Source organism: Elaeis guineensis, chromosome 8, assembly GCF_000442705.2.
Source record: "Elaeis guineensis isolate ETL-2024a chromosome 8, EG11, whole genome shotgun sequence".
NCBI lineage: Eukaryota > Viridiplantae > Streptophyta > Magnoliopsida > Arecales > Arecaceae > Elaeis > Elaeis guineensis.
The window spans coordinates 20,650,594-20,722,682 of record NC_026000.2 but is presented as its reverse complement, the minus strand read 5'-3'; the positions used below and the strand labels follow the sequence as shown (position 1 = coordinate 20,722,682).

At 35.5% G+C, this 72,089-nt stretch overlaps 2 protein-coding genes across 3 annotated transcripts; one reads left to right on the top strand and one right to left on the bottom strand.

Moving 5' to 3' along the window:
- Positions 1 to 43,772: 43,772 nt before the first annotated feature.
- Positions 43,773 to 48,770, top strand: LOC105049902 (amino acid transporter AVT6A). The gene is made up of 5 exons (XM_010929686.4): positions 43,773 to 45,003; positions 46,501 to 46,653; positions 46,788 to 46,991; positions 47,223 to 47,688; positions 48,240 to 48,770. The coding sequence occupies exons 1-5, from the start codon at positions 44,577 to 44,579 to the stop codon at positions 48,379 to 48,381; spliced, it is 1,392 nt and encodes a 463-aa protein (XP_010927988.1). The 5' UTR covers positions 43,773 to 44,576; the 3' UTR covers positions 48,382 to 48,770.
- A 4,446-nt stretch (positions 48,771 to 53,216) lies between these two features.
- LOC105049903 (heat shock protein 90-5, chloroplastic) lies at positions 53,217 to 60,283 on the bottom strand. 2 transcript variants are annotated; one of them, XM_010929687.3, is made up of 19 exons: positions 59,883 to 60,282; positions 59,530 to 59,603; positions 57,613 to 57,738; positions 57,445 to 57,538; positions 57,213 to 57,296; positions 56,927 to 57,070; positions 56,733 to 56,849; positions 56,572 to 56,619; positions 56,413 to 56,490; positions 55,924 to 56,028; positions 55,683 to 55,823; positions 55,444 to 55,536; positions 55,174 to 55,251; positions 54,798 to 55,052; positions 54,601 to 54,703; positions 54,309 to 54,483; positions 54,073 to 54,178; positions 53,735 to 53,824; positions 53,217 to 53,647 (listed from the first exon to the last, which is right to left on the bottom strand). In XM_010929687.3, the coding sequence occupies exons 1-19, from the start codon at positions 60,153 to 60,155 to the stop codon at positions 53,447 to 53,449; spliced, it is 2,385 nt and encodes a 794-aa protein (XP_010927989.1). In that variant the 5' UTR covers positions 60,156 to 60,282; the 3' UTR covers positions 53,217 to 53,446. The 2 variants fall into 2 exon arrangements, 1 of the variants encoding a protein (XP_010927989.1); XR_832910.3 differs by lacking the exon at positions 53,217 to 53,647 and having other exon boundaries at positions 53,729 to 53,824; positions 54,296 to 54,483; positions 59,883 to 60,283.
- Positions 60,284 to 72,089: the final 11,806 nt, after the last annotated feature.

Sequence of the window (72,089 nt, the reverse complement as noted above, 5' to 3'; positions counted from 1 at the left end):
TATGAGGTCACACATTAAGGGATTTAATCTCGAATTTGCCAATTGAGCTTATGAAGTTTCAATTGGGTTAAGGTTTATTTGAAACTCTATTAGGTTTATGAGAATCATGCTAGCACATGGTTAAACCTAATTCTTCTCGAAACTTTGATTTGATCAAGTCCATAGCCTTGAATCTAACCTAAATTCATTTGGATTTAATTGGGCTCTTAATTATAAATCCAAAAAGATTTAATTAAGTCAATTAGTTGGCATAATTGTCCTAACATTATCTCTTTCATATCTTCTAATTATCTCTAAGTATGCATGTGGAATAGATGGAAGAATGGGTGACGTAATTTTTTTTTTAAAAATTATTGAGCGCCATATCCTAGAGGGGCCCATCCCCTCTTATGTGTCATGGCGTGAAGGAGAGAGGGTGGGGTCCATGCCCCATCTCTTATGGCTGGAAATCTCTTTATGGGGCATCAAGTGTTAGCGTCCCAACCATCTGACATGTATTCCATGGATGGCTATTGTATATACTTAAAAAGGCTGATTAATTACTTTTTATATCTAATTTTATTTGATATAAATCATATTTAAAAGGTAGAAGATTTTTATGAGATAAGGATCTACCTTTTTAAGATGACAGGGTTCCTAATATGTGTTAGGGCTTATGTCTATTTAAAGGGAGGTCTCTAGGGTATCTTAGTATTGATTTTTCATCAAGAAAATCTTCCCTCTCTCTATCTCCATGCCTTCTCTCTCTCATATTCTTCTTTTCCATACTTAAAAGTTGGGTGTTCTCTCTTCCACACACCTAAAGGAGTTTTGGTGACTTAGAGATCAAGGATCGAGGAGAAGAAGAAGAAGGCTACAAATCGAGGAGAAGAAGAAGAAGGCTGCAGATCAAGAAGTTGATCTCTGAGTTAAGATCAAAAAAATTGATCAGAGTCCTCAAAGCTAAGGTTCTTCTTGAGAAGAAGAATCTTCTACGAGAAGAAAAGTTCGAGATTGATCCCGGTGGATATCTGTAGAGACCAGACACGTGTGCGGCTCCGTCTTCTACAAATATGAGATCATCTGAAGCGGTGAATTTCTACTCACGCAAAGGTAATGAGATATGATCTCATATTTTTTTTAAATTTTAGATTAGTTATATGTTCTTTCTTCTGGGCTTGGATAGGTTTAGATCTGGTATCTTACATGTGGGGTTAAAAGATTTAACCTGATTTATTTTTTGCTGCATGTTTTCAAAATTTTAAAATCTACACATGCTACCTACCCTGTTTTCTATCAGTGGTATTAGAGCCAGATTTTTTGAAAAAATATATGATCTGATTTTTAGGTTAGATCTAAAAGTTTTAATGATTTAAAATCAATTTTGTGCTAATATAAGGTTATCCTGGTATAAGGTTTATCCCCTATACTACAAAAGTTGTCCTAGCATAAGATTGATTAGTTTTGAAAATTATTTTTGAAATAATTAAATCAAATCTTTTAGATCTAAAAATTAATATATATGATATATTTATTTTTGATTTAGATATAAAATTAGAATGATTAAAAGTTTACATCAAACTGGTATAAGGTTGTCCTGATATAGGGTTTATTCCCTATATTGTAAAAGTTGTCCTAGTTTGATGTGAATCAATTTTTGAAAAGATATATTTAAAATATTTTAATCATTATTTTAGATATAATTTTATACATATTTGATATGTGTAAATTTAGTTTTAGATCTGAAATTAATGTATTTGTGATGCATATTTAATTTAGATCCGAAACTACATATATTCGATATATGAAACTAGGTTTAGATTTGAAATAGTTTCAAGATCATAAGCCATTAATAGCATGCAATAAAATATAATCTAAAATTATTTTTAGATCTAAAATTAAGTTGTTGCATGTGGGTATGGATTGAATAAACTAGGTCCAAGTGATCAAACTATAATTAGGGTTTAATTGATTAGATCAGGCTAAAATCTATTTTTCGATTTTGAGCAGTTGATTGAACCTAATCGATGGATGATTGGGATTAGATCAAATGGGTTCAAAGTTGACTTTAGTTGTAGTTGGTCGTATTGATTCACAGTTTGATGTGAGTTGATTAACTTAAGATCAAAATTTAGCTCAGTGGCTCGGATCTGTTTCAATAGATTAATCTAATCGATTCTAATCGACCAATTTGGTATCTAAGACAAATATTTAGATGATGGTTATTTAATTAGTTCCGTTATCTAACCTGATCAATTTTGATTTGTGTCTAAGGAAAGCAATGGGAGGACCCCCATGCATCTTAACTTACCTGGCCATATTGGGAGATTTAGTTTCGTATTAGGTTATTTGTTGACTCGAGTTCTCCATGCCAGCTAGGCTGATTAGACATATTGATGTGCTAATCTAATTTAATCAATCGGATGTCAGATCTATTGATTTAGAAAAGACATAAACCCAAATCTCCTCATTAAATATTAAGTCTAGAGGTCTTCTATCGTTGTAGACATGCGGGTGCCTTCCTGTTATTGATCGTTTTCGGTTAGTTACAGTAATTCGGTTGCATCGAAAAGGTACAATCACTCTATTGATATGTGATGTCTCAAGGTAGAGATGGGGTTGGATCCAATAACTATTAGGTGAGGGTCCTAATGATGGCTTTGCACCTACTAGTGAGTGATGGGTTTGACTTAACTAAGGAATGTGCCAATAACTGTTAGATGAGGCCACAGGATTTAGAGACCTAGCCTGCTACATCTTGCTTAGTGAAGCAATGGATAAAGTGTTGTCCACTCATCGGTCTGTACTCATCAATAAATGTTAGGTGAGGTATGTATAGATTAATGAGACCGTAGTACCCACTTGAAATCAATCGCATATAGATTTTTGTTTTCCACCTGAGGAGTGTGGGAGATTTGAAAAAATAGTGAGAGTTTTTTGTTTATTTTTAAAGTCCCTAAAATAAATAATATTATAAGTATAAAATCTAATTAGAAATTTTTTCTCAGTAGATAATCATGTCGAGTTCAAACTCTTTAGTCTGAATTTTCGATACAAATAGGTTGACCGGCATCAATTACAAAGATTGACTCAAGAATTTGAGAATCATTCTCAATTTCGAAAAGCTCACCCATGTCCTCAATCAGGAAGCGCCTGAGTTATCTGCTCGTCCATCCACTGATCAACGAGCTACACTTGAGAAGTGGATGGACGAAGATAATAAAGCAAAGTGCTACATCTTAGCGTCCATATCCAATGATCTTCAGCAACAATATGAAGACATGAGGACTGTCAAAGAAATGCTAGTTCATCTGCAAGAGTTGTATGGTGAACAGAGTCGCACTGCTCGTTTTGAAGTCTCCCAAAGACTTTTCAGAGCAAAGATGCGTGATGGGCAGGCCATCAGTGATCATTATTTGACAATGATCAAGGACATAGAGGAGCTTCAGAAGCTCGGTATGAACATGGACAAAGAACTATAGGTGGATCTGATCCTCCAGTCTCTTCCTGACTCATATGGACAGTTCATTATGAATTACCATATGAATAAGATTGATGCTACTTTGCCAGAGTTATTGAATATGCTGGTGACTGCAGAGGGCACCTTGAAAAGTTCAAGGGGCACAATTCTGGCTGTGGAGCGAGCTTCATTCAAAAGAAAGTCTTCTTTCAAGAAGAAGAAAAAGCCCACAAAGAAGCAAAAGAATGAGGCCAAGCCCAAGAAATAGGTTTCAAAGAAGGTCGACGATAAAGAAAAATATTTTCATTGCAATGTCAAAGGCCACTGGAGAAGAAACTGTCCGGACTACCTGGCAACAGTCAAGAATAGGAAGAAGGATGGACTTTCTGAAAGTACGTCTGAGTTGCTTATTATAGAAACTAACCTAATGATTTTTTCTTCTTCTAGTTGGGTTCTTGGTTCTGATTCAAGTGCTCATTTGTGCACTTCAATATAGGATCTTGAAAAAATTAGGAGGCTGACGGAAGGCGAGATCACTCTCCGAGTCGGTAATGGAGCAAGGACTGCTGCTGTGGTCGTTGGAATCTATCCTCTGTGACTACCATTAAAATTTAGTTTATTTTTGAAAGACTGTTACTTTGTACCTGTAGTCAGTAGAAATTTGATTTCTATCTCTGTGTTGGCATAGGATAATTATAATTTTTATTTCAATAAAGATATGTGTTCTATTTATTTTAGAAATAAACTTATGGCACGTGCTTTCTTGATTGACGGTCTTTACCATTTGCATATCGATGCAAGTGTAAACATTAACGAGCAAATTGTGAATGCCATAGGGTCTAAGAGATCTAGAAATAGGATCAGCCAAAAATATCTGTGGTACCTTAGGCTAGGCCATATTGGAGAGGGCAGACTCATAAAACTGGAGAAAGATGGTCTTCTTGGACCATTAACTTTTGAGTCTTATTCAATCTGGAAATTATGTCTTCAAGAAAAAATGGTCAAGCTTTCTTTTGTGGGATAACAGGAAAGGGCCATTGAGATATTAGCCCTGGTACACACTGACATGTGTAGTCCATTTGATGTAGAAGCAAGGGATGGCTATATCTACTTCATAACCTTTACTGATGATTATTCATGATATAATTTTGTGTATCTGATGCACCGAAAGTCTGAAGCCTTTGAAAAGTTCATAAAATTCAGACATGAAGTAGAAAAATAGACTGAAAAATTCATAAAGGTTCTTCGATCAGATCGAGGAGGAGAATTTTTTAGTAAAAAATTTTAGATCTATCTCAAAAAAAATGGCATAGTCTCATAATGGACATCTTCAGAGACATCTTAACTCAATGGGGTATCCGAGAGGAGGAATCGAACCCTATTGGATATGGTTCGGTATATGATGAGCTTCACAGATCTCCTAACTTTTTTTGGGGATATGCTTTGCTGTCTGCAATTTATCTCTTGAATCGGGTTCCCTCTAAATCCATTCCTACCACACCATATGAGTTATGGCATGGTAAGAAACTCTTGGGTACCTCAAGATTTGGGGATGTCCGGCTCATGTCAAGAGACAGCAGGTAGATAAGTTAGAGGCTAGGCCCTTTAGGGCTCATTTTATAGGGTATCCTAAGAAAATCATGGGATACTACTTTTATATTCCTGAGGATCACAATGTGATTGTGAGCTGTCATACCGTATTCCTGAAAAAAGAGTTTATCCAAGATGGAGGCAATAGGAGGAAGATTGAGCTTGAAGAGAAAGTCTTTGAAGAGCATCGAGTCCAAGAACCTAAACCCAGTAATGAGGCAGTGGATATGATACCTCCTCCACCTTGTAGATCAAGTAGGGTCTCCCATCCTACTGAAAGATACTTAGGTATTCTTATAGAGAATTTAGAGGAAGTATTTCTTGTGGGAGATAGAGACATTAGGAATGATCACAAAACCTACGATGAGGCAATATTAGATGTAGACTCTGAGAAATGGATGGAAGCAATGAAGTCAGAAATTGACTCCATACATTCCAACCAGGTTTAGTCCTTAGTAGATCCACCTGAAGGTATTGTACCTATTAGGTGTAAATAATTTTATAAAAGAAAGATTGGGTCAGATGGTAAGGTAGAGACCTATAAGGTAAGACTAGTTGCAAAAGGTTATAGTCAACGTGAAGGCATCGACTATCATGAAACCTTTTCTCCCATAGCCATGCTGAAATCCATCTGTACTCTGCTTGCTATAGCAGCATTTTATGATTATGAAATTTGGCAGATGGATGTGAAAACTACTTTTTTAAATAGATATCTTAAGAAAGATATCTATATGGAGCAGTCTCTGAGTTTCATATCCAGTGATAGTGATCACAAGGTCTGCAAGCTGCAAAGGTCTATATATGAACTCAAGCAAGTATCTCGGAGTTGGAATACTCGCTTTAATGATGTGATCAAAATGTTTGATTAAAAATAAGGAGGAGCCATGTATGTATAAAAAGATTAATGGGAGCGCTATCACATTCCTTGTATTGTTCGTGGATGACATCTTCTTCATTGAAAATGATATTTCCATACTGACATCGATCAAAATATGGTTGTCGAAAGAGTTCGCCATGAAAGATCTAGGAGAAGCTTCCTATATTCTTGGTATAAAAGTCTATAGAGATAGATCTAAGAGAATGATAGGACTCTCACAGCATATATACATAGAGGAGGTGCTGAAGAGATTCAGCATGGAAAACTTTAAGAGGGGTCTTTTGCCCCTTAGACATGACATTCATCTCTCCAAGAAGATGTGTCCAGACACACCTGAAGAGATCCAGTGCATGAGCAAGATCCCTTATGCTTCGGCAATAGAGATCCCATTGTATGTCATGTTATGTAAACGTCCTGATATAGCACTTGCTGTAAGTGTCATGAGCAGATATCAGGCAAATCTAGGTGAAGAACACTGGATTACTGTTAAAAATATCTTTAAGTACTTAAGAAGGACTAAGGATTTAATGTTGGTCTTTGGTGGAAGATCGAAGCTAAAAGTTGAGGGATACACCAATTCAGACTTTATGGCTGATATCGATGATAAAAAGTCTACATCAGGATGTATCTTATTGTATAATGGTGGTGCGGTTAGCTGGAAGAGTTTCAAGCAGCTAATCATTGCATATTCGATCATGAAAGCCAAGTACATCACCGCCTCTGAAGCTACTAAGAAAGTCTTTTGGTTCAAGAAGTTTATTGCAGAGTTGGATGTGATGCCATTAGATGCCATTGCACTGCACTGTGACAACAACGGTGCCATAGCCCTTGCTAAAAAGTCCAAATCTCACCAGAAGTCCAAACACATAGAGCAACGATTTAACATCATACACGAATATCTCGAGAAGAAGTTTGTCAAGATGCAGAGAGTTGACTCCATGCTAAATGTAGTGGATCCGCTAACCAAGCGTCTCAGCCAATAGAAGATCGAAGCTCACCTTGAAAAGATAGGTCTAAGGTATATGGTCAATTGGCTTTAGGTCAAGTAGAAGTTTGTTGGATTTGTGCCCTAGAAGTCAATTGTTGGTTGACACATTATGTATTTTCAGGATCCAAATTTATACTTGTAATACTTTCATTATAAATAAAGAGCTTTTTCTTTTCAATCATGCTTATGTGTCCATGATTTATCTTAAAAATTAACAAAGATGATTTTTGTATATTCTTAAAGAGTTAAGAATTTGAGACATACATTAATTAGTGGTTAATTTTTAAATGCTTCTGATCAAGGGATCATTATGGAGGATAGTGATCAATCCATTTGAGATCAGTGCACGGTTCACCTCCCTTATGGGCAGATGAGTCTTGGATCTGCAGTATAGAGACACTGGGGTGAAGGTGCAGGTGGTTGTTAGAAAATAACTTGCACTGAACGTGACTAACACGAGAACCACATGGATGTCTACTCACTCGTCAGTAATCTTCTTGATGTTACAGTGGTATGAGTGATCCTTTGATCTGCGGTGATATTGGCTATTCGCAGTGAGGCTACTAAGTTTGACTGCACGTTTTCTTGGTTCCTAGCCATTCGGGTCTTTACTATGTATGTTGGCTTCAGTAGGTTCAGGTTCACTGTTTGGAGTAGGATGCACCTAGATAAAATTTATTGACCTTGATAGAAAAGGAGAAGTCCTATGTGATTTATGAGATTGAGTTCAGAAAGTCTTTGGCCAAAGCAAGTATGAATAATGGAAAAGAGTTTTCATGGGATTCACAAATGAACTCGAGTCGAGCCAATCTTACATAAGACTAACAATGGGGTTTGACGAGTTCTCCATGACCTTTGTCAAGTTTGGACTCACGATAGAAGGACTAAATCATACGATAACTGCACCTAGATATTCATATTTTCATTCTACTTGATCGTCACTACATACTGCTAGATGTCACTGGTAGATTGTGAGACTCATTGGGTATTATCTTGATGATCGATGGCCCTCGAAGGATAGAATTAGAAATATTTCAATCCATCGAAAAGAGTTTCGATGATATTGTGATAGAGATCACAATATATCTCACTACTAGATAGAATGAAATCTATGGGGTCACACATTAAAGGATTTAATCTCAAATTTGTCAATTGGGCTTATGAAGTTCCAATTGGATTAAAGTTTATTTGAAAGTCTATTAGGTTTATGAGAATCATGCTAGCATATGGTTAAGCCTAATTTTTTTCAGAACTTTGATTTGATCAAGTCCATAGCCTTGAACCTAACCTAAATTTATTTGGATTTAATTAGGCCCTTAATTATAAGTCCAAGAGGATTTAATTAAGTCAATTAGTTGGTATAATTATCCTAACATTATCTCTTCCATATCTCCTAATTATCTCTAAGTATGCATGTAGAATAGATGGAAGAATGGGTGACATAATTTTTTTTTTTTGAAAATTATTGAGTGTCATATCCTAGAGGGGCCCACCCCCTCTTATGTGTCATGGTGAGAAGGAGAGAGGGTGGGGTCCATGCCCCATCTCTTATGGCTGGAGATCCCTTTGTGGGATGCCAAGTGTTGGCGTCCCAACCACCTGACATGCATTCTATGGATGGCTATTGTATATGCTTAAAAAGGCTGATTAATTATCTTTTATCTCTGATTTTATTTGACATAAATCATATTTAAAAGATAGAAGATTCTTATGAGATAAGGATCTACCTTTTTAAGATGACAGGGTTCCTCATATGTGTCAGGGCTTATGTCTATTTAAAGGGAGGTCTCTAGGATTTCTTAGTATTGATTTTTCATTAAGAAAACTTTTCCTCTCTCCATCTCCATGCCTCCTCTCTCTCATATTCTTCCTTTCCATACTTAGAGGTTGGGTGTTCTCTCTTCCACACACCTAAAAGGAGTTCTGGTGACTTAGAGATCAAAGATCGAGGAGAAGAAGAAGAAGGCTGCAGATCGAGGAGTTGATCTCTCAGTTAAGATCAAAATAGTTGATCAGAGTCCTCAAGGCCAAGGTTCTTCTTGAGAAGAAGAATCTTCTATAAGAAGAAAAATTCGAGATTGATCCCGGTGGATACCCGTAGAGGCTGGACACGTGTACAGCTCCATCTTCTACGAATCCGAGATTGTCTGAAGTGGTGAATTTCTACCTGTGCAAAGGTAATGAGATATGATCTAATATTTTTCTTAAATTCTAGATTAATTATATGTACTTTTTTCTGAGTTTGGGTAGGTTTAGATCTGATATCTTGTATGTGGGGTTAAAGGGTTTGACCCAATTTATTTTTCGCTGTATGTTTTCAAAATTTTAAAATCTACACATGCTGCCTATCCTATTTTCTATTACAAAGATCACTTTACTGAGCTTTGATCGCCATTTATACGTGCTTCTGGAAATTTAAATTGAAGCAACCAACTAAGATTTCCCCACAGCTCCATGCTGGGTTTACAAATCAGAGAGTGAAGCATCCTACAATGACATTTTGCAACTTCTTTACTGGACATAAGATGAACTTTAGAAAACATGACATGAAACTTCAGAAGTGCTGTATATCAAAGGCCTCAAGGGTAGGACAAACCACAGTCCAAGCCACTTGCACATCTGGATTGGGAAATTTATACATTTAAATTCATTTGTCAAAAATAAGGGGTAAGTGCAATTGGTTTTATTTATTTTAATCAATGATGATGATTGTTGCGGCTCATCTCCGGTGGGGTAGTCAGATTGTCGTGCCTAAGTGTAGAACGGTAGGGAGCTGGTGGAGAATGACCGCTCACCGAAAAGAGGGCACAGTTGAGAGGGCCGAGAACGGGAGCGTGGGCTCACACTGCGACGAACGGAAGTAGGGTCAACTCGGATTGGATGGAAAGGTTGGCCGACGGTGTCCGGTGGCAACAGAGAGACTTGCAAGAAAAGTCCGCACTGGAGATGGGTCTAGTGAAGACACTCCGATGCTCAAATTAGTTTTCAGCTCAAGAGGTGGAGAAGCGAGTGAGGCAGAGTTTCAGACTTTGAGTGCGTATGTCTGAGGCTGAGAGCCACCTCTGATGCATACTTTTCTTGCAGGACTCTTTGCTGCCACTGGACGCCGCCGACCAACCTTTTCGTCCGACCTGAGTTGATCCTGCTTCCGTTCGTCGTACTGCGAGCTCTCGCTCCCGTTCTCGGCCCTCTCGATTATATCCTCTTTCCGATGAGCGATCCTTCTCTACCAGCTCTCTGCCGTTCGACATTCAGGTATGACGATCCAACTACCCCATCGGAGACGAGCCGCAATAGTTTTGATACGCCAGATAGGGAGGAAGAGAAATATTCTTCTAGGAATTACAATGGTCAAGACGAAAGTGCAAAATATTTTTCTTAGCTCTGCTCGATGCTCATCGCGGCATGATGCACTTCCGAGGATCTTTGGAGAGCCGAGTGCCTCGCAGCCAGAGGAAACAGTGGACCAGCAACAATGATCATAATGATGACAGTGACAATGAGCAGGGACACCACCAGATACATGGGGCAAAAACCTTACGAAAATTTAGCTGAAAAATTGGCACAGAAAATTGGCTCATATAGGGTGATCAAAGTTATAACATCACGTCCTAATAAAAGTTCTCTAAAAGATCGAAGGACCAAAATGAAAGCTTAATTTCATTCAAATACTTCAAATCTCAATTCCACAACAGATAATGTAAGTGAAATTTATAAACAACATGGAAGAAGCACCTGCTTTGAGCTGGAACTCGAAAGACATGAAGTAATCTAAGACTGTACATTTATCGTAGCCTGACAGTCCTGACCTCATCGAACTTCTCTTTGGTGATTCCCCTTGTCTCCCTGACCATTCAAGTTCTGCACAGGATAAATGCAAGCATGAATTAGCTCAATGAAATGCCATGGGTGGTAACCTAATTCGCTCTATATGAAATGATAAACATGTGCTGTTATATTCCCAAGCTTAGAATATTCAAATATCTCACAGGCAGTCCCATATCATAAAATAAAATAAAAGCACAACTTTTGAATACTTCAATAAGCAAGGAAAGATAAAACTGTAAGGTACAACTTATTCCATTGTTGTTTATCAAATCATGGAACCCAGAAAGCACTCCTTTGCATATACCATTGCAAACTTTTGTGCAGATGTATTCTGAGGGCTGGAATGATAAGATAAATCAAAGGAGATGACTTAACCACTTGAGTTTAAATTTTGAAAGGCAGTGACTACCAGAGATGTTGTAGAGTAAGCACTTGATAGAAGTCAAAGTGCGGTGCAACAATGACATTGAAGAGGTATTTGACGAAATTTTCTTTCATACTTCTAAATACCAGCAAAAGCCCCCTCATTTGGACAAGATGACAGCAAATTATTATGGAAAGACATGTTCAATCTCTCTCTCTCTCTCTCTCTCTCTCTCTCTCTCTCAACATTTAATAACTCTCAAAGCCACCTTATTAATCAAAATGAGAATATAGATTTCAAGAGTGGAAAGAATTTATGTTTTTTCTTCTTTTTCTTTTGCTATTTGCCAGGTATCCAGATGTTGACGGTGTCACGCCCACATGCGGTGGGACCTATCAAACCAAAATAGCTAAAGAAAAAAAAAAAGAAAAAAAAAAAAAAAGGTGGAAGAAGATTGCATGAAACGCTTTGCGGCAGCATACGAGAGATGAGAGAAAAATCAGAGAAGCACAAAAAAAATCAGAGCAGTGGCACAGCAGGGAAGAAAAAAGAAAAGATTCAAAAAATAAAATTTTTTATCAAAAGATTAAATGAATAATTTTATTTTAATTTTAATGAAATTTCAATATGTTATTTTCGACATCGAGAGTTATAAGTTGAGCGGCTTAATCTTTGAAAAATCTTATCCATAAATTATTTCAAATACCTACGTTTGGTGAGATCTGCCCTATGTTCCCGTTTATCATTGAAATCCATCTTATTAATGATGAATATTTTTGTGAAAATCAAGATTTAGTCTTGAAGATATATTTGTATGGCCTCTAGTTGATTTAGAGAAGACCTGCAGTAGTCCCATTATTTTATCTAGTGGAAGATTCATAACACAAATCTGATATCCTTATGTTTGGTTTGATTTATACTCGCTGGATTTGATATTGTTGAGTTATTGCCTGTTTTAATTAGTACATAGAGAATAAAATTTATCCTAGCCATAATTGTATTGATGATCCCTTCACCCAAACAACTGGTATTAGAGCATTATGGTTAGACAGTCGGTGTAGTTTGTGCCAATTTAAATGGAGGATAAATCCAGTATGGTTAAATTAACTTTATCAAATTATTTCTTGTGAAGGATGATAATGGAGGATTTATTATATTATCAAGATTTGTTTGAGCTGATTGAATTGCAAGAAAAAAATATCAGATAATGTAAAGGTTGATGAGTGAAAAAAGTTGAACAAGAAAGCCACGGCTACGATTAGACAGTGAATTGATGTAAGTATAATCTATGATGTTGCTATAGAGACAGATGCATGTCAGGTTTGGAAGAAACTGGAGGATCTGTATCAGCGGAAGAATGCACAGAATAAAGCCTACCTGATCAGAAGACTTGTGAACATGAAGTGCAAGGATGGGCAGAATGCTTCAGAGCACTTGAATAATTTTCAAGAGATCCTGAATCAGTTGGCTACGACAAAACTACTTCTTGATAATAAGGTACAGACATTGATCTTGCTAAGTACTTTACTAGACAGTTGGAAGATATTGGTAGTGATACTGAGTAATTCTACTATTAGTAACAAACTTATCCTGACTATGGTGAAGGATAGTATATTGAATGAAGCAAACAGATGAAAGAAGCAGGATTTAACAGATATAGATTTTAAGGCACTTGTTATAGAGTAGAGGGGGAGAAGCAACAATAGACCCTCCTATAGCTAAAAGGATGGTGAGTCCTATGATAGGAAAGACAAAGGGAAATCCAAAGGTCGATCAAAATCTAGAAAGGATGTCACTTGCTACTACTTTAATCAGTAAGGGCATTTTCAGAGAAAGTGTAGAAAATACAAGAGAGATTAGAATAAGAGTAGTGGAAAGAAAGAAGAGATAGAGTATAACCGTAGTTGCATTGGATGATGAGGTCATGATTGCTTATGATGACGAGTGTATTAATCTCACATGCCAAGAATCCAGTTGGATAATTGATTCAGCTACTTCATATTATGTTACATCTTGACGAGACTTCTTCTTATCCTACTCCAAAGATGATTTTAGGTTTGTCAGGATGGAAAATGATGTGGTAGCTTAGATTGTTGGCATGGGAGATGTTTACTTGGAAACTAACATCGGGTGCAGACTGCTATTGAGAAATGTGAGTTATATTCTTGATATTCGGTTGCACTTGATTTCTGCATGTATCCTAGATGATGAGGGCTACTCTATTTGCTTAAGTGAAGAAAAATAGAAGCTATCAAAGGTTCTTTGGTTGTAGCAAAAGGCAAGAAAGTTGATTTTTTCAAATTATAGGCTAAGATATATAGTAGAAAGGTAAATGTAGTTGAGGAGTCCTCCACAGATTTGTGGCATCGATGACTTGACCATCTGAGTGAGAAGGGACTTGATGCTCTATCCAGACATAATCTGCTTTCTTTAAAAGGTATGCACTTGAAATCTTACACTCATTGTAAACACGACAAATAGCATAAGATTTTATTTCACAAGCTTCCCTTACATAGGAGATCACATGTATTAGATTTAATTCACACTAATGTACACTCTCCATGATCACAAAGATACTTGGTGGTGCACTATATTTTGTTACTTTTATTGATGACCATTCTAAAAAATTGTGGGCTTTTATTTTGGGATCTAAAGATCATGTGTTTGACGTCTTTAAAGAATTTCATACTAGTATTGAAAGAGAGAAGAGAAAAAAACTGAGATGCATCCGAGTAGACAATGATGGTGAATACTAAGGTTTGTTTGAGAGATACTGCAGACATCATGGTATTAGATTGGAAAAGACTATTTCAAAGGCACCTCAGCAGAATGGAGTGGCAAATAGAATAAACCGTACCATTATTAGAAGAATCCGATGCATGCTTTCTCATTCAAAGTTGCCTAGCTCTTTCTAGGGTGAAGCTATGAGGATTGCGATTGACTTGATTAATCTCTCTCCTTCATATGTCCTTGATGGTGATGCTCCTGAGAAGGTATAGACAGAAAAATCAATTTCTTATAACTATCTTAGAGTATTTAGATGTAGGGTCTTTGTTTATATTCCTAGAGATGAAAGGTCAAAGGTTGACAGTAAGTCAAAGAAGTGTAATTTTCTTGGGTATGGACATGAGCAATTTGAATACAGGCTATGGGATCTAGTACAGAAGACGCTGGTCAGAAGTCGAGATATAGTATTCTTTGAGGATCAGACTATTGAGGATATGAAGAAAGTAGATAAATCAAAGTCTAATACAGAGTTATTTATTGATCTATCTCCTGTGTCTTAAGCTAGAGTAGATATTGATGATGGATAGACTGCAGAGGATGGTAATGTGATGACTGATGAGACTACACATAGTGACAATATATCACATGAGCATGGTGAGTAAGCTCCTATACAGCAACTGATAGAATAATGGCTGAGAAGGTCTACCAGAGAGTGTTAGCCTTCTCAAAGATATCATTCGCATGAGTATGTGATGGTGACTGACGGGAGAGAGCCAGAATATTTTTAGGAGACTGTCACATGCATAGAAATGAAAGTGATTGAAAGCCATGCAAGAAGAGATAAAATCACTACGTGAGAACCACACTTTTGACCTGATGGAGCTATCCAAGGGGAAGAGCACCCAAGAATAAATGAGTATTCAGACTCAAGACAGAAGAACACAGCTCACAACCGAGGTACTAGATGAGGCTGGTTGTAAAGGGCTTCAGTCAGAAGAAGGATATTGACTTGGAAGAGATTTTTTCATCCATGATCAAGATGTCTTCGATCTGAGTTGTTCTTGGTTTGGCTGTCGGTTTGAAATTGGAGATTGGACAGCTTGATGTGAAGACAACATTTCTTTATGGTGATTTTGAAGAAAAAATTTATATTGAGCAACCAGAGGGGTTCATAGCTAAAGGCATGGAGAACCTAGTATGTAGATTAAAGAAGAGCTTCTATGGTTTGAAACAAGGTTCTCGATGGCGGTACAAAAAATTTGATTCCTTCACGGTATAGCATGGGTACAATAGAACCACTTCTGATCATTGTGTATTTGTGATGAGATTCCATAATAATGATTTCATTATTCTCATATTATATATTGTTTGACATGCTAATTGTTGGTCATGATGCCAAGAGAATTTAGAGCTTGAAGGCTAAATCGAGTAGGTACTTTGCTATGAAAGACTTGAGATCAATAAAGTAGATATTTGGTACGAGGATTACTTGTGACAAGAAAAATGAGAGACTGTGGCTATCTCAAGAAAGATAGACAGAGAAAGTGTTAGAGATGTTCTAGATGAGCAACTCCAAACCAGTTAGCTCTCCATTTGTGGATCATTTCATATTAAGCTTCAAATAGTGTCCTACTAGTGAGGAAGAGAAGAGGGAGATGCAGAAGTCCCTTATGCATCTACAGCTGGTAATTTGATGTACGTCATGGTGTGCACAAGGTTTGATATTGCTCATATTATAGGTGTTGTCAATCGATTTCTCTCTAATTCTGAAAAGAAGCATTGGACTGCAGTGAAGTAGATTCTTAGGTATCTCAGAGATACTTCTAGAGTATATCAATATTTTGATATTGATAAATCTGTGTTGGATGGATATACAGATGTAGACATGGTAGGTGATGTTAATTCTAAGAAGTCTACATCGGGATATTTGATAACTTTTTCAGGAGTTGTCTCACGGTAGTCTAGACAACAGAAATATGTTGCTTTATCAACTATCAAGGCAGAGTATATTGGAGTAACAGAAGCCAATAAGGAGTTATTGTGGATGAAGAAATTCATTCAGAAATTTGGTTTGAGGCAAAAGAAATTTGTTCTGTATTATGATAATTAGAGTGCAATTCATCTTAACAAGAATCCAATTTTTCATTCGAGATCGAAGCACATTGATGTGAGGTAGCATTGGATACGAGATGCTTTGGAGATAAAATTATTACAGCTAGAGAAGATTCACATAGATGATAATACTTTATATATGATGGCTAAGCCATTGCCGATAAAGAAGCTTGCAAGCTGCAAAGTTAGTGCTGGTTTGCTGGTCCTCTCCATATGAGCGTGAGGGGGAGATTTATTGATAGTGTCATGCCCACATGTGGTGGGACCTATCAAACCAAAATAATAATAAAAAGAAACAAGATTCTCTTCGGTACTCAAAAAGTACTGTAGAGTGCCATGCATGGTTAGATGCCATTCATCATAAAATGGACGGCTATCCAAACTGTCCAAATATCCCTAGGGTTTATACATTTCATCTTTTTTAGTTTTTTCAATGCGCACGCATGGCCTTCCATTTTAAGATGGATGACGTCTAATCATGCACAACATCCTATGGTACCTTTGAGTACCGCAGAGGATCTGCCCCTTAAAAAAAATGGAGAGGGAAAAAGAGTCTAAAAAGGACTCTATTGAGTGGCCTATTTAATGGGCAATGGGGGATATGTGAAAAGCTTTGCGACAGTGCATGAGAGACAGAGAGAAAAACTAGAGCTGCATGGAAAACATCGGAGCGGCAGCACAATGGTGAAGGAAAAAAAAGTTCAAAAAATAAGCTTCTTTGTCGAAAGATCGGACGACTAATTTTATTCTAATTTTGATAAAATCTCAGTATGTTATGTCCGACATCGAGAGTTACAAGTCGAGTGGTTTTGATCTTTGAAAAATCTTCTCTACAAATTATTTCAAGTACCTATGTTTGGTAAGATCTGCTCTTTATTTCTATTTATCATTGAAATCCTTCTTATTGATAATAAATATTGTTTGTGGAAACTAAAATTTAGCCTTAAAGATGTATTTGTATAGCCTCTAGTTGATTTAGAAAAGAACTGCAGTAATTTTATTATTTTATATAATAAAAATTTTACAACACAAATCTAGTATTCTTATACTTGATTTAATTTATATTTGTTGAATTTGATATTAATAAATTATTATCTATTTTAATTAATATATAAAAAATAAATTTTATTCTAAATATAATTATGTTTATGCTCCTTTCACCCCAACAACAGGCTTATAGGAGTCAAAAGCAGCGGCTGCTTGCAAATAAAATGGGATTTCTTCTCATTGTCTTCAATCATGCAATCAGAAACGCATGGTTCATAAATAAAACAGCCAATGAGCTGCATTCTGACCGGTCTGTTGTGCAACCCAGTTTCGTTGGAAGGACAAACTTTTATAAATTTTAGAGCCACCTGATATCCTAAAATTATCAAGCAACGTGTTCAAGACTTTTTACAGTACATCCATATGTTTCTGAAAAGTTAACAGAACTGCACCAGTGTAAATTTAGCTGAGGGATAAGTCATCAATATTATACATATTATAAATAGTCAAATTCGCAAAATCATTTGCATTGTGCGATCAGAAAACCAACAACAAGCACCAGTAATTGACTGCACATTTATATGGCTTCATTCTTAGGAGCCCAATCTCCAAAATTTATTTTGACAATAAGAATAATGATGCCACCCCAATGCCGAGGCCAGAAGGTTGATTTGGTTTGGTTCGGGCAAGGCATACCGCACGAGCAAGATGCTTTCATTTAGACATTATACTTCTGAGCGATTCATGTTGTAATAACCCAGATATTTTTTCAAAAAAAATTCAAAACCCCTGCACGTGCATGTGAGGCTGGGAGAAAGAAGACTCCCATCAGGAGTCTTCCTCTTCTCTGACTTTAGCTGGAAAAAAAATGGTGTTTGGGGCTTTCAAAAAAAACTTAGATTAAATCCCTAAAAATCCATCTATAAAAGGGCTTTTCTCCTCCCTTGAATTTCCTCACAAATTCCTTAAGAAACCGTCACCGATTTCTTGAAAAATTTGTGGACGATTTGGGTCTGTTCATCTAGTTTTTTTCTTGTGATTTCATCGAAGAGATCATCGGAAATCTCTTATGGCTCCTCTGGACCGTGGTAACTCCTTTCCTTTCCTCCTTTTCTTTCTTTTCTGATCATCCTCTCATCGTCAATCCTTGGATTGGAGCTGGCAGTCACTGGATTTACTTTTGAAACAGGGCAGCCTATATTTTGTTCTTGATTTCCCCTTTCGCCGCTGACAACAACCGCCGTTGGGGGCGGTCGCGGTGCCATGTGTTCGCCACCGTCGGAAACCACCAAGGGTGGCTGGTGTCAGTCTTCCTTGGTTGCATGTGGAGGGAGAGGAGATGAAGGGGATCGGGTCCCCTGTTTTGGACGAGGAGAAGAGAAAAAGAGGCTTCTTCTCTCTCTTCTCAAATAATTAATAAATTAAATAATTAATTTATCAATTTATTTTTAGATGGATTATGAAAAATTCTAAAAGAAAGATTTTGAGATCGGACGTGGACCCTCGTGAATCCCAATAGAGAATTCTAGATGATTAATTTAATTTATTTAATTTATTTTAAAATATTAATTTGAATATATAGGAGATCAATTTCTCAGACAAGAGGATATTGAGAAAGATTCGATCTAGATTATAAACCTAGTGAGTTTCTCTCTCTATTTTCTCTCTCTATCAATTTCTCTCTCTACTTTCTCTCTTTAAATTTTTTTCATAAATTTCTCTCTCTAGGAGTCTTACGGATCAGTGGAGGGTCCAGGTATTTAAGTAATCCTGATCTTAGTTGATCCTAAGAAGGTTCTGAATTTATGTTATTAGGATCGTTTATCCATAATTTTTCTATATATGATTTTTATGTTTGATTCTGATCATGTAGAGATGCGACTATCTACATAAGATGCCAAACGTAATATTTTATTTTCAAAATTCATAAATCAAAAAGTTCATTGATTCTTATTCTTGGATCAATCATCGATAAAAGTAAGAATCCCTATATATGATCATTGTTGGTGCAGAATTCCGCCGAAGTCGGAGAAGCTGGAGCTGAGATGACCGCGGCCGCCGTCGGAACCTACAAAGGAAGTCTAAACCAGAGTTGGGGGTGCTCCGACAAGACCTTCTGACGCTCAAGTCAGTACTCTGCTTCAACAGAAATGGAGTGCTCGAGTGAAAATTTTAGTAGAGTTTCGAGATAGAGTTTAGAGCTTAGAGAAGAACGTATCTGGGGATCTTTTTTATAGACGGAGAGCATAATTGATTAACAGCGACGTCTGTAACCACCTGGTAGTGGGCCGCTCAGAGCCACGTGGAGTTTGTTACGGAGAGTAGTGGCGTCAGGGGCCGTTCAGGGCCACGTGGAGTTTGTTACGAAGAGTGGAGTGGTGTCCATTATTGCGACTTGCTAGAGAGTGGTGGAGCCACGCGAAATTCGTTGCAGAGAGTGGAGTAGTGTAGTGGCCATTGTCGTGACTTGCCAGAGAGTTCGGATCTGTCGGCTGAAGCTCGGTTGGGATGTCCGATGGAGCAGAATGGCTCTCTATCTCGTCGATCTAGGAGAAGCTCGGAAACATCCGAGGTTGTGACGGGTCTACTGTTGTTGGGTGCCTAGAGCACTGATGTTGCAGGCAGGAACCATCTACTGTAAAAGCTCGGACATAGATTTTCTGTTGGAAAAGTCCGGTTTCATGAAGAATCTGACGGAGGGTCGGTCGGAGATGGACTTCGGATGGCGTTGGGGAGATTCGTCCGCTGGAGGAGTCTGGGGATCCTGTGAAAGTCTGGATGGCATTGTTGAAGTCCGGTTGATGCTATCGAAGGTTGACGACTGGGGAGATTCGGTAGACACCGAAGGCAATCGGCCATTGTAGAAATCCAGCTGCTAGAGCCCATCTGTCGTAGAAGCTCATCCGAAATCCATCCACTATGGAAGTTCGGATGGAGCCCGGCTCTTGCAGAAGGCTGAAAGGAGGTCGCTTATTGTAGAAGCTCGATCGAAGATCGATTGTCGTGGAAGCTCGGAGTAGTGACCTAGCCGGTGGAGCCTGTCCCGTTGTAGAAGCTCATCTGGGATCCAGAGTAGATATCCGAAGTAGACCGCCTGTAGTAGGAGTTCGGAGTAGACTGCTTGCTGTAGAAGTTCGGCTCTCGTCGGAGCTTGGGTGGAATCTGGAAGGCGGTTGACCGTCGTAAAAATTTGGATGGAGTCTGGTTACTGTAGAAATCTCATTATCGGAGAAGCTCGGATATTGACAAAGTCCAGAAGGAGCTCGGAGTAGGGTCATCCGTGGTCGAAAGAAGTCTGAAAGGGATTCGAAGAATAGTTGATCACTGTAGGAGATCGGCTGATAGTGAAGCCCAAAGAGCCTTTGGAGCGGCCCGATAGATGAATGGAGAAGCTCATTGTCGGAGAAGTCTGGATGGTATTATGGGTCATCCGAGCTTCCATAATACCATCCGGACTTCTCTGACAATGAGCTTCTCCATTCATCTACCGGGCCGCTCCAAAGGCTCTCTAAGCTTCACTATCAGTCGATCTCCTACAGTAATCAACTATTCTTCGAATCCCTTCCAGACTTCTTCCGACCACGGACGACCCTACTCCGAGCTCCATCCAGACTTCATCAATATCTGAGGTTCTCTGACAATGAGATTTCTATAGTAACCAGACTCCATCCAAATTTCTACGACGGTCGACCGCCTTTCGGATTCCATCTGAGCTCCTGCGAGAGCCAAACTTCTACAGCAAGCAGTCTACTCCGAACTCCTACTGCAGGCGGTCTACTTCGGATATCTACTCTGGATTCCAGACGAGCTTCTACAACGGGACAGGCTCCACCGGTCAGGTCACTACTCTGAGCTTCCACGATAACCGATCTTCAACCGAGCTTCTACAATAAGCGGCCTCCTTTCAGCCTTCTGCAAGAGCCGGGCTCCGTCCGAACTTCCATAGCGGATGGATTTCAGACGAGCTTCTACGACAGACGAGCTCCAGCAGCTGGATTTCTACAACGGCCGATCGCCTCTGATGTCTGCCGAACCTCCCCAGCCATCAACCTTCGATAGCATCAGCCAGACTTCAATAACGCCATCTAGACTTCCACAAGATCCCTAGACTCCTCCAGCAGACGAATCTCCCCAACGTCATCCAAAATCCACCTTCGACCGACCCTCCATCAGATTCTTCATGAAACCAGATTTTTTCAACAGAAAGTCTCCATCTGAGCTTCTACAGCAGATGGTTCCTGCCTGCAATATCAGTGCTCTAGGCACACAACAACAGTAGACCCATCACAATCTCGGATGTTTTCGAGCTTCTCCTAGATCGATGAGATAGAGAGCCATTCTGCTCTATCGGACATCCCTGTCGAGCTTCAGTCGACAAATCCGAACTCTCTGGCAAGTCACGATAATGGCTACTACCCTACTCCACTCTTTGCAATGGATTTCGCATGGCTCCACCACTCTCTGGCAAGTCGCGACAACGGACACCACTCCACTCTTCATAACAAACTCCACGTGGCCCTAAACGGCCCCTGACGCCACTACTCTCCGTAACAAACTCCGTATGACTCTGAACGGCCTACTACTAGGCGGTTACAAACATCACTGTCAATCAGTTACGCTCTCCGTCTATAAAAAGGGACCCCCAGATACGTTCTTCTCTAAGCTCTAAACTCTATCTCGAAACTCTGCTAAAATTTTCACTCGAGCACTCTATTTTTGTTGAAGCAGAGTACTGATTTGAGCATCGGAGGATCTTGTCGGAGCACCCCCAACTTCGATTTAGACTTCTCTTGTAGGTTCCGATGGCGGCCGCGGTCATCTCAGCTCCAGCTTCTCTGACTTCGATGAAATTCTGCACCAACAATCATCATTATATATACTATTTTTATTGTTGGATTTGTATCTTTGGTTTTATATCGTTGGATTCGTGTTGATGGATTATCATGTTAAGATACTATTGTTTCTCGTATGATTTTTCAATATATATATATTGTATGTTAATATATATGTATGCTAGTGATTGATGATATGATTATATGGATATGACATACCTATTTTGATCGCACTATAAATCGAAATTGATTTGATAAAATTAATATGTAATAATTAAATGAAAATGATATGGTTTGGACTAGCTTCATCATGTGAAACAGCTCGTCAGAAGCTTATGCCTAAGACAGCCTATCAGGAGCTTATACCTGGGACAGCTTCTATAGGCTTATACGTAAATCAGTCGGTCAGAAGCTCATGCTTGAAATAGCCTGTTAGAAGGTTATGCCTGGGACAGCCCCCACGGGCTTTTATATGTAGGACAGCCGGCCAGGAGCTTATCCTGGGATGGTCCATCAGAAGTTTATGTCTGGGACAGTCTTGATAGGCTTATGAGTGAAAATTTAATCGGATGGAGACTAAGGCATGATTTTGGTTAGTTCAAAGTCAGAAAGATAAAGGTTAAAGATTATATGATTATTAAAAAAAAATAAAGGATAAGATATGAAATTATTGCTGAATAAAAGTATTTCATCTGTTAACATATGATGATGCATCTCTTTTGACAAGACAGATAATTTATGGATATTTATATTATTCTGGATATTGAATATGAGATTTTATATTTTATTATTTATTTTTATTTTTAGATTATATTATTATATTGGTGTGATATGTGAAATTCTTACTGGGCTGTAGAGCTTACACCCCTCCATTTTTTCTTTTCTTCTCAGAATTGTAGGATACTCATAATTTGTTATGGTATAGATTTGCAAGTGAGCGGATGCATAGTTAGAGTGTCATTGATATTTGATCAAAGAATTGAAAGAATTTAATTTATAATTATGCAAGTTTTACTAATTATTATTGAAATTAGACATTATGGATGTTGAGATTGTAATGAATTATTTTAGGTCCTGCATATTCTTTAGAGCTTGCTCTAAGAAGTGTACAGCCATCACGTATCGGATCCGGATGTTGGGTTCGAGGCATGATAGAATGATATCAGAGCTTAGGTTATGATCATTTGGGGACTATAATATAACTGATTAGGATATGACAGAATAGTATCAGAGCTTAGGTTATGATCATTTAGAGACTATGATATAAGTAATTAGGATATGACAGAATGGTACCAGAGCTTAGATTTAAGATCACTAGGGACTGCAACATAAGCTATATCAAAACTTTGGGTAATAATCATTGGAGTATGGTAGAAGGATATCAAATCTTAGATTATGACCACCAAGGATGGTGACGTAAATGGTATCAGAATAACAAATTATGATCTTAATAGGTTGAAGATTATTTAGTAAACTTCAAAAAATTTGAAAAATTTAAATCAGAGTACGCAGCGAAAGTGTGGTGATTTAAGTGAAGATATTATGGTAGAAGATTTGAATTTCATTTTCTCAAAAAAGAAGGTTATCTTAGAGCATGAAGATAAGATGAAAAGTTTGTACTCTTAAGATTTTGACTTGCAGCACTCTAATTTCGAGGATAAAATTATTTTAAAGAGGAGAGAATGTAATAACCCATATTAAAAAAAAAAATCCAAAACCCTCACACGTGCATATGAGGCTGGGAGAAAGAAGACTCCCATCGAGAGTCTTCCTCTTCTCTGACTTTGGCTGAAAAAAAGTGTTTGGGGCTTTCAAAAAAAAAAACTTAGATTAAATCTCTAAAAATCGATCTATAAAAGGGCTCTTCTCCTCCCTTGAATTTCCTCATAAATTTCTCAAGAAACCATCACCGATTCCTTGGAAAACTTGTGGCCGATTTGGGTCTGTTCATCAAGTTCTTTTCTTGGGATTTCACCAAAGACATCGTCGGAAATCTCCTATGGCTCCTCCGGACCGTGGTAGCTCCTTTCTTTTCCTTCTTTTCTTTCTTTTTCGATCATCCTCTCGTCGTCAATCCTTGGATTGGAGCCAGCAGTCACCGGATTTACTTTTGAAACAGGGCAGCCCATGTTTTGTTCTTGATTTCACCTTTCACCACCGACAACAATTGTCGTTGGGGGCTATCGCCGGTGCCATGTGTTTGCCACCGTCGGGAACTACCATGGGTGGCCGGTGTCGGCCTTCCTTGGTTGCATGTGGGGGGAGAGGAGATGAAGGGGATCGGATCCCCTATTTTGGACGAGGAGAAAAGAAGAAGAGGCTTCTTCTCTCTCTTCTCAAATAATTAATAAATTAAATAATTAATTAATCTATTTATTTTTAAATGGATTATGAAAAATTTTAGAAGAAAGATTTTGAGATCGGGCGTGGACCCTGATGAATCCCAATAAAGAATTCTAGATGATTAATTTGATTTATTTAATTTATTTCAAAATATTAATTTGAATATATAGGAGATCAATTTCTCAGACAAGAGGACATCGAGAAAGATTCGATCCAAATTATAAACCTAGTGAGTTTCTCTCTCTATTTTTTTCCTCTACCTGCTTCTCTCTCTACTTTCTCTCTTTAATTTTTTTTTTCTTTCTTCATGAATTTTTCTCTCTAGGAGTCTTACGGACCAGTAGAGGGTCTAGGTACTTAAGTAATCTTGATCTTAGTTAATCCTAGGGAGGTTCTAGATTTATGTTATTAGGGTCGTTTATACGTAATTTCTCCATATATGATTTTTATGTTTGATTCTGATCATGTAGAGATGCGACTGTTTGCATAAGATGTTGTGCATAATATTTTATTTTCAAAATTCATAAATCAAAGAGTTCATTGATTCTTATGCTTGGATCAATCATCGATAAAAGTAAGAATCCCTATTTATGATCACCATTATATATACTATTTTTATTGTTGAATTTGTATCTTTGGTTTTATATCATTGAATTCATGTTGATGGATTATCATGTTGAGATACTATTGTTTCTCATATGATTTTTCAATGTACATATATTGTGTGTTAATATATATGTATGCCAGTGCTTGATGATATGATTATATGGATATGACATACCTATTATGATCGCACTATAAATCAAAATTGATTTAATAAAATTAATATATAATAATTAAATAAAAAAGATATGATTTGGACTAGCTTTATCATGTGAAACAGTCCGTTAGGAGCTTATGTCTGGGACAGTCTGTCCGGAACTTATGCTTGAGACAGCCTCCACAGGCTTATACATAGATCAGCCAGTCAGGAACTCATGCCTAAGACAGTCTGTCAGAAGCTTATGTTTGGGACAGTCCCCACAGAATTTTATACGTAGGACAGCCAGCTAGGAGCTCATCCTGGGACAGTTCACCAGGAGTTTATACCTGGGACAACCTTGATGGGCTTATGAGTGGAAATTTGATTGGATGGAGACTGAGGCATGATCTTGGTTAGTTCAAAGTCAGAAATAAAAAGGTTAAAGATCAGGTGCTTATTAAAAGAGAAATAGAGGATAAGATATGAAACTATTGCTGAATAAAAGTATTTCACCCATTAGCATATGATGATGCATCTCTTTTAATAAGACAGATAATTTATGGATGTTTACAGTATTCTGGATATTAAATATGAGATTTTATATTTTATTATTTATTCTTATTTTTAGATTATATTATTATATTGATGTGATATGTAAAATTCTTAATAGACTGTAAAGCTCACACTCTATTTTTTTTTTCTTCTTAGAATTATAGGATGCTCATAATTTGTTATGGTATGGATTTGCAAGTGAGCAGATGCATAGATAGATCTACTCATCAATATTTATTGCAAGAAAAGATTCAACAAAGAATATAGATCTACTCATCAATATTTGTATCTTCCTCAATATGTAGGTCCTCCTCCGAATCACAATAATTGACTAATGTATCATCTTCTATCTCATCGTTATTTATGAGCTGATCATCGCTCTCTGACTCATCAAGATTAAATACAAAATCAGCTTCAACTTTGTTGGACGACAGATCAGCCATATTCAAAGGAGCTGTTACAAGTTCTTCATCAACAAGAAGCTCGGTTAATATTTGTTATTCCTCTTAAAAAGCTTTCTCTTCATGTAAATCTAAATTTTTATCCATCTCTAATCGGGTTGGTATGTCATATATGCTTCTAGGTGTTATTCTCTATACGACATGCCAATTATCTTGATGCTTTAGATTTTTTAAATATATTACTTATTTTGCTTGAGTTGCTAATATATACAGCTCATTCTGGTACCATATTTGTGCAAAGTTTACATTGATAAAGTATGGATCGATATGAATACTGATCTTTTATTGCTAATATCCCACCATTCACACTGAAACAAGAATACAGAATTACTAGACTCATATTTTAGTTCTATGATATCAATCAGTACATAATAAGTGGTATATTTTTGTATTTATTGAAGATATTTTTACTAATTTATGGTGCTAACATCTTCTAAAAAATCTAATTTCATGAATAAATTAGATTTTCTTGCAAAAATAAAGATTTTTAAAAAAGAATATGAAATTAGAATGGATTTACAAAAAATAGATGTTGAGTTAATTGAGCAATTTAAGCACAAAAATGATGAAAAATTTTTAAAAATTTAATGTATATTTTTTTTTAATTTTTCAGGCAAAAAATTGAAGCGAAAATAGAGCCAAAATACCTTAAAAAATCCTAAAAATAGCTTCCTATGCACGGTGGACCAGTCGCTCGGTCCATAGAGCCAGGACACGGTCCACGAGAATAGTTTTGCGATCCACAGGCACCACTCACAGTGTGAGAAGGATTCTGGGTGCGTTTCAACGGTTGACATTCATCCTGACCTAGATCCGATGGTCCAGACGCGTTGCTGACTTTGAATAGGATTCTTTTGTACGATCCGATGGCCCAAAAGCAATCTATCAAGCGATCGAACGACTGAGGATATTTTTGATTTTGAATAGAAGATCTTTTATGCGATTCGATGGTCAGAACTTCATCATAACCCAGATCGGACGGCTGACATTCGATCCAACTTTGATTCAGATTAAAACATGGATTTTTGGGGTAGATCTGGGTGGTTCAAGCCTAATCCGATGGTCAGAAATATTCCTAAGAGATTAAAATAATTTCTAAGGGTTTTAGGACTCCTTTTCCTACCAAAAAATTATGAAAAATTCATCTATAAATAGAAGATCCGAGAATAAGCTTAGAGAGCAAAAAAAATCAATAGAAAAGCTTAAAAAAAATTAAAAAATATTAGAGCTTTAGGGACCCAAAGAGAAGAAGAAGAAAAATCGGTTCGCTCTATGAAGTGTGATGGAAGACGGAGAGGTCATCAACCATCTTTTCGATGAGACTGTGCTGATCAACTTCAGATTTTTGTTACAGTTTTATTTTTATTTTATTTTATTATTTTTTTTAAATTTTTTGTACTTGAATTTTAATTTTAATTAATATAAAATTTATTTTTTTGTACTTTAAATTTTTGTCTTTTATTTTTTCACAAGTAGATACTAGGATCTAGTTAGTTGATCTTAGTACCAATTTATTTTATACACTTTAAATTTTTATTATTTATTTTTATTATAAGTAGAAGCTAGGATCTAAATAGTAGATTTTAGTACCAAATTTATTTTTCATATTTTTAATTTCTATTTTTTGACTTAAATTACTTTCTCTAAAATTTTATTTTTTTTTTACAAAATCAAAGATTTTAAATCAAAATCCTGCCTTCTCTATGGATTCGATCCGACTCACTATATTTTATGTATTTTTAATTTTTATTGAAGTCAAAATTTGATTGATAATTATGGTGTCCTAACGACAACATCGCGATCATATCAATTTTTGACGCCATTGCTGGGGAAGGCATCAATTTTAATGTTTGATTTCTTTGATTTTCTTATAAATATAGCTTACTAACTTATTTATTTATTTTTTTTGTTAAAAAAAATCAAAAAAAAAAGAGATAGAAAGCTTCCAATTTTATTTGATGAGATCAATCCTAACCCTAGCCCTAATTATTTTTTTTAGTATTAACTATAATTTTTTTTTTAAATTAACCTAAAATTTACCTACATAAATCTAATAAAAATTGCATAACAAGAGTAGAAACTTAATTGTTTAGGAGCATTCATCATCTTAGATTTACTTTTGGTGATCGCTGGAGACAAGGTAAGCTTTCAAGTTTCATTAGTTTCATGTATCTAATTTAGTTACATAGAATCTCCTTGTTTGAAATTGGTTGTGCATATTCATCTCAAAATAATTTAAGGACAATATCTATAATAAGATAAAGTAAAGATTTCATCACCTTTCCTTAGTCCAAAAACAACCAACCAGCATCTCACATTAACCCCAGCCTAACTAAAATCAAGTAGACATTGACCACTAGGATTAATTGAGTTCAGTTTGAGTATTGTGGTCAAGTCAAATGCAAAGTAAGTTCAGACTCATCCCTGAAACTAGTGTCTAAGGTTAGAGGTTACAAAGGCTCAACCTAAGTAGATTCGTGGTTATTTAATTGATTTCGTTAGCTTATCTGGCCAATTTAATTGGTGTCTAAGACAAGCAATGAGAGGACCCCCACGACCTCATCTCTTACCTAGCTAGTTGAAGGAAGTGAGAACAAACTCAATTTGTATCTAGACTAAGCCACTCTACATCGAACTGTTAAGTCTAAAAAACCCATAGGTGTCTAGGTTTAACTGTTTGCTAACTTGATTGCAATTAATACTTAACCACAACTAATTCTTCTCATCTTACATCTTTAGGTCTAAGACTTTTCTTAAGGATCTTACTTTTAGAACTTTTCTCTTTCTTTCTTTTCTCTTCTTTTTCTCCTCCTTCTTCTTAAAAAAAAAAACTCAACAACACACATATTAGGGTTTGCACTAATACATGCATGGTATATTTTTTTATTCTAGCCTAGTTGAACCTAACCCTGAAATTGAATGACTGATTCACGCTAAACCTAATAATCAAATAGCTAAAAATTCTGAGAACTACCTAAGTAGATGAAGGAATATTTTATTTTTTTCAGTTATAACCCATCGATGTTTTCATCATTTTATGGGATCAAATATTCTGACTCTAGTCCTGAGATCGATTTGAACTTGTTAGTCCAAAAATTAAATAAAGTCACCTTCTTATAGATAAATGCCTAGTCCTAGGATCACAATCTCCTGTGCAATACACACAACCTTTCAATTATCAGAAGATTTGTTCTATTTATGCTAGCCCAGCCCATCATGTGAGTGAATATTCTACGGTTGCACAATTTTTACCTTTTATTCAAGAACAAGTTCAAGCTGTTCAAAGTTACTCCAATCCTATCAATGATCGATTCTTAAATGAATATAACCAAGATTGGAAGAACCACCCTAATTTTTCTTGGAGACCCCAACAGACTCAAGCTCAGACCCAAATTTTTTCTGTGCAGAACTTTTATAATAGGCCCCAATACTAAAATTATGCTTATAATAGAGGTCAGCCTAGTCAGTCTATTCAGCCATCCTATTTCAATCAGCCTCTATACCCACCTTCTCAACAGATCCCTCTAGCTAACAATAGGTTTACCCAACTTCAATAAATGATTATGACCCAACAGTAATCCCTCGCTAGGCTAGAAGCACAAATAGGTCAATTAGCTGAGTCTACCATGAGGAGAGAACTAGGTCAACTGTCGAGCCAATCAATACCGAATTTTGAAAATAAATTAACCACCCACCAACCATCTGGACCTAGTCAACAATCCAATGTCTCACTTAAGAATCCTCAATTTGAAAATGACAAAGTAATTTTTGAGCTTAAAAGTGATAGGATTCTTAGGAATTCATATCTAAACCAGGTGAAAGAGGCTAGTACTGATGCTAGCCAAAAAGAGAATTTAGAAAAAGAGATTAGTACTGAGACTAACCCGATAGAAGAACTTGAGTCTGAAATTGTTACTGATCTAAGTGATAAAGAGAAGAGAGCGGATGAGTTACCCAAGATATATTCACTAAAAGTTTCATTCCCTTCAGCCTCAGAAGCCGATTCTTCCACTTTAAAATCACCTCCTCCAGAACTGAAATTGCCCTTGGTCACATCTGAGTACATATGTTTAAAATCAACTGACACCTTTTCAGCACCCATTACTTCAAACTCAACTCCTAACCTAAAAACTCAATTCATGAGCATTTTAGAAGAATAAATAAAAAAAATTCTCGATAAACAAGGGTCTGTGAATGGGTTTGTGAACTATCTTTCTAAAATTAAGAATGGAGATATGAACTACTTTTTGAAGATTGGTAGTAAAATACTGAAATTTATTATAAGCCATCTTCCTAAGATTGGCAATCTAAAATCATTAAAATTTATCAATCCAATATTTGATACGGGATAGATGAGAGAATCAGCATGGTCTGGCTGAAGACGGTAAACTTAGCGCTTCCTGAGAGACAACCCAATTTTTAATTTTTAATTTTATATTTTTTATTATTTTTTGTATTTTGTTTAGGTCAATCAAGTCTTACTTAGTATCTTTTGTAAGGATCTGAAGATAATCTTGACTAAGTTGGGGGGAGAACTAATTTTGAAAAGATTTCTGGATCAGGTGATATCTCTCCTTTTCTTTCTCTTTACATGCACCCTTCATTTTTTCTACTCCATTGAGGATAATGTTGATTAAGTTGGAGGAAAGAATAATAAAAATTTTTAAATTTCTAAAGTCCTCAAGTAAGTTAGTGTTTAGTATTTAAGCACATGATTATACTTAAGAATCAAGTTAAACCAAATATTTTTTTAAAAAAATTGATGCACAGACCAGAGAGTTTGTGAGATATTGAGGGATCAAGTATTAAGAAAACTCAATAAAGAGTTAAGTTTAGAACTTAAACAGTTTTCTTTGAGTATTTTTAAATTTTTTTTACCAGCATCAAAGAAGAGTTTACTTCTTATGGACTTGTGTAGGGTAACTATATGTTTCTTCATATATAAAAATTTTTAAAAAAAGAAGAGTTTTCAAATACTTCATACTGAATAACCGGGCCTCTTTACCTAAGCAAGTATTGAGTTTTGCATCAAAATGTATGAAGGGCAAAGAAGCTTATTGTAAAGCTAGTTTTAACTTGTAGCCTGTTTGATTCGAGCAAGTAGGTCTGAGGGGTATTCTATACTTAGTGCCCTAAAGCCATCTGGTTTGAGAGACATTGATTGAAAACTCGCTATATGGGTCAAATAGAAAGATTAAAGGGTTAAAACACTCAATAGCAGTACAACATTAAAAAAAAATTAATCAATAAATGAAGAACAGAAGTAATAATATATTTGTCCATATGAAGGTTAATAATGATTTGAGGATAAAGGTAGGAATAAATTTGAAAAAATTCAGAAAAAGTTTAGTGTTCTTAGTTTAACTCTTATATTGACTAGTATTAATACCCCAATGAAATACCTCATTTACAGTCTATGAAATATTAGTGACCCTTTTAAAAATTATTTGGTGAAATTTGAGACTTTAAGTTAAATGGTACTTGATTCTAAATTCTTTCTTTACTCGAGGATGAGCAAAATTCAAATTGAGAGGTGTGATAAGTGGTATATTTTCGTATTTATTGAAAGTATTTTTAGTAATTTATGATGCTAACATCTTCTAAAAAATTTAATTTCCTGAATAAATTAAATTTTTTTATAAAAATAAAGATTTTTGAAAAAAAATATGAAATTAAAATATATTTATAAAAAATAAATGTTGAGTTATTGAGCAATTTAAGCATTAAAATAATGAAAAAATTTTAAAAAATTTAATGCATATTTTTTTTTAATTTTTCAGGTAAAAAATTAGAGCAAAAATGAAGCTAAAATATCTTTAAAAATCTTAAAAATAGCTTTCGATGCACGGTGGACCGGTCGCTCGGTCCATAGAGCCAAGATGCGATCCACGAGAATAGTTTTGCGGTCAACGGATGCAGCTCACAATGAGAGAAGGATTCTGGGTGCGATCCAATGGCTAACATTCATCCCAACCCAGATCCGATGGTCCAGACGCATTGCTGACTTTGAATAGGACTCTTCTCCATGATCCGATGGCCCAAAAGCAATCCATCAAGCGATCGAACGACTGAGCATATTTTTGATTTTGAGTAGGAAATCTTTTGCATGATCCGACGGTCAGAACTTTATTAGAACCCAGATCGAATGGTTGACATTCGATCTGACTTTGATTCGGATTAAAATATTGATTTTCAGGATAGATCTGGGTGGTTCAAGCCTGATTCGATGGTCAAGAATATTTTTAAGAGATTAAAATAATTTTTAAAAATTTTAAGACTCTTTTTTTATCAAAAAATTATAAAAAATTCATCTATAAATAGAAGATCCGGGAATAAGCTTAGAGAGTAAAAAATTCAATAGAAAAGCTTAGAAAAAATTAAAAAAATATATTAGAGCTTTAGAGATCCAAAGAGAAGAAAGAAAAAAATCGGTTCGCTCTACGAAGTATGATGAAAGATAGAGAGGTCATTAACCATCTTTCCGACGAGACTGTACTGATCAACTTCAGATCTTTGTTACAGTTTTATTTTTATTTTATTTTATTATTTTTTTAAAATTTTTTATACTTGAATTTTAATTTTAATTAATGCAAAATTTATTTTTTTATACTTTAAATTTTTATCTTTTATTTTTTCGTAAGTAGATACTAGGATCTAGTTAGTAGATCTTAGTACCAATTTATTTTATGTACTTCAAATTCTTATTATTTATTTTTATTGCAAGTAGAATCTAGGATCTAAATAGTAGATCTTAGTATCGAATTTATTTTTTGTACTTTTAATTTTTATTTTTTGACTTAAATTACTTTCTCTAAAATTTTATTTTTTTTGCTAAATCAAAGATTTCAAATCAAAATCTTACTTTCTCTGTAGATTCGATCTGACTCACTATTTTCTATGTATTTTTAATTTTTATTGAAGTTAGAATTTGATTGATAATCACGGTATCCTAACGGCAACATCGTGATCATATCAGTACACTATAATATTCAATCTCTTCTTCTTTTTTATATCCTATCATAGAAATCTCATTATTTTAGATCCGTCGTTGTATCTCAAGCTCTCTTGTGTGAAATCTCATTCTTCCAATGATACAGGATGCATAATGGTTAACCTTCGATCGAGGTCACATGTTAAATCGTACAACTCATCGATCACACCATCTTCTTTATTAAAATACTTATATTTCATCTACACCATAACATAAAAAATTATGTTGGTTCAAATAATTATTTCTATAATTATTAAAAATAACATATTACAAATACAACTTACAAGATCTCCAAATCATTTTGCAAATTCTCTCCTATGTTAATCATCAGCATCCGTATTATTCTCTCTGGATAGTATACTCTTGTGCTCACTGCAATAAGTCATGATTTTTAATTTTACATCGATCTAAAAAAATTATTTAGAACATTAAACAATATGCTAAGATGGTACTTACTCAATAAAATCTTTAATTTTTTCATAATTATTTAGAATGTAGAAGTATGCCTTGGATAGCTCATTCACGTCCATTAATTTATATCTACTTCCACCAATAGATCGAACCGTTTGTTTAAATATAGACAGTGTCAGTTCATTGTCATCCTATTTACGATCTGTATTATCATCTATACGATTGAATCTTATTTCGATATCGTCAAGATACATAAGCAGAATGTGACACACTTCGTAGCTACCTATGTTTCCGCTATAGACCCTTCAAGCTGTGCTTTATTGCACACATACTTTTTTAGGATACACAAAAATCTATAAATAAAAATAAATTTAAATTTTAGAAGTATATTTACATCTTATAACTGATATGATAAAGTGCGTATAATTTTTTTATTTTGTAATAGAATACATCCACCGATAATGTACCGGTCCGACCAAAAGAGCTTTCTTTGGAAGATGAATAGTCAGGTATACCATAACATCAAAAAATGATGGTAAAAAATTTTTTTCTAACTTACAAAGAATGAACATAATATCCTTCTCAAACTTTTCAAGTAAGTTAATCTTCAATTTTCGGCAATATAGTTCTCGAAAGAATACTCCCAACTCAATCAATGCAGTTTAAACATCACCATCTGAATAGCCATGCATGACCACAGGAAGCAAGTGTTGCATCATCACATAAGAGTCATGACTTTTCATGCCAAAGATATTACCGTCGTTGTTGCCAACACATCGCGATACGTTTGAAGCATAAGCATTAGAAAACTTTACGATTTTGAACCATCCACAGAAACTCTTTTTTTCTTCATCAAATAGCGAATAACATACAGGTGGTATAAAAAATCTATTATCTCGATGAACTAATGCAACTCTGATCAGATTTTCGTTTCCTGTAAATCAAAATGAGCTTTTGTACTATCTTTTATTTTTTCTGAGGTGTTCAATACTATACCGATGATATTATCACAAATATCTTTCTCAATGTGCATTAAATCTAGATTATGACGAAGTAATAGCTGCTTCCAATACAGTAGTTTGAAAAAAATGCTTCGCTTCATCTAATTCAACTCAGCTTCAGTATGCTTCCGCTTGCGAGTATTTGATATTTTTTCAAATTAGACGTTTCTAGTGACTTCAAGTTGTTCTAAAATTTTTGCTCCACTTAACTCCTTAGGTGGCAGACGTCGGTCGGACTTACCATCAAAGTATTGGTTGTAATGGGTCCTCCAAGAGTGATTACCAAGTAGAAACCACCAATAACCCATGAAGCATATTTTTTATCCATACTTTAAATGTAAGGAGGATGCATTCTTATTGCATATTGGACATGCCAGATATCCTTTAATACTCCACTCAGATAAGTTTTCATATGCAAAAAAATTATTTATGATCTATAAAATCGAAGCATGCAACTTAAAATTCTTTCGACTCTCAGAATCATATGTATGTACTCTATTTTCCCATAGCTTCTTTAGATCATCGATTAACAGTCGTAGATATGCATCAATTTCATTACTTGATACTTTCGGATCCAGAATCAACAGTGACATAAAAATAAATGATTCTTTCATATACTTTCAAGATGACACATTATATACAACTAGCATCATAGACCACATGCTGTAGGAAGTACTCAAATTACCAAAGAGATTAAATCCATTTATCGCTAGACTAAGCTGGATATTGCACAGATCACTTGCAAAGTGTGGATGCTGCGCATCAAAGTCTTTTCACATTACAAAGTCGGTCGGATGGCTAAGTATGTTCTCCTTCGAAATTCACTGCTCATGATGCCATCTCATTTTTTCAGCTACTTTTGTGAACATATACAACCTTTGAAGTCTTGAAATCAATGAAAAATATCTCAAAATCTTTTGAGGTATCTTCTTTCTTTTCCTGTTATTGATTTTGTACCTAGGCTCATCATATTTTGGACATTCAGTTGCTTGTTTGTTATCCTTAGAAAATAATATACAGTCATTTTTGCAGGCATGTATAGGAATATAGCCAAGTCTCAATTCTCGCATGTATATTTTTGCTTCAGAATATGATTTTGAAAGTTTCTCTCCATCGGGAAGAGTTGCTTTAATCAATGCCAAATTTTGGTCAAATGACTTCTGACTCCATCAATTCATGATTTTAATATGAAGCAATGTTATCAAAAACTCTGACTTGGAGAACTTTACACAATTTAGATAGAGTAGCTCTCGTGCATCCCTTACAAGCTTTGTAAATTATTCAGAAGTCCCTTCTACCTCAAGCCGAATATTGTGTTCATGATCATAATTGTCTTCAGATGTACTAGTACTCATGCGTACATTTGAACAAACACCCTGATATAAATTATTCAATAATTTTTTTATACCACCATATTCGACAGGTTCAGCAACATCACTATCATCTTCAGTATCGATATCAGTGCACACAACTTCATTCGGATCACTCTCCCTATGCCATATCCAGCAAGTATATTTCTTATCCATACCATAACGTAGCAGATGCTCCTCAACAAGTATTATATGATGATATACCATATTGATACATCTCTTGCATGGACACTTTATCCGACCAGCACTGTCAGCTTTATGCCATACAAACTCAATAAAATCTTGAACACCTTTTCGATATTCAGGCAAAAAAATATCTCTAATATTTATTTAATTTTTATTGATATCCATCTAATAACAAATACGAAAACTATTAACAATAAAAAAATTTTCAGTGGTATTCATCTGAACTGAATTTCAGACTGAATTTCGACCTGAATTTCAGACCAAATCCCGAACTGAATCCGGACATGGATTATTTTATACAAAATAGTATGCATTTAAGAACACAAACTGAACAATAACATAAAAAATCTCCTTTCACCAATTTAATGAAGAAAAATGCATGATCCTGTCCATTTCAAATCATTACTAATAGGTGTGGTCCTATCCCTATCAGAAAAGTAATAATCTTGTTATTATTATTAGTCAATATTTTGTTTCATTATTATGAAAATTTTGGCAACATCTTTCTATGGTTCTCCAAGTATATGACGTGAATATGGTGCCTACGTATCTTATCTACCATATGTCCGAAGAACAGTGGACAGATAACCACTGACTACCATATAATGAAATAAAATATCAACTATTAACAATAATAAGATCATTACTTTTTTCAAAAAGCCCGAATATGAGATATTCAAACTCGATCTCGATCAAGATCGACTCTTGAACGAAAATCTATGGCTCAATATAATTTAACTACCATCTCTGAACATACATTCAGAGATGGATTTCTAATTTTTCAAAAAAGAGTAATTCTGTATTAAAATTTTTTCATCAAAAATTTTAGTAGAGTTTTCTCTAAAATAAAAATATTTTTTATATTTTATTATAATAAGTAAAAGCATACAAAATAGTACATAAAATAATTAAATTGTAATAAGCAAAAGCAATATACATTCTACCAGTGAAACAATAAAAAATTTATAAATTTCAGCAGTAACACTAAAAAATTTATGCAATAAATATAAAATAAATTATAATTAATTGAGCATGCAAAATAATATTAATATAAAATAATAACATAAAACCCAATCTCACACCGAATATCCTCCGCTTTCTCTCTCTTATCTTTCAAATTCACCAAAAGCAACACCGTGGAGACGGTCCCGCAGATAGGGCTGAAAGTGAGTCAGGCCGCCAGGAGGCCCATCGAGTCGGTCCGATGTCCATCGGGTCGGGCTTCGGACTCGGTCTCAAACTATTCAAACTGGTCTCTAGCCAAAAAAATAGGACCCATTTGGCCATTGGGCAGGGCTCAGGCAAACATTTGGCCCGGCCCAAAGCTTACCCGATTGGGTTCGGATCGATTAACCCCCCTTTCTCCCAACTCCGACCCAATCCATATTTTAACTCTTATATATATAATAAATAATTATTTATTTATTTTTTAAATATTTTTTACCTAAAAATATGGTTTTCTTAAATATTTTTTCTCCTAAACGGGCTCCGGACTCGACCCCCGCTCCCGTAGCGCCACCGCCGTCACCCACCCCGCACTGCCTGGACTCAGCCCCCGCGACCCCCGCTCCCGCGGTGCTGTCGCCGTCACCCATCCCTCACGACCCACCTCCCACGGCACCGCCGCCATCTCCAACCTCTCGCGATCTGGATCCCAACTCAGATCCTAATCAGATCCCGATCTGGAACCCAACCCAGATTGGAATCTTGATCCGGATCCTGACCTCGATTCAATTCAGATCGTGATCCAAATTTTATTTTTATTAATCAAATAATAAAATATTTGATTAATATTTTATTTTTTTTAATTTTTTTCCTCCTCATTTCTCCCTTCCTTTTCTCCCTCCCCAGCCTTCCCGACCGACCTTCCTCCCTCCCCGTCGTGCAACCCCCTCCATCCCCCCAACCCCTCGACTCCCATGTCGGCCCCGACCGCCCACCCCCACCCATGCAACCCCTCCAACCTCGACCCCCTCTCCGCCCCCATGTTGCCCCTGACCGCCCACCCCCACCCCTGCAACCCCCTCCGCCCCCGAACCCCCGGACCCCGTGTCACCCCCAATCGCCCACCCCCACCCCTGCAACCCCCTCCGCCGTCCGATGGCCCGATCAATGAAAAAAAAAGGTGGAAAGAATCCTTACCTCCGACGGACGGCAACGGCGGTGGCGGAGAAACCCACAGCAATGACGATGGATGGCAACGACAGCGACGATGGAGGAGACGCAGTTGCCAGTGGGAAGAGAGGGTGGGAGAGCTCGGAGAGAGAGAGGGAGAGGGTTTCGTCAGGGGAGAGGGAGAGGGGGGAGAGCTCGGAAGGGAGGGGTGAGAGCTCAAAGCGGGGAGAGGGAGGGGGGAGAGCTCGGAGAGGGGAGAGGGAGGAGGGAGGGAGAGGATTTCGCATGAAGGGACATCGAGTTGACGTTTAATAAATGAACAACTATTAGCAATAAAAATTTTTGTCGCTAATATAATTATTAGCGATAGAAAAGTAATTTTTATTGTCAATAAGTTCCGTCAAAAATTTTTTACTAAAAAAATTTGTTCTCTAAAAAAATTATGTTTAAAAAATTTATAAAATAAATTATTAATGATGGAAATAAAAATATAGGTCATTAATAAGGCTATTCACGATGAAAATATAGTTTCCATTGCTAATAAATATCATCCAAAAAAAAATTTTTTAACAAATTTTTCTTCAAAAAAATTATTTTTAAAATAATTTTATCGATAAAATTTTTTTATGTCACTAATAATTTTTTTTTATTAAAAAAAATTATTTCATAAAAATTAATTAAAATAATATTTTAAAATATGATTGTCAATGGAAAATAAATTTACATTGCAAATAAATTTTTTTAAAAAATTTAAAAAATTTAAAGACTATTTGTGATGAAAATTTGATTAATTTCTTCTCAAATTTTTTCAATCTAAAAAAATCTTCCTAATAATAATTTTTTTAAAAATTAATTTTAGATTTTTTTCACCAAAAAAATTTTCCATCCAAAAAATTTAACAAAAAAAATGACATTAAAAAAATATTCATGATGAAAAATAAAATTAATTTTCTTTAATCTAAAAAATTTTTGTTCAAAAAAAATTTTTAGAATAATTTCATCGAAAATATTAATTTTTTATTAATCAAAAAAATTTCATATAAATAGTTAATTTATGATTTTTTTTCAAAAATAGTTTTTTTTTAAAAAAAATTATATAAAAATTATAATTACGATGAAAAGTTTAATTTACGTTGCTAATAATTGTTATAAGAACAGCTCTTCGGCTTTCGTAATGGAATAGGTACTATGGAAGATCGATAGCTTTGAGATCTTCGATCTTCAAGGAACTTATCTTCTTCTTAAAGTTCTTATTTTGAAAGTCGGAGTACGAGAATATCATGATGATTTTGAGATCGTAAGAGAAATCCATTAAGATTGAAATTTAAAGGATAGGATAGGGACAGGAAGGTAGAGGTCCAGAAGCTCGTATATTGCATGCATATGACGATCAAGCTTAAGAAATTCAAGAAGAATTATATGAGTATCAAAGATCTAGCAATTAATCAGAATCAAAGCAGACTTACGAGTAGTGCAAATTGTATTAGAAAGATGAGTGTTCGTATTGTTTGTCTTCTCATGATTGAAACTCCTATAGAGATATATTTGAGTGTCGATCGATACGAAAAATACAGTACCTTTTAAGATCATGAAAGCCATGCTAGAATGCGCTGCTGAACTATATGATTTCTGTATGAAAGGTGGTTCTTTTCATACAGCTTAAGCAGATACTCTATCAGAAAGATTCATTGATATCACTAGTAATACAGCGATGAACGGATGAATTTTACATTACAAATAAATATATAGCTCATTTTATTCAAAAGGATCTATTCATTCTATTCTGCGAATATTACTTACTTTCATATGATTTTTTCATACAAAAAGTTCGATTTAGATCATAACTCACATTTGCTTCTTTACCATATAAAAGGACAAAAGATGTATACAGCTACTACAAAAAATACATACAATTATCTTACACAAAATCATAAATCTAAATTTTATAATTTTTTTTAAATTTTTAATTTTTTAAATATTGATGATGAAAATATTTTCATCATAAATAATTAAGTATTTACAATGTAAGTTTTTTTCATCATAAACACTTAATTATTTATAATAAAATTTTTTATCATAAATAATAAGTAATTTTTTTTTAATTTTTAATTTTTTAAATATTGATGATGAAAATATTTTCATCATAAATAATTAAGTATTTACGATGTAAATTTTTTTTCATCGTAAACACTTAATTATTTACAATAAAAAATTTTCATTGTAAAATAATGAGTAATTTTTTATTTTTTAAAATTTTTAATTTTTTTAAATATTGATGATGAAAATATTTTCAATATTTATGACAAAAAAAATTTTCATCTCAAATATTCAATTATTTATGATGAAATATTTTTATCATAAATAATCTATAATTTTTGAATTTTTAAAATTTCTTATTTTTTCCAAATATTGGTGATGATAATATTTATGTTGGAAATAAACTTATTGGTGATGAAAAAAAATTTATCATAAATATTTAAATTATTTATGATGAAAATAATTTTATTGTTAATATTTAAAAATTTAAAATTAAAATAAATGATATATTATTTATGATAAAAATATTCATCGTAAATAATAAATATTTATGATGAAAAAAAATTTTCATCGTTGATACGTGACTGTTTGCGATGAAAAAAATATTTTCATCGTAAATAATGAATTATTTGTGATGAATATTTTTATCATCGTAAATACCGTTAGTGGCGACGAAAATATTTTCGTCGCAAATAATTCTATCATAAAAAGGCTCTTTTCTTGTAGTGAGAGCTCTCTCCAGGATGAATCTCACTGGACACCTCCAAGCCTCAAACACCAGACTATTTCTAGACAGCTAGATCTGACAGGCAATGTAAGCTACTTTAATATCGACAGTCTTCACCATAGTAGTGTTGATGTACTATCTCAGTAGGGTCCAGAAAAACCTAAATTGGAACCTTTGTTTGGAAGATAAGGTTATGCATACTCGCTAGGTGTTAGACCCGACAAGCTTTCGAACATAGAAAGAGCGTGTGCTCAACAATTTCATCCTCCATACCACAAACTAGGCAAATAGACTGGAGATCCATACCTCTCTCCCTCAGGACGAATATGATCGGAAGTCACCTCCAAGCAACTTTTCAAGTGAAGAGGCTCAACCTCAAGTGCACTCCAATCCTCTAGATCCATCGAATATCCAATCGCCTAGTGGGCTTCCTTCGATATAGATGGTAGAGATTGGCTGTCATTGTCCTTGGAATGCAAGAGGATCTTCAAACTCTGACATCTTGAGTACAATGGGCGAGGAACGACAAGGAAAGCACACGCTCTACCAAATGGTCACTAAACAGTTGGGCAGCTGCCCCCATATCCCAAGCTCTGCCTCTCTGAATGAGCTGGTCATAGACTCTCATCGAATCCCCAACCTTCATGTTGATAAAGGTCGGCCACCAACCTGATGACAGTTCAGAAATCCACGAATCTAACAAGATGTTCACGAACCGGTCATATCCCATAAGCCATCTCATTTGAATAATGACCTTAGGGGTTCTTGCATAAATCTCTTTTCATAAGAAGAAGCCGCTCCTAAACACATGAATCTCCTCCCGACAACCCAAGAACTATACCTAGCCCTCATTACTCTGCTCCACCAACTATTGGGGTCAAGAAGGAATCGGGCCACATGCCTAACAATTAGGGTCTCCCGCCTAGTGGCCAAGGATTGGATCCCTAGGCCACCATCTACCAGTGGGTGGCATACGATATCTCAAGCCAACAAGTGCACACAACCATCTCCAGGACTCAATCCCCATATGAATCTCTAGAGATGCTATTCGAGCTTCACCATCAGGTTTTGGATAGAATAGTGGTCGAACGGAGATAGACAGCAGAGTAGCTAGTTTATCAACTCATAAATTTGAACCTCTCATTGCTGGGGCCTTTGTTGTTATCAAGCATTTCATGCCCAGTTTATATTTTGGAGTAAGAAACAGAGATATTTTATATTGAAGATTACAGAGCAAGGTCATCCACTAAAGGACATGATTGGATACATGCAGGGATATGTTTGGTTGAAGAGAGTTGGATTTTAGAACAAGAATAGCAATAACTAATTTTTATTCTAACTATTCAGTTTGGAAGAGTTCCATTTTCATTCCAATTTCAGAGGAATAGAAATATCCCAATCCTCTAAAATTGAACCTTTGCTCTCCATTAAAATTTAAATTTCTTTCTGATTTCGATTTCGACTTCGCCCATGAAGCAAATGTATTGGAAGATATAGCCCGAACCCCATTCTAACTCTGATTTGGATTAAAATTTTGGTTGCGAACTAGATGCACCCATGCTGCCTAGGTTCAGCAGGTTTGCAGTAAAAAGGAAAAAAACTTCCTTTAAAGACATACTCTTCTTTGATTGCAAACTCTGCCATATATTGTTCTATGGATCCTTGATACTTTATAGACTTTTCTATGCGAAATGTCGAATTGTGTGATGTGCCAGCCTAACCAGCGAGTTTAGGACGTGACGGGTGAATGGGTGAGGTATACAGAACAATTAGGACTGGCAAAATATAATCCTACCAGCCAACCTGACTCATGTTTGACTTGTCAGGTTTGGACTTAGGCTAAACGAATTTAGGTTATAAATGGGTCGACCCGTTTAACCCGTTTAATAATTGGATTGGATTTGGATTTTAAATATCTGATCCATTTAACCTGTTTAATATTTAGGTTGGATTGAATCAGATAAACTATTTAACATGTTTAATTTATTTAACCTATTTCTGACTCATTTAATTCGACATGTTTCATCTGTTTAACCAATTTAAGATCTGTTTAACCTGTTTAAAATCTATTTAACCTATTTCTGATCTATTTAATCTGATCTGTTTAATCCATTTAATTTAATTTGATTTATTTAATAAATAGATTAAATGAATCGGATCAGATTATCTGTTTAATAAACAGATCAGATTTATATTTAAATTTTTGATCTGTTTAATAAATAGATCGAATTTAGATTGATAATTTTTTGATTCGATCTATATTAATCCGATCTATTAATAATTTGATCCAACCCATTTGCCGTCTCTACTGGACTACTGGTCCAACAAAAGCCACGCGTTAACGGAGATTTTTTTTTTTTTTTTCCCTAGGGATGCATGTCCATATCATTCTTGCTATCGGTTTTCCTGCGAAAGCCGGTAAATGCTACGTAAACCGCGTCCTTTCGGAAGAGAATACCGTGTGGACGCGACGAAACAGGATTGGTCCCGTGCAAAGCTATATTCCGCATGTGGAACACGAGAACAGTAACAGAAGGTCATCATTCCGTGGGGCGTGGATGGACGTATCTCTAACGGGCTGTGGAGGATCAGCGGCTGTGATTCGTGGGACTCAGATACGCCGTGCCACGACCAACTTTTAAAATAATAATGCGTCATCCCGATGACAATAGAACAAGAACAAACTATCAAAAAAATAAAAAAAAAACTAGGGCTGCATTAGGCAGCGTGTGAGACCCGCCTATGTATTTCCTGTTTCCAGTGTGACTGCGGAAGCGCTAGACCTAAGTGGGTGGTGCTTTCAGAAATGATGCGTGTGAATTACCACCATTATATTTAAATATTTTTTTAAAATAAAAGATTAAAAAAAAAATTACGCGCGCATTTGCGTGCGATTTTAGACGTCAGGGGCTGTTAGAAGGAAACCAATTCTTTTTGCTGCGCAAATATTTTTTTGCATTTCCTTGACATAATTCCGTTATTTGCTTTAAATTAGAGCTCGGCGAACACGCAGCATTGTTGTCCTTTTCTGTGATTTTTTAAGAAAAGAGTTTTTTTGTATCTATTTTTACATAACCTCATCAGACATTAATTATTATCTCTCTGCTATGATTGTAGTGGACTCTCAAGCCACAGGAAATAGTATCAGATTCTGACCCCCTTCTCCCTCTCAGCCTCTCCCTTCTGCTCTCCTCCTCCCTCCCCTCTCCGTAATCCATCATCTCGTTTCAAACAGAGCTCGATCTGGGCGTCCATGGAGGTCTGAAACCAGTAAAAATCTCGTCTTTCCTTCCCCAGGTTGATAGAATTATCGTCAATCGGCGTTTTCCCACCGGGTTCCGGGTCAAATCCGATGTAAGAACGGTCAGAAACTTGAACGACACGCCTTGTTTATAGATCGGAGAAGAGGAAGGAAGGCTGTTGCTTTCTTCTTCTTCCTTCTTCTTTGAAGATTTTTTTTTTTTTCAAAAATTTTTTGTTTTGCTACATTAGCTTCGGATATTTTAAGATAGGTTGTTTTAGGAGTGCAAAGTCTTCGTGTTTTTTTGGGAGATTTTTGGTTTTATTCAGCTGATTTTACCTTCAAAATCTCCAAACTCGTTACCATCCCCCCTCCAATTAAATTCGAGATCGATAAAGTCACAAACTTCTCGGAATTTTAGTCTGCGACTCCGCATAGATCAAAACTCTTCAGCTTTCAGCCCAAAAATATCCTCACATCCATTTTGATTGGGAAACATCTGGCTGGTTTGGATTTAGATCTTAATTCCAGCAAGTGATCTTTCTGAGCTTTTCCGTTATATTCCTTGCTTCCTAGAATCTTTAGTTAACTTCAGAAGTTGGATTCCGATCATTTGAATCTAAAACCGCACGATTGCACTTTGAAGTAAATAAAGATGACCATCGGAAGCTTTTCCCCGGCCGAACACAAGGGAAGAGGAAAGAACAAAGAGATTCTTGACGAGAATGCTCCTCTTCTACCAACCCAACACGAGGTAAATGGAGGATTTGATGAGTTTAATGGAGCATCTTTTGCTGGGGCTGTGTTCAACCTATCCACGACCATTGTGGGAGCTGGAATCATGGCCCTCCCTGCCACCATGAAAGTCTTAGGCCTGGTGCCTGGAATTGTCCTCATCATATTCTTTGCTTTCCTCACCGAGGCCTCGATCGATATGTTGATCAGGTTCAGCCGGGCAGGGAAAACGATCTCCTATGCAGGAGTTATGGGGGATGCATTTGGAAAAATTGGGAAGATGCTGCTTCAGATCTGTGTGGTCATAAATAATATCGGCGTGATGATCGTCTACATGATAATTATTGGTATGGTATCTAACTAATGAAGGCATGCTCTGTTTCTTTCCGTTCTGTCCTGCATATAATCATCACTGGTTGTTTGTGTGATCTATAAATTCACACTGAGATGCTCTATGTTATTTGTATTTTATCCAAAATAGTTCGCATATCATTGTATGATATATCAAGTGCTCAAAGAAGTTCATAAAAAACTAGTTATTTATACTGAAATGGGGTAGTGAATGCAATCTTCATGATTTGGATGCTGTTGTTGTTGTAGCAGATGAAAAATAAATGTGTATTTATTCAGCATGTTTGATCAGAAAATCCATCATTTTGCATATCTTTGGTAACTTATTCAAATATCACTTGTTGTAAGTTTCCTTGCTATTAAGCTTGCCTGCAGTCCCGTGATTGGAAGATGAATGAGTCATACATGCATATTATGTTTTTTGTATGTTAGCACCTCTTTATGTCATAGAAAACTCGCTTCTTGTTTAATCCCTTAAAAGTCTCAGTGATCGTTGAGAAGCAATGTTATCTTCTAAACCAACATGCCAGTTGTTTAGAATGATCATGAGACTTATAGGAATTTGCTGGAATTTGCTGCTATTATGTAATGTCTTGAAACACTTGTAACATATCTTGCTCCAAGTGAGACAATCTTTTCCATCATTTGCTACAAGCAATGTTTGGTTATTGCGTTGAGCATGTAGCTTTTCTAATGTTCCTTCTCAAATTGCATTGTTTAAGAGAGCAAAAGGGCATATTACTCGAATTACATCATATTGTTTAAGATGGCTTTTGCTTGATACAATGGGGAAGTATCTAATGATTCTAACTTTAAGGTGGCGTTTGGTGCATTATATAGGTAATGTTGCTATAGTAATGTGATTGCAGAGGGCATGTGATTATCTGATAAAATTACAGGAAATCTTATATTGCAGTGTTTGGTATGTGCAGTAATGCTATTGTAAAATTATAGGGAATCCTACATTGCAGTGTTTGGTATACAATTTAGATTACATGGAATATAAGCTATTTTTTTTCAAAATATCTCTATCCTTGCTTATTGATTATTGTTTATTTTCTAGAGGGACAACTTAATTTTGAGACCAACTATTTTTTGTGACATCATCCATTATATTTTCTTTTCTATTTTCACCAACTAAGACTATCCATAATTTATTTTGATTTATTTTGATGGGGGTATTTTGGTTCTAAAGTTATCTTGTTGCAAAATTATAAGAGTATAAGATTACATGTAAACACATAGCCACCTCCCCTAGGCAATCAGATTACTTCTTTTTGAGGTAATGCTGCATTACATGTAATGCAGCATTATCTGTGAAAGTAACGAAATAAATAGTGTAATCTGATTACCTATTGCAAAATTACATGTAATCCTATCAGGATTACATGCTACCAAACGCCACTTAAGGGTTATATTTTTTTCTGAAAAGATGAAGTATTTAATGATTCTAACTTTAAGGATTACATTTTTTGTTTTCCCCCCTTGAAAAGGTGACGTGGTTTCCGGAACATCTTCTGGTGGAGTTCACCATTCTGGCATTTTGGAAGGATGGTTTGGGGATCACTGGTGGAATGGTCGCTTTTTCGTTCTCCTGGTCACTACTCTTGTAATTTTTGCTCCATTGGCATGTTTCAAGCATATAGGTAAGTGTGGATTGGCTACTTGAATCATTGCATGTATCTTCTAGATGAAATCGCCTCTCCAAAGAAATCAACTATTTTGTGCTATCCTTTATTCAATTAGACTGATATCGAGAATTCTGACACCTCTCTTGCAGATTCATTAAGATTCACATCTGCTTTATCAGTTGCACTAGCAGTAGTTTTTGTTGTAATTACTGCTGGGATAGCTATCGTAAAATTGCTGAGCGGAACCATTTCCATGCCCAAGTTGTTTCCAGATATACCTAATCTGGTATCTATTTGGAACCTCTTCACAGTGGTCCCTGTTCTCGTAACTGCATATATCTGCCATTACAATGGTATGGACACTCTAAATATTGTATTTGCTACTTTACAGTGTCTCTATTTTGTAAGGATACGTTTGCCTGCTTTAAGAAAAGTTAGGTTCCTTTTGCTACTATTAAAACTTAAAATGTTTGTTGTTCCATATTAACTGGCATGTTTATTAGTTACCAAGGTCCAAAGATATTCCAGAAGGAAATGGATACTAATTCAAATAAGCTAAAGTGAATAATTTTATAATTCTGCAGTTCACACCATAGACAATGAGCTTGAAGACTCCTCCCAGATCAAGCCCATTGTACAGACATCACTGGCGCTCTGCTCTACTGTCTACATTACAACAAGCTTCTTCGGTTTCCTCCTCTTTGGTGAATCCACTCTTGATGACGTGCTCGCCAACTTCGACTCCAACCTTGGTATCCCATACAGCTCTGTGCTCAATGATGCTGTCCGAGTGAGCTATGCCATCCACCTTATGCTTGTATTCCCCATCATCTTCCATGCACTCCGGCTCAACTTGGATGGCCTTCTCTTTCCTTCAGCAAGGCCTTTGGCTTCTGACAATCGGAGGTTTGCACTAATTTCAGTGGTGCTTCTCTTGGTTATTTTCGTGGCAGCAAATTTCATTCCCAGCATTTGGGATGCCTTTCAATTTACTGGTGCAACAGCCGCTGTCTGCATTGGATTTATCTTCCCTGCTGCCATTACCCTCAGGTGAGTTATGATTTATAATCATGACCATATGCTTTATCACGGAATAATCTGATGATGTAAACTAGCTATGGTTCAATTGGACTAGAGTGATTCTAGCTGGTTTGCTTAAGTAAAAAGTTTGCAATATAGGAAGGACGGAGACCAAATGAATCCTTAGCTCTGAAAATTATAATGGCACCATATTTTGCCATATATGAATTATATCACTGTTTCTAGTCTTCAGTAATGTATGGTGGCTTGTTTCTGGATCATTACAAATGCTATATTGCTTTATGGCTCTTGCAGTAACCTTGTAGCTTTCAAGTTCAATGTGTACACAGAAACACCATGCACAAAATGTGCATATTTATCTATTCATATATATGCACATTAGACCTTATAAGCATGTTCTGCACCAGATCTTGAGACATAAACATGCACACGTACAGATGCATATGTATTGTTTTGCACTCTAAATCTTTGATGCTTGGTAGTTTAGTTTCTTTACATTGTTCAGCTAATATCTGAGTTTCAAAAGTTTTACATACGGTATTTTTGTTGTCTTATTTCAGGGATTCCCATGGTATAGCGACCAAGTGGGATAAGATCTTATCTGTTTTCATGATTGTCCTTGCTGTGCTGTCAAATGCAATAGCTATATACAGTGATGCCTACTCGCTCTTCCATAAGGAAAAGGCCTCGCCTCAGTCTTAAGCTCTGTGATCCTCGGTATTAAGGAAGTACAACAGTGGTGTCTCATGTCTGCTGTGAATATGTAGGTTGGTAAAATTGGTTAATAGAGCACCAACCTGTGCAGGCATGATCAAAGTTTGTTCTGTTCGATAATTTAAAGCAACCCGACATAATTTGAGCCACATGCTTTGAACGATATGCACACATCTATGTGGAGAGATTCATGTATCAGAGGTTATTGCACAATATGCCGTTGTTACGAAGGGTGAAATTGGAGTTGCGAGTTGTAAATTATTGAATCGGTTGTAAGTCGGTCAATCTGTATACTTGAACCATGCCTTTTCCTTGGCTGTGTAGGCTCCTGTTTTGTGTGTTACAAAATATTCGGTGCAAAATTGTTTTGTCAATAATTTCAGTGTGATATGATTTGCTCAAAGCAAAGTTTCTTGACATAATTAAAATTGCAATGAGGTATTTTTTGATATGACAATTTGAGAAGCTCATGGAAATTCCACCTTTCATGTTGCGATGCCCAAATCGAAAAGGGAATGATGCCTGCTGGATGATGAGAGAAGGAAGCTGGAGGTGGACTGCATGCCTGTGTTGGTTGGAAAAGAATGTCGATTCTCCCTTCTCTGCCAATGGAGGGGAACTTAGTGAAGGGAAAGATTGCCGAAAGCTCTCTAACAACTGCAAAACAGAGGAAAGCATCAGAGTTATCTAGCCATGTGTACTGCAAGAATTGTCGAACTAATCATGTTAATAGGCAGCTGAACCTTGGTAAATCCACTGTCAAATTTCTGGGTTTTTACATATAAATAGTTTTGAGAGAGAAGAGTGGACCCTGTCTATCAAATTCATTGTTTACCTGTAAACATAACAAGGAGAAACATATTAATCAGTTAGAGGTTGCACTGTTAAAAAACTAATGTAGAATCAGTTGTGAGGAAGTAAGAATAAAGAGATACTGAATTAGAGTATAAATAAGTTCTAATCCAAAATGACACACAGCTTGCGCTTCAGCATCATTTGTGGTACCGCTCAGCTTTAAGCCATGCTGGGAGCGCAACACAAATTCCTATTAACTAATCGAAGACCCGTATGTTGGACAGGATCGAATGCATAAAAATAATTTTTTAAATATTACTATATTTTTATTATTATTCAAATTATTATTAATAATATTAATATTTAAAAATAATATTTTTATTATTATTTTAAAAAATAATCTTTTAAAATAATATTTTGTTATAAATTTTTTGAAATTAATTTTTTAAAAATAATATATTATTATACAAATAGTATTTTTAAATTAATAATAAAAATATTATTTTTAAAATAATATTTTTATTATTATTTTAGAATTAATATCTTTTTTTTGCTTCAAATTATTATTAATAATAAAATAATAATATTTTTTTCTTTTTCCATCCTCTCTCGAAATATTTTTTTTTTTCTTTTTCCTTCTTTCTGCCGCCCCCGCCCCCATAGCATAAGACCCAAGTCACGACCATCCGTGCTGCCCCCGCTGCGGTCTCGCTCCATCGCCGTCTATGCCGGATGCATGAAAATAATTTTTCTGATGTTGTTGTGTTTTTGTTATTATTCAAATTATTATTAATAATAAATTAAAATTTTAAAAATAATATATTTATTATTATTTAAAAAATAATATTTTTTGAAATAATATTTTATTATTAATTTTTTGAAATAATTTTTTTAAAAATAATATGTTATTATTATTAATAATATTTTTAAAATAATATTTTGAAAAAATAATATTTTTATTATTATTTTAAAATTAATATTTTTCTTTTGGCTTTAAATTATTATTAATAATAAAATAATAATATTTTTTTTACTTTTTTTCTTTTTTCTGCCCTCCCCAATTTTTTTTAAAATTAATACCCTAAAAAAATAATATTTTAAATTATTATTAGTAATAAAATAATAATATTTTTTTCTTCTTCCCTCAAATATTTTTTTTTTCTTTTCCCCCCTTCCCTTTCCTTCCTCCTGCCCTCCTCTTTTCCAAATATTTTTTTAAATTAATATCCTAAAAAATAATATTTTAAATTATTATTAGTAATAAAATAATAATAATTTTTTTTTCTTTTTTCCTCCCCCTTCCCAAATTTTTTTTCTTTCTTTTTTTTCTTTTTTCCTCCTTTCCTTTCCCTTCCTCCCACCGTCTCCCCCCCACCCCCTGCCCCACCGCATCCCTCCGCTTCAGCACCACCAATCCCCCTCCCCTCCCCTCTGCGGCTTTGCCCCGTCACCATCTCCTCCTATTCCCTCCCTCGACCCCGGCGAACTCGAGCCCCCGCAGCTCCGTGCGAGTATCGACGACTGCCCCTCCCCTCCCCCAGCTCTGGTGCCACCAACTCGATCCGGCCGCACTGTCATCCGCACCGCACCCGCCATCCGCACCGTATCCGGCTCCATGCGACCACCAAACCTCCTCCTCTCCCCTCCTCTGGCTCCGATGCCACCAACCCCCCTCCCCTCTACGGTCTCGTCCTATCGCCGTCCCCTCCTATTCCCTAAAAAGCTTGGATCCCCAACCATTGCCGCTCTCTTGGCCAACTTTTTTTCTTCGATGCCTTGAATTTTTGCTTCCGACGAGTCAAGCGGCCATCCTTGCTGCTGTTCGAAAGGAACGGATCGAAGGCCGATCAAAGAGAGAGGTTGCGGTCATCGTCGGAGCTGTCACTGGTGAGAAGGTCGAAGGATACATTTCGTCCGCCGGATTTGATGGACATGGGCAGAGGAATCCGATAGAATTCGATCAAAAGGAGAAGGGGATGGATGTCCAGAGGGCTCGAGAAGCTTCGAAGAAAAAAAAATTGAAAAGGAGGAAGGTGACTGTGCCTTTGGGAGATCGGAAGGGCGGGCCGACGCTGATGACGATGGGGAGGAAAGTGATGGTGGAGAACAGTGGGAGGTGACGGCAAGAAGAGCGAGGAGGAGATGGAAAAAAGAAAGTCAGGAGGGGTCGGAAAGCTTCGTAAGAAAAAAAAGTTTATGGGGAAGTCGGAGCTCAACACGTGGTGCATTGGGAGGGTTTTGACTTTCTAAGTTGGCAGCACTACAATACTCCTCTATAGAGTATATTATTATTATTATTATTATATATATATATATATATATATATATATATATATATATATATATATATATATGATAAGTGTACAAATCCATTTGCATCAACTTTGTGCATGAACCCTGAAGTCCAACCGTTGTGGAGATTATCTGTCTTTTGACCCAACCTTTTTCTCCTCGAATTATAATCGAGCACCCACCAACGAGGAGGCCTCGAAAACCAAAGAGTGATCCAAGGAATCACAGTGAAGCAACCATATTTCATTGGTTTTGGCTCCTATCCAACCTCCTAATCAGACATCTACTGACCCTAAGGATAAAATCCTCCCGACGACAAAGAACATAGCTCGATGAACCTATGCTAGGGTCGATTCAAAGTAGCACCTCGACTTTGCACTGACCTCAGAACATCGGACCATTTATTCGCATGAAAGATTCTGCGAATCTCCCAGTGAAATATGGGCATGATCTGCATCTGATACCTACAACTAATAACCCTGACCCTTAGGTTAGTGGGTAGATTGCTTATCCCAATGACCTATCAGATTATGATCTATTAGCCTAAGGGATTATAAGCCAAATAGCCTATTGGATTTCGATGGGATAGTTTATCGAACCATCTCTATATAAAGAGATAATAAGGGGATTCCAGGCAAGCTTAATCTTAGAACAACTCTTTAGTGCTCTTGTTCTCTCATTCTCTTCCGGTATTGTTCTCAAATTCTGACTGACTTAAGCATTTTCAATATTGTTCTCACTGACTGACTTGAACATTGAAAGAATCTTTGTTGAAAAAATTTATGAGTGTAGACTTCTCTTATAGATTCCTTTTTGGCATTTTGATTCTCAGACGATGCCCAACCTCAACCGCATCCACTTCCATCCGGAGCCCTGCAGCAACACCAATCACAATATATTTCCCTCCAACTAGTCAGTGGGGCTAACCACCCCCTACATGCAACTAGAAATTCATATCATTATATTAAAAATCTCTTTCATTTGTGAAATTTATGATAGGAAAAGGTGGCTTCAAATTTTTTTATTAAAAGCAAATCTTAATGTTTAGGTATTGACTTATACAATGCCTTCTACAGAATAATTTTTTGAGTAACCAAGCAATTGAAAATAATATTTTATAATAAAAAACAATATGACATTTTAAAAAAAAAGATAAAACTAATATTTGTATTCGTTAATAGATTAAATATTGCCCGTTGTAGGTCCAGACCAAATAAGAACATCATCTTTAATCCATCGAATCCAGGACAACTAGTACTTGAGATAACAGAGATTGAGCGGGAAGCTAGGAAGAAAGAAGCATCCATCGAGAACATGGCGGCAACCTTCGAGATTTCCGACGGCTGGCGAAGGACTAGGAACAGGAATTTTAGAGAGAGAGAGAGAGAGAGAGAGAGAGAGAGAGAGGTGAGGGGAAGAGAGGGTGAAAGATGAGAGAGAGGAGCTGGGAAAATCTCGACGAAAGAAGGCTGGAGAAAAGGCCTTGAGATGGGACGTGGCATATCCCCTAAAGTAAACAAACAGCCGTGATCCAAACCTGAGCTGCCGAGGGGTACCAACTCGGTTGCTGAAGTAAGAATATCTCCCGGGAGCGGGCGCATGACCCATTAAACCGTCCCGGTGCAACAGAACAGCTGAGCTCTATCGATTTCTGTTACACCTATTTAGTCATACTGAAAAGCTTTGGAGCTCCGAAGCATCAGCTCCGATAAAAAGGGCTTTGCAACACACCATAATTTCCGAACTGGCATAAATAACTTCTCTTCACCTTTTTTTCTCATTGTTCGCGAACGAGAAACTTTACAAAAGCCTCCAAAATTTGAAGCGCAAAGGCCTATATAAGAATGCCAGATGGTTTTTAAGTTCAGATGGTTTTTAAGTTCAATCACTTCAACTCGATGAACTCGACTTCAGGCAGCAAAATTTGATGCCCAACTCACGTTTAAAGAATTGATACTAAAAATGATCAATCCTTCCATGGATCACTCTCTGTGCGCACCTCCGAAGGTTCAACCACCTCTGCCTCGGTCGTTTCACCAGAGCCTGCTTCAGTACTTACTTCAGCTTCTTCTGCTGCTGCTTCAGATTCCAGTCTTCCCCATCTTCCACCAAGGGCAATCGCCATCATCTCATAAATCTTGCTCCCCAACTCAGCGGGGCTGTCAGGCTGGAGGAAGAAAAACAGGTACAATGAAAATGGGTTAACAGTCTGCGATGAAACCACAAAGAAGGTCGAGGGATTTGATCGACTTACCGTGTATCCACTTGAGATTAATGCAGTATCATACAATAAATCGATTGCTCTTTTAGCTTCATCATTGCTCGGGTCATTCTTGCAAGCAGCCTGCAAATAATCTATATTAGACTAACAGAGAAGGGCTTTCCTAAAGCAGGCAACAATACGGACAAATTTCAGCTGATGATAAACACATTCAGAACAAGTATCTGTCTCCCTGCTCCAATGTTCATTGATAAAGCAGACAACCCATATAGCACATGAGATCTTAAACCATGTTTTGTGTGTATAACCAGGCCAAAGAAATATACTTAAGCAATCAAAAAGCAAATAAATTTAGTCAAAAACAATCTTACACTCAAGTCTTTGACGATGGGATGATCCGGATTGATTTCCAAAATTCTTCTTCCTCTCATGAATTCTAAGCTTGATGTGTCACCAAGAGTTTGTGCTCTCATGAGCCTATAAACCACAAGTACATATATATCAAAAATTGGAAGAACCTTAAAAACATGTACCAAAAGACAGAATCAATACATGATTAGATAACCACAAAATGAAGAATTTACAATTTTGTACTTTTTGAGTACACCTTTCCATGTTTGCGGACCATCCAAATTTGCCAGAGACAAGAACACATGGTGAAGAACTTAGTCGCTTTGACACTTGGACTTTAGCTACCTTATCACCAAGTTGTTGCTTTATCCAATCACATAAAAGATTGTACTCCTGCTTGTTTTCTCTTTCTTGTACCTCGTCCTCATCACCTAAATCAGAACTTAAATGATCAGCAGATGCACATTCATCAACCAGACAACTTTAAATGAGAGGATGCAAACTGTATGTTCCAATTAATAATTTGCAAGGTATTTCACGACACTCACCCAATTCTAGATCTTCCTTACTGATATCAACAAACTTTTTCTCTTTGTAGGTCTGTAGGTTCTGAATAGCAACCTCATCAATGGGCTCTACCAGATACAGAACCTAAGGAAGCAAAAATGCAACAGGGAATCATTATTAAACAAAAATAAGTGATTCAACAACAATTGCTCAGTAGTTAACCCATCTGGGTGCTCACTTCCATATCTTTCTGGACCAGCTTCTCTAAGAATGGTGCCGTTTTAGCACTCTTCAAGCTGTCTGTGGCCAAGTAATAGATAGCCTTCTGGTTCTCAGCCATGTTCTCCACATATTGATCCAAGCTTATCATATCTTCCTCACTTTTGGAAGAATAGAAGCGCAACAAAGAAGCAAGGCGCTTGTGATTTCCTGAGTCCTCAATGCACCCTAGTTTGATAAGCCTTCCAAAGTTCTCCCAGAACTTCTTGTAATCCTGCAAGAGATTGATAATTAATTTTAATAACAGTCTCATATTGTACAATGAAAGCCTTCCTTAATTCTTCCAAAAGAGAGAATGAGAAGAGAAGAGAAAGCTCAATGCAGGCACTTCCCACCTCCTTGTTTTCGCTTTCAGAGATTTCTTGGATCATATCAAATGTTTTCCTGACAAGCCTTTTCCGCATAATTCTCACCTGTCAATATAAAATATGTACATTCTTTTAAACATTGTCAAGCTGAATGGAGATTAAAATACTTAAAAGCCAAAACAAAGACATATAAAGGATGCACTTATACATCGCTTAGATTCATAATAAGCCTAATAACCTAAGATTTACCGCATGTACATCAAACATTTTATGTGATATAAACATCAGATGACTTACAATTCGACTTTCTTGAAGAATCTCACGAGAAACATTGAGAGGAAGATCATTCGAATCCACTACACCCTTCACAAAGCTCAAGTAACGAGGGAACTGCATTTGGAAAACTGAGTTCAGCAACTAATTCAACTCAAGATATAAACATGCAGGTTATGAATTAATATGCAAGTGATCAGAAAATATATATGATTAAACTAACAATTTACTCAGTGTTGCATTTCCTATATGGTGTTACATACCAGCTCGCCATCAAAATCATCTGAAATAAATACACGTTTGACATATAAGCGAATATTCTTTGTCTTGGGATTTATCACATCTTCATTGTTAAGAGGCGCCATTCCTGGTATGTAAAGAACACTTCTGAATTCCACCTCCCCCTGTTACGTAATGAACCAAGTCAATTTCACAATAATCATCTCCAAAAGAATTGCCTAGCTAATTTATGACTCAGCCTAGTCAACTTTCAGTATTGCTCACCTCTGTGGTGAAGTGGGTGTATCCAAGAGGATCCAAGAATTCATTAAATGTCTTCTTATAAAATTCGTTGTATTCATCTTTCTGAACTTCTTTCGGATTTCGCATCTGCAAACCAGCAAAAGGAATAATAAACCAGCTTTAATTTTAGCTAATTAAGGAGACAGATGTCAGCAGAGACACAGATCTGGATCAAACGATACAGTCAACAGAAAGCCAGAAATTGATCAGAATTTAGAAATGGTGAAAGTTAATGGGAAAATATGTCTACGATACTATTGATTTTCATCGAATATTTTGGAACAAAGGATTAGAGTGCGGGCCTTGACACAAATGATAAGGATACTCTATTGTGACTTGGGTGTCACGAGTTTAAAACCTGGAAACAGCCTCCATGAGGGGATAAGGCTGTGTATATCTGACCCTCCCAATAGGAGCCTCATGTACTCAGACACCTTTTTTTTATTTTGAAGCAAATTATTGAAAACTTACCCATATAGGCTTTATTTCATTTGCCAGTTCCCAGTCCCAATACTTCTTGGTAACAGTTTTCTTCTTCTTTTTTTCACCCTACCGACAAGCAGGGAATAAGTCAGCCCCATTATGTGACAGTAATTACAAAAACAATTGTCCATCCAATACATTAGTTACCTCTGGCTTTGCTTCTTCGCCCTCTTTTGGAGGTTCCTCTTCTTCCACCTATCAACAAATATAAAAAATTGAAAGAAGTTAATGGTGCACAACAATGAAGTTAAATAAAATTAAAAGAGGGGTCAACACAAGAAATTGGCATGCCCAGACTTTATTCTCACCTCTACAGTTCTTGATTTCTCCAGCCACATGTATATGGGGAAGGACACAAATTGTGAGTAGTTCTTGACCAATCCCTGGATCTTGATGGGCTCCGCAAATTCAAACTTATCATCTGGCTGATGAAGTAAGAAAAGAATAAGAGACCTATTGAGGAGATCTACACCCACATACAAGAATACTGAAGTTGCCATACTCGAAGATAGAGGGTAATTTGGGTTCCACGGCGTAGTAACTTCTCAGGATCAGTCTCTTCTCGTATCACATAAGAGCTACTGTCAGCCACTGCTTCCCAGACATACTGCTTATCTGATTTTGGACTCTTAGTGGACACAACAACCTATTTTACAATGGAATTGTATTTCAAAAATAAAAGACCAGTATTATAACAACATCACAAAAAAGTAAGAAACACATTATTGCTGTAAATCTGCAAGGTCAACTGCAAATCAAATATTATTCAGCAAAGAGAAGTTCTAAACCTTGTCTGCAACAAGGAAAGCCGAATAGAATCCAACACCAAACTGACCAATTAAGCCATTGTCTGCCCCAACATCTTTGTTCTCCTACACATATCAAGATATTATATTAGTGATATAAAGATTGATGCAATAGTCAGCTAGGTCTACACATTACAAAAGTAACAAAAAAGCAGCATACTATGATATCGATGTTATAATGTAAAGTTAAATGTCATAAAGAACAGAATAGTACCTTGAGAGCCTTTAAGAATTTGGAAGTTCCACTCTGAGCAATGGTCCCAAGGCAGTCAATAAGCTCTTCTTTGGTCATTCCAATACCAGTGTCACTGAAATCTCAAACACTTTAAATATATATATTCAAATTAGAAGAAAAGATAAGTAAGGGTCTTTAGTAACCTACAAGATTGTAATTGTCCCATTATCTGGATCAGGCTTAATGCGTATCTCCAACTCGCCACCATCGCCAAGTAGAGAAGGATCAGTCACACTTAAAAATCTCAACTTATCCAGTGCATCGCTTGCATTACTGTAAGAGATGACATCAGTCAGCGGTAGTATTCAACAGTGCAAAAGTATTTTATGTAGGACCTGCCAAAGAAGAAATTCTCATCTACAGCAAGAAAATGAAGTGCTATTACACATCCTATAAAAGATAAACCGAGTATAAGATCATAACAGCAGTATTTACTAGATTTGTGCAAGGATTACGATGTGTGTTGGGTGTTGGATTTGAGACAGGCAAAGGGAAATTCATCCATACAGAAACATCATGAACATGTAAATGTCAAAAATATAGACACAGAAATAAATAGCCCACCTGTCTAGAAACTGCACTCGGCCAGAAATACTAGAACACAGAAAATAGAATGTCTTGAGCCAGTTCCATAAAGGTGAGGCATGTTGGTTTAACATGGATTCCTAGGAATGTTTAGAATTTAGAGCATAATCCATGACATCTTTTAAGCCTGCAAAAACTGGAGAAATGCTTATACCTTCATGAACAATGCTACAAGGATCTAGCCGGTGGGGTTGTTTACTGCAAAGATTTTAGGATTTTAGAGGTGCGTGCCCATATTAGAACAAAATGTGCATGAATAGATATGGTACCAGTATCTGAGATCATGCAGATTTACAAGGGCACCCTTGTAGGAGCTTATGCTACCTGTTTATCAGCCATTACTATCATCTTAGTAAGTTACTTGCAGTCTTTCATGCTCCTATGATCACCTTCTACAGGGTAATTTCTAAATACTGGCAATCTACTAAACAAACCTCTGTTGGTTTAAGCATTTAGAGATGGGCAAACTACGATCTTCACCGTTTCTAGTCTATTGCAGAGTTATTACTTAAATAGTGCATAATACATCTCCCTGGTGCTGGAATTTGTATTTACAAGAATTTTTGGATGCAAACCTCTACCAGTTTGGTTAAACCCATAACATCTTACAGGCTGATATTCCATCCTTCCTCAACGAACTAATAAAATTCATAGCATTGTTTTGATCCCTTAATAGTCATTATTCCATTTTAGCATGTCTCATAGCACTGTTTGTCTTTTAAGAAAGCTAATTTGATTTGTCATTAACTTGTATTACAAATTTGTGAACATTCAATATGCCAACAAGATTTTACACTAGCTGTTATGTTGCATGAGATGATATAATTTTTTTTCCTTGTGCAGTTTTGACCATCCAAATAACAATAGCTAGTATTCAGAAGAGAATTTTAACACATTGTTAACTGACAAGTGGGTGGTAGTTACCCATGCCATTAACATTACAGGAATTTATGATCTGCAAAAGATTGCCCACCACAAGATCGCACTCAATATAATTTTCTTCTAAACGAATAAAAAAAAAAGATAGAAAAGAAAACTGTCATCAAGAATATATAATTCACACTGCATTTCAACCCTCTAAAGCCATCACATTGCTTGCATATGCAGACAGGAAACATAGAAACAATCATTTATTTGACTAATTCATCTGCACCAGTAAGTATTCAAATTTTCACTGCATATTTTAGAAATGAAATAGACATTTACGAAATTCTTTAAAAATGCGAGAAATAGATAAAGAACCAGTTCAAAATTATAGAGTAATCTAGCTTCTTGAAATCCAACTATGTAACAAACTACCGGGAATACTCATTGACTGGCTTAGGACTACTTGACGCAAAAGACGCACAGATATATAACGAATGATGCTGGGCCAACGCAAGTACAAAAATCAGATGAATGAAACCATACATTGCCCATGATCATCCATGCCATATCTATGAAATACAACAAATACAACTGCAATTATCGATTACCAACCTTACAAGCTCGCGAAGAAATACTTCTTTGTGGCTGTACAAACTATGAACTATCAAATCCATGAGGCGGCTGACCTACAACCACAATAAGCGGAACCAGCCGCTTGTCAAAAAATAGCATTGCGTGATAACAAGAGCTCGGCATGAACAGATAAGTTGGATTTCTTCGAGAAAAAGGCCAAAACTTTTTCATTTGACAATAGAAAATGTACAGATGGAGAGAAGATGTAAACAAGATAAACCCGTCCTGCAGAAGCAAAAGACCAAGAGGGAATCCACCAAAACTCTCACCAATCAAACTTATCTAACAACATGCAGAAATATGAAAAATTAGACAACTAAACCAAACCGCACCTCAGCCTGGTACTCAAACTTCTCGCCAGACGCCTCCTCCGCTTCCTTCTCCGCAACCGCCGCCTCGCATCGGACCACCATTCGACTCTCCCTCTTCTCCAGTTTCCATCTCAGGCCAGCACAAGGAAACCCCTTCCGTGGGAGAAGGGATTGGGGCAAAAGCGAACTTCTAGAGGGCACTGCTCTCCGGCCATTGGAGACCAAGGGGGAAGACGAGAGACCGAAGGCCGAGACGGAGCAGGTGCCCAGGCTCCGGCTTAACCTGGAAGCCATGGATGCCGTGGCGACTGCGAAACCCTGGAATTCTGGAAAGGGGCGGAGTCGATACCCCAGATGTGTGGAGAGAAGCAGATATGGTTAGGTTTTAGATATTCGGGTTGGGAGCACCAAAACCAGAGATGGAAGGGTTTAACAGGGCAAGAACGGAGAGAAGGGCAAATGTACGATACCATTTCCAAATCCACCGTATATAAATTTATATGCGAGAGTCCGATCTGCCGTTACCTTTGATACGTAACATGATCTGGTCCGTCGATATATCCATTACAACATTGTTCAATTATTCGGACGGAAATTTCTACGCGCATAAACGGTAGCCAGACTTAGACGGTCGCACAACGGTTAGCCAGCACAATGGGGTGCTCCATAACTTTTAAAGCGGTCACCCCCATCGCATGAACTAATCAAAATCAAGGCTCCTAGTGACCAGGCAACTAGGGTTCAGTTAAGTCAAGCTGGATCTAACTTCAGTTCCATTAAGGCTGGTTTCAATTTTTCCTTTTTTTTTTTTTTTTCCTTCCTCAAGTCCAAGATTAAGCCTAATTCGGCCTTTATTTTTTTGTCGTTCATTGGTTGTGATGAAAGATAGTGATCAAACTTTATTCGACATCAATCTCTTTGAATTTATGATCTGTTTGGAGCTAATTTTAAGCTAAACAAGAGGTACTCAGGTTAATTTGTAGCCATTGATGTAGCTAAGGTTGAGCAAATAATCAAAATTCGAAAAAACCCACTCAATCCGGTTCATATAAAATTGAATCCGTATGAAACCGAACTTGAATCGGATTATGATTCGTAGAAAATTTGGTTAATTACGGTCGGATTTGGTTTCTATATTTTTAATCCATATGAAACCGAACCCGACCGACCAATGTATTTTGAATATTTAGGCTATTTGAAAAATTAGAAATTAATAATTATGACATGTTATGTACTAATTTATGGATGTTATGAAATTATTATATCCTAATTTCTGTATGAATTGAATGATGTATTAGTTTGTGATGTTTAAAATCAATATTGAATTAACATTAAAATCCAAACCAACATAACCCATCCGAACTCGCTACAAACCGTTAACTTCGGTTTCAAACGGTTTATATATGATAAACGGTCGGCAGTAGATTGAATTTTGTTCAATCCAATTGGATTCGATCGGATCAAATTTTTCTTTCAACCCGATTCGTGCTCAGCCTTAGATGCAGCTAAGCTCGCCATAAAATAGTTTTTGGTTCCCATCAAGGTAGATTGAGCTACAGCATGAATGTGATGATAATTGCGAATTTGTTATTAGCTTTTGTTTTTTGTCTTGATCTTAAAATTTCAGAAAGAAAAAAAAAGGAAGATTAAACAATATGGATATCAATTTTTTTTTATTTTTTGAATTTTTTTATAAAATCTTTAGAGTTTTTGGTAAAACAAAACTATTGCTTTCAATGAAAATATAGTTAAAAATGATAGAAATTTTGTGCAATGTAATTTTTAATATTAATCAGATATTGCTCTATATGGAGAAACAAAAATGCACAACAACAAGATCAAACAAACTCTAAAATAATCTCATCTTAAAATCTTGTAGCATTACAATTTTCACAAAGGCATCGCCAGTATCCATCAATAAAATAAAAATTTGTCACCCCTCGTCCCCTGACCTAACTCTTTTTTTTTTTTTTTAATTTGATTCCTAACTGTAAGCCAACATAACTCATGGAGTGCTAAATTTCACTCTTATAGCAACCATTGGACTAACTAGAAGAGGGTATCTAGGTCTTCAACTTTCGAAATTAAATTTATAATGTTCAAGTTGCCCTAGGATCCATATTCCATAAGTGATATGGTAGCACATAAGTTTTTTTTCTTTTTTTTTGGTTAACAAAAAGAGGAGCAAATTTTCATGTACTTCATTTTTTTTTTTTTAAAAAGAGAGACTATAAAAGCACACCTTAACAATGACATGTTAAGATCACCAGAAGGAGTAATGAAAAAAAGTAAAATAGCCTTACATTAAGGCAGTTTTTGGATGAGTCTAACAAGAAGCGAGGAGTTAAATATCTAGATGAAAACCTTCAATCATAGGTTTAATTCAGATTATGTTGTGCAGCTCTCGCTTGTGGCTACCATTTCTAACTCTTAGGTTTCATACCATTTTGTAATACCTCCAAGCATTCAAAAAGTTATTATCTTTACGAAGAAATTGTCGCAATATTGCTGGACCATCATGGCCAATTCTCCTCAAAAAAGGATCTGTGTGACTCTTTAATTATAATATATCCATAAAATTTCTATCCCTGCCATGAAAACCTATTTGAAGTGGCATCGCATATTAAATCTTCATAGTTGAAAAGAAAAAATCATTCGCATGGCACTTGTAGGCATTAAAATCATCATCTAGCTCTTAGACATGGCAAAATCACTTAGCTTACAAGGAGCAAAAATCATCAATGATACAACATACATTGGACTGCTACAATTTCACATACATTGCTACAGAATTTTCCTCCAAGCATGACCAGAGAGGTTTCCTCTATTTAATAACACTAGTATTACACCTAGATTACTCCAAGCAGATGACATTTCTACTTTGAATCATTATATTTTGATTTCTCTTTCTCGTTTTCTTATACTACTTTGTCTTGACAAAAAATATACTTCTTTAGAGACAATTCCACTGATTCTATAGCCCTCTTTATTTGGAATAAAACCCTTACACAGTTAGAGCAAAATATGAAGACAAAAAAAAAAAATGCCATGAATCCTAAACAATATGAAAGATAGATCAAATACCATAGTGGTAGCTCAATGGAACAGGCCTTTGCCTTCCAACCACCTGACCTAGATTCGAGTCATGGTGGATACTGTGCTTCAATTAAATACTGGGGTAATAATGAACGAAAGCGAGTTATTTCTGGTGGTCTGGACATGAGATCAAAATAGCACAGAGAAGAAACATTTGATACAATAGCAATCCAATTTAGAATGTTGAAAGAAGGATTTTTCTATGATACTCTTTTATTATTTTTTATAAGTAAGATGGGAAAAATCCTAACCATCCATTAATAACGATAGTTGGGGTAATTTCTTTTAGCGGATTAAGAAACTAGTTGCCATCCTTTTTCATCTTTTTTCTAAAAATATGATCATCTAGCAATAGAGAGAAGCGTTTAAAGGGAAAGAAAGGAGAGAAGGGGTAGAAAAAGAGAATTTTGAAATACGAGCACAAGATGGGGATGCACAATCCGATTTGCCATTACCCCTAAACAGATATGCTCCATTGATATGTGCATTATCACATTGAGCAATTATTCTATAAAAAATTTTATGTGAATCAACTATTGAGGTAAGCATGAGTTTAATATTTTACTGGCAAGTGACCTATGCTTTATGGTGGAGTTTTAATCGAAGTATATAGAAAAGATGTTGAACTTACAAATATTTAAAAAATATGTAAAATTACACTAGGTATATATATATATATATATATATATATATATATATATATATATAACAATACTATTCTTCGAAAGTTGAATGATTTTTATTAGAGTTGCAAAAAAAAGAAAAATAAATGTTGGATTAGAAAAATGCTTAACTAAATTTGTTGTAAACAACAAAATAGAACGATAATAATTAAAGCTAAATTACCTTGTGTGATGTATTTTGATTGCTGGCATTGATGATAGATCTTTAAATAGGTCATCTAAGATTATATTAATGTCATTATTTAAGCAGTAGTAAAATAAGAAGATAAAAATTAGGATATATTATCGAGTTATGTTTGATGATGTTTTTATAGTAGGATTTTTCTAAAAACGTTTGATCTTAACTTATTTGTTAGGAGTTGAAATAACAACTTCTTCTAAGATCTGAAATGATGAAGATCCAATATCAAAATATTGACAAAAATTTACTGGCTTAAGGTCTTCTTCTTGAAAAAATTTTAGTTACCTTGAAATTAAAGGAATCATAGCCGAAGTCTTTGTATAACTGACAATAAAATTAGCTATTAGCAGAAAGACAGTATCGAGAAGAAAACTATCCAATAATATAGCGTAAAGGATGAAAACAAATAGAACTAAATGAAAAATATCTATATTTTTTATCAGCAAAAAATATTTACAAATTTCAAAGCATGATTATGAGAAATCCTAAAAATTAATTTAAAAAAAATATAAAATAAAACTATAACCGATGGAATAAAAATATGTGACCACATTTATAATATAGATGAATAATAATAATATAATTCAAACATTCTTCATTATATGCATATACACAAAAGAAAATATCTTTATTTGAAAAACAACTTTGTTGATATAAGACTATTTCCCACAATCGCCTCCTACAAAAAAGGAAATAATTATCCCAATAAACTATATGCAAATACCGAAACAATAAAAAAAAAAAAGAATGCATCATCAATAAATTCCATATAAACCCTATACAGCTAATATCATCCTTTAGGATTTTTGGGCTAATTTCTTTCCTAAAATTTTCTATACATCTAATATCTTATAAAATTATTTTTTAGGAAAACATTTTTGGACTGAGCTTTATCCGATTTGTTTTCTTAAACAAAAATCTTTTATTAAAGAAGAGAGGTCATCATTATGTGCTCTACGCATGGACGATTGAACCCCTCATTTTAAGTCCCTCTTAACACATAAAAGAAAATCCTAACCTCAAATCCTCTTTTGTCGCCCTACTGCCCTCATCCCTCAATTTGCCTACACCCAACCCCTTACTGGCCATGTTATCACCCATCCTTTATAACCCTATGGCAAACAGGGGCCACACTACTCCGAATATTTATAAGATTGCGCTTCCTCAATTTGAGCTTGCATCCTCTTCCTCCCCCAGCCCCTTCCACCCCCTTCTCTTTCAGTCCTAAATATACCGACCGCTCTGATATCATTCCAAGATAAGGAGGCCTAATCTCCATCTTTTTAGCCATTTATTTTTCTTAATTTCCTTCCTCATCTCTTTTATTTATATTTTTTTCTACTAATCCTGTATCACTCTTCGTCTCCATTCTCCCCCTCCCTCAAAACAAAAAAAAGACCCCCACATCCCTCTTTTCTTTGAGATCCCAACTCATCCCATTTCCTTCCCTTCGTCTTATAATTCTCTTTCTTTCCATAGATATTCTTCTAAAAAAAATGGAGAAAAAAAATTGATATTTTTTTTGAGGGTTTTTCTAAGATTTCCCCCAAACATTTGAAAAAAGAATTTGAAAAAAATTTATTTTTTTCCTCCTTCCTTATAATCTTTTTCTGTTCCTTGCTTTGCTATAACATTCTTTTTAAAAAAAATATATACCGCTTTCCCGTAGCATTTTCTTTTTTTCCCCTTATGTACCATATCTTTTTGTCCCTTCTCCGTACTCCCAATGCATTCGTTCTTCCTTTATCATTCTTTTCATCAAAACAAATGAAGATAAAAAATTACAACAATATAATTAAATATTTTCTAAAAATAGTTCAATTCTGACATTAGTCTTCCATCACTATGCGTTCGCTGGTCTTCCAACCTCATTTGAAATATTTTTTTTGCGAAAAAAAAGTTACCTATATCGATCTCCACGTGTCCTGATTTTTTCTTGTGACCTGTTTGACCTGCTTCTTCCTCCATTCATCGACACCTATAAAAAAGAAAGAATCAACGATGTTCACTACTTATCTTTCTGACATCGAGGAAAAAAAAGAGGAAAAGAAAAAAAAAAATCCCAAGCACACCCTTTTTTTTCTCCTATTTTTCTATCTTATTTCTTGGTTGTCTTTCTTTTTGCTCGTATTTCTCCGACTTACCTTAATCATCTCGTGGCCACCAAAGTGGGGAAGCTATCTAAAGTTGCAACCTCCTACCATTTTTTCACCTTAATCTTCCCTACCCAATCATGAAAAGAGGAAGGCTGCCCTAATAAAAGTAACCCTTAAACAAATAGGGAAAAGAAATGCTCAGGATCAGGCTTGTGTGCTATACCTTCCCCCCACCAATGAGAAGAAATAGGGGTGAAAAATGTGCATCACACATGGATGATTTGCACTGGATTATCTAAGGTGACCACACAGATCTTCCCATGGATCTCAAATCAATCCACCGATGATGAGCTTCGGATTTTGTGCTCCCATAGCATCCTATCCCATCTTAGCTGATTCAGCCAATCCAACCATCTGGTGCAAGGCACTGGGCATGGATGCAGCACACATGACAGCAAAGGTAATCGTGGTTTTTTTCTTGCTTTCATTTTGGTTCCACAAATATTGCACAACCTCGCTTTGTTCTCTTATAATCTAAGCCAGAGGATCAAATCAGAATTGGCATGTCACGGCATTGGCCACATTGTATTTAAAGTAGCGTCACATCAAGCATCAAGGGAAGAATCACGAGATCCTTATCTATGGGAGAAGAACAACACAATCTAGAGAGAGAAGAACACCCGTCATCTCCTCTAGAGTTCTACACTCATCTACAATGGAAGAACAAAATGATCTGGGGAGAGAAAATATGGCACATTCTTCAACCGACACTCATCACCTCTTGAGGAGTTATGTATTCCACCTTAATATATTTGTATTGATTATTCGTCAGACATAAGTTTCCTTTACGGGGTTTGTGGTTGGCACGTCAGCAAGTACGGTATCCTTGAACCAATCATCGGAATCTTTCAAAGACATGGAGGAAAGGTGGGAGGCTGGTGCAAATTTGGAAGTTTGGCGTGGAGTCCAACCATCTTGGGGGATATTTTAGCGATGTTAGCTGAAAATATGAGGATGATGTCGGACGGGTAGAGTGAAACGATAGAGTTGTTTTTTTTTATTACTGTTATTCTTTTACTTTATGCCGATGGGGCGACAGATACAGTGATGTGGAGATGAACAATAAACATATTTATGATCCAAGATAATTTAATTAGCACTTATTATACAATTTTAGTAAATTATTTGCACGCACCATTCTTAATTACTTCATTAAGTAGCCTTCTAATGGGATTTTAATTTTTTAATCAACATGTTGGTGATAATTTGATATGTATATAGCGGCCATGGTCACCATGTTTGGATGAGCCTTTCTTCAATTAATAATAATTTTTTTATGAAGATGAGGTGAAGCTAGCAATGAACTCGGGCTTGTTCCATAATCGAGGTTATATCTCTAGATTACTGGGGTAACTTCAATTAGGTTAAGTTTTTTTTCTTTTCACCAATGAACATGTGTAAGTGCTTTGATGATAAAGCAATCATAGTTTACAGTTGCACTATAGGTGACGTTTGGTAAGGTCATCAAGATGATTTTAGATCACTGATGATTCTTATCCCAAGATAATTTGATCATGATTGATCTAAATCACCAAGTTTGATATGCTATATTTAAGTGAGTAAAAATCTCTAAATATCCACAAGTAGCCTACCTACACTATGAATACATCTAATGGATGCGAGAGGGGATTATATTATGTTTATTGATTTTTCATTAGGTGCAGCATGGAATTATATTTTGGTTGGTGTGTAATGGTTTGGTGTCGTCATACAGCAACGAAAAACAAGCATCTGCAAATCATAGAAGATATTGCTCTGTGTATCAGCATTGGGACAGAATCACATTAAAGATCAGCATTCTGCGGATGCCTATAATTCCATCAATCATGTTTATATAAAAAAACAGACAAACAGGCATGCAAAGGAAAAGATCTAGTCTAAATTCCCCTCTTAAAATTGATGTCAATGATTTATTCATAACAGAATCCAGTGGCAATGACATGAATCTCACCCAAAAGAAAGTACAAAAAATGATGGAAAAAAGCACATACCCAGATGGTGCACTTGAGATGGCATGTAAAATCTAATTTTCAACATCTTTTACATTCTTTAGCTGCCAGTTTTCCCATGTTACATGCATTCTACTACTTGACATGGAGATTAGCATACTTTGCCCAGAATTGCTTGATCTCAGAAATCATACTCTATCAACCTTGAATTTGGCAGACTAAGATACGGTACCGGATTACTTTGCACAAAAGAGCAAGGTCAAGCTCACAAAAAGGATGTTTATCTTAGTATCCAGTGGTTCTGGCCTTTCAGGCTGCAGTTATGCATCAAATCAAAATGGTAATTCCAACAAATTAATATTCCCTAGTGTACACAAGGCTGATATAAGGAGCATGCGCAGTTGGCCAGGAATACTACTGGTTTCTCATCATGGTTGCCTTTCTAGACGAGAAAGAGTATGTACACTGATTGTTAGATAAGTCATCAAGTTAATGACACAGTTATTACAAAAATGAGCATTGAGATTAAAAGACAAACTCAATCTGCTATACAAATAAATAAATACAAATAAAATCAATTATCATTTGTACTTCTGATTCCCAATGTTGATGAACATGCGCATGCTCATCATAAAACAGCCACAGCTTTGAAAATTAACCTCTTGGAGCAGAGTATGATTACCAAGGAAAGGGTTGTTAGAGAGTCAGGCCTGGCTGAAGCATAGAAATTTTGAGACAGACTCATCCAATAATAGTATAAAATCAGGATTTTGGTCCAGTTTTTAACAGCCTCACCTACAAATAGCAGACTGCTGGATGCCATAAATTGTGGTTTTATCTGCCTGTCGCTCAGCGGCCTAACAAGTTATCTGACGACATGAACGGTGCATAGAACAAGCATAATCTATTGACAATTGTTGCATGGGAAAAATAACAAATTTATATAATGCTAGAGTTTGAAAAAGTAGTAAAATTTAAATTTCATGGAAGAGAAAAATATATATCAAATGGATATATTGACTAGTCAGAAGGGTCTAGAAACCCATCATATAACTGATGATATCAATTTGTTCAAAAAACATGAGGGTTTGAAAGTTTAATCAAATTTTCAGACTGATGCAGCTCTTTAATATTGTCTATGAAGACCGGTCATAATTATTTGAACAGAAGTTTCAAATAGATGCTGATCAAAATCACAACCATAGCAATAGAAATGAAATAGCACCATGAGTCAAAAAATGAAACAAGCATTGTGTAAAGACCAGATTTGTCATGCCTCTCAATCAGCACTACTTAGTGAACACTACCTAGATCTTCGATATTTAAATTGACAATCATGAGATGATAGATTTTCTTGTAATGGCTAATAGAACAGTGCAGAAGCTTTCACAAGTAGCATAGTGGAATACCACTCCACCCAAACTATCCACCTATTATATGCAATGCGAGAACCTAGAAACTATTATGCACTTGGAGGTGGCATGCAACAGATAATGCTTGATTCATTTCGCCTAATACCCGATGTTCAGTCATTATAATAGAGATATGAAGAAATTGCACTTCTGTGACTGTCTAAATATAATTAATTTCCTCAAATCAACTACAATACTTGCTGACCATTCAGTATATGAGTAAAATCAGCTTGCAATTTCCCAAAAAAGGCCATATATTCCCTCATTTTCAGCACTGGTCTTCCAATATCCCCTTTTTTAATGGAACTAATAAACTTAACCATGTTATTATATATGGCAATGAATTTCTCATTCGCAAAAAGAAACAAAGACAAGAAGTATGTCTTCATGTGCTCAAACCAGACAAACAAATTAGAAATCCTAAAACTGAAAATCTTCTTATTATAATTGCATATACTATTTGCTACTTTGCTTCTGTTGGGTAGCTGATCTCATGATGCAACTAACCAAGCTCAAGGTATAAAGTCAGCAGTCAAAACAAAAAGCCAGATATAGGGGTTTTAAGATGACATGATGTTTGTGTACTGAATCTCCTTCAATAGATACCAACATATATGTTAAGCTTAATTGGATGACAGGACAGAAGAATAAGAATGAAAAGAGAGAATTTCTCCAGTGATCCTGACAACAAAAAGTTGCTTAGACTGAACCCTATTATTTTCTTCAATAAACACAAAGATATGAATTTTCCACCACCAAAACAATCCACGAACCCATATATATTAATCGAAAAGAAAGGAAAAATAACCCAAAACCAAGCACTGACCTCTGAATACCTCAGGCCCTGGAAGCTTTGTCTTTGAAACAGTCGATATTGCACAAGCCCACTGATCTCATCATAACTCCAAAGCTGTCACCATTGGATTACAACAGTCAAAAAAGAACCACACGACACAAAAACCACAGAATGCAAGAGACATATATACATGTAAGACAGAATAGAAATTAAAAAAATGGAAGAAAATATTAGGCGGTCATTGAAGTTTTATCCAACCGATCTGTGCTTTTCCTTGGTTTCTCTGGCTGGTCCACATTATCCTTCACCTTGTTAGCGTGATCAACACTCTTTCTTGATTTTTTTCTCCTATCGGTGCTGGTTTTTGACTTTTCTCTCCGATTTGTGCTTTGCCTGGGTTTCTCTGTACAGGCAATGTTTGGCCTAAACTTCTGCTTTGTGCGAACAAGATTATTTTAAACTCAATAATTTTTTTTTAAATTTAATTAAGATTTTATAATTTTAATTATTTATTCCAGATCCCACTACAAGAAAAAAAAATTTTTACGATAGAATTATTTACGACGCAAATATTTTCATCATCAATAATTACATTTACGACGAAAAATCAAATTCATCGTAAATAATAAAATATTTACGATAAAAATAATTTTTCGTCATAAATAATTGCATATTAGCGATGGAAAAAATATTCTGTCGTAAATACGAATTATTTATGATGAAAATTTTTATCATAAATAATTCATCATTTATTTTAATTTTAAATTTTTAAATATTCACAATGAAAATATTTTCGTCATAAATAATTTAAGTATTTATGATGAAAATAATTTTTTCATCGATAATAAATTTATTCTCAACGAAAATATTTTCGTCGTCAATATTTAAAAAAAATAAAAAATTTAAAAAACTCAAAAATTATAAATTATTTACGATAAAATCATTACGTTGTAAATAATTAAGTATTTACGATGAAAATAAATTTTTATCGTAAATAAAGTTAATTACAATGAAAATATTTTCATCATAAATAATTAAAAAATTAATCAAAAATTAAAAAAAAATTAAAAATTACTCATTATTTGCGACGAAAATTTTTCATCGAAAATAAGCTCTTTTTATAATGAAAATTTTTTTTATCGTAAATATAAAATTATTTTTGATGAAAATATTTTTATCGCCAATATATTTTTATCATCAATAGTTAAAAAATAAAAAATTAAAAAAAAATTAAAAGTTGATTATTATTTGTGAAAAAAAAATTTCATCACAAATAATCTCTTTTTATGACAAAAAAAATTTCATCATAAATATGAGATTCTTACCGATGAAAATAATTTTGTCGTCAATAGTTAAAAAAAGTTAAAAATAAAAAAAAATTAAAAGTTGATCATTATTTATGATAAAAATTTTTATCATAAATAATATCTTTTTATGATGAAAAAAATTTCATCGTAAATACTGTATTACTAACGATAGAAATATTTTTATCATAAATAATTAAAAAAATATAAAAATTAAAAGTTAATCATTATTTATGATGAAATTTTTCATCGTAAATAATGATTATTTATGATAAAAATTTTATTTTCATCATAAATATATTTATTTACAATGAACATATTTTCATCGTCAATATGTAAAAAAATTAAAATTTTAAAAAAATTATAAAATTTAAATTTTTAATTTTGTGTAAAGTAACTGCATCTATTTTTTATAGCAGCTGTATACATCTTTTGTCCTTTTACATGATAAAAAAATAAATATGAGTTATGATCCAGACTGAATTTTTTATATAAAAAAATTAGATGAAAGTGGGTGATATTCATGGATTAGAATGAATAGATCCTTTTGAATGAAATGAGCTATACGTTTATTTACACATAAAATTTATCTATTCATCACTGTCACTATTACTAATGATATCAATAAATTTTTTTGATGGAGTGTCTGTC

Excerpts from the sequence above, each read along its gene's own strand:
- LOC105049903 (XM_010929687.3), bottom strand. The coding sequence starts at position 60,155 with ATGGCTTCCAGGTTAAGCCGGAGCCTGGGCACCTGCTCCGTCTCGGCC. Across the intron at positions 57,739-59,529 it reads TTTCTTCGCGAGCTTGTAAG|TAATGCAAGCGATGCACTGG; the intron begins GTTGGTAATCGA and ends CATCTCTTACAG. Across the intron at positions 55,537-55,682 it reads ATGATTTTGATGGCGAGCTG|TTCCCTCGTTACTTGAGCTT; the intron begins GTATGTAACACC and ends TTCCAAATGCAG.
- LOC105049902 (XM_010929686.4), top strand. The coding sequence starts at position 44,577 with ATGACCATCGGAAGCTTTTCCCCGGCCGAACACAAGGGAAGAGGAAAG. Across the intron at positions 46,992-47,222 it reads ATATATCTGCCATTACAATG|TTCACACCATAGACAATGAG; the intron begins GTATGGACACTC and ends ATAATTCTGCAG. Across the intron at positions 47,689-48,239 it reads CCTGCTGCCATTACCCTCAG|GGATTCCCATGGTATAGCGA; the intron begins GTGAGTTATGAT and ends GTCTTATTTCAG.